General features: G+C 51.9%; 1 protein-coding gene across 1 annotated transcript; it reads right to left on the bottom strand.

The window, feature by feature from the left end:
* Positions 1-29267: 29267 nt before the first annotated feature.
* Ngfr (nerve growth factor receptor) lies at positions 29268-49117 on the bottom strand. Its single transcript, XM_020171388.2, has 6 exons — positions 48957-49117; positions 42003-42144; positions 38246-38605; positions 34027-34279; positions 32181-32341; positions 29268-31594 (listed from the first exon to the last, which is right to left on the bottom strand). Exons 1-6 carry the CDS (start codon positions 49020-49022, stop codon positions 31293-31295), a joined length of 1284 nt encoding a protein of 427 aa, XP_020026977.1. The 5' UTR covers positions 49023-49117; the 3' UTR covers positions 29268-31292.
* Between the last annotated feature and the right edge of the window lie 21374 nt (positions 49118-70491).

The raw sequence follows: 70491 nt of genomic DNA, 5'->3' as shown, positions 1-70491 counted from the left end.
TCCTCTGGAGAAGTTATCATTTATAATATTCCCCTCCCCCACTAGACTGTCAGCCCTGAAGCACGGTGGGCACCTTGGCTGCTGACTTGCTTGCTCCTTTATGTCATGGCCCGGAGAGCAGCACAAGGCAGCACCGCCTTCAGCCTGGTCCCTGATCCAAGGGTTGGGGCTGGAGAGGGAGATAGGAGACTGACTTCAGATACCTGTGGTTTGTTTAAGCGGTTACAAAGAACATGTAGTACTGTGGTTTGTAATTAAAAAGAAAATCCAATAAAGTTAATAAAAAAAAAGAAAAGAAAGAAATTAAAGTTTTCATTTCCTGGGGACAAAACAAGAAAGAAACAGGCTTTAGGAGGGAGGTAGTTTGGTGTGTGGGGAGCACAGGTGTCCCCCGAGACTGGGGCATTGGAGGGGAGAAGGTTTGGAGGGCATGCCGGAAGGAGGGTGGAGGAGGCAGGGAGGTGTGGGGCTCACAGTATGGTAGAAGGGGTGGGGGCTGGGGCCCTAGACTCTGTGTTTCTGCAGTTCACTCCATGTGCGTTTATCTGGAGTTGGTTGGTGGGGGTGGTGAGGGCTGGCCATCCTGTGTCACCATCACTGAAACTTGGACAACCCATGGTCCTGTCTCTGGCCCAGTGTTTTTGAGAGCAGGTCTGTCTGTCTGTCTTTCTTTCTATCTTTCTTTCCTTTCCTTCTTTCCCTCCCTCCCTCCCTCCTTCCCTCCCTCCCTCTCTCTCTTTTTTGACGATGCTGAGGTTTGAACTCAGGGCCTCAAGCCCTTGCTAGGCAGGCACTTTACCACTTAAGTCACTCCGCCAGCCCTCCCCCTCTCTATTTATTTATTTATTTTTATTATTATCATATTATTGTTGTGCTGGGGGGTACATTGTGACATTTACAAAAGTTCTTACAATATATCGTAGTTGAATTCACCCCCTCTGTCATTCTTCTTTATCCCCCTTCCCCCGCCTCCCCCTCTCCTGATTTCAGTTTTGTCAGCAATAAAATAGGGGCTGGCACAGGAATCCACGGTTCTCTCGTCTCGGACGACCGCCTCAATGGGCAGTGGCTCCTGAGACCCTTGGAAAGTGGCGTCGGGCCAGGGTCCTCAGCTCATTACAGAGGCTCGGAAGCGCGTCTCCGGCTCTCGTCAACAGAGGGCGCTGCGGCACCGTGGCGCGGAGCTCCGCGCGGGGCGGGGTGGGCTGCGCCCCAGACGTGCACGGGCTGCGGATGCAGGGTTCCTCGCTGCATTGCCCTGGTCGCGCCATCGTCCGTAGCACTCAGGGTCCAGTTCTTTGGGCCTGGGCGGGAGCCTGCTCAGGAGTCATGGCTTCCACTCCCCTGCCTCCGAGGGGAGTTTTACAGCGGGTCCCTATCTGCTTTTCTGCCAAATCTTGGTGGCCACCCTAATCTCTCCCGCCGCATCTAACAGCCTCGTGAGCTGTTTTCAGAGAGGGGGAGCTGATGTTGAAGACACTCCCCACCGCGGGGGTCACCCACTATCTTAGAGGTTCTCCTGCCTAAGCCTGACCGTGTGGCATCATGAGGGGCACAGCCGCACCCCCTCCTCTCTTAGTGGGAACAGCTGGAGTGGGAGCCCCGGGGCCTGGGGAGCCGGTAGGAAGAGCTGGATGGGAGGCTTCTAACAGATGTGCCCCAGAAATGGGGCTGAGAGGAGAGACCAGCTTCCTGGTGCATCCCCAGAACTCACCTCCCTCTGTGCTTGGCCAGTGGCCCCAAGGCTAGACCATCCCTGGACAGGCCTACCTGCGAGACTGCAGCCCGCCACCAAGGTGTCTCCCAAGGTGTCCTCTCCCCTTCCCCTACTCCCCACTGCTCTCTTCATGCTGAGGGGTGGCTTGGCCCCTGGACCAGAGCAAAAACCCCACTCCAGGACCTCACCCTGTCTCCCCTTATCCACGTGCAATCCCCTTCTCAGGGTGGGGCCAGTGTGCAGCTCCTTCTCAGGACGTCCCAGGCTGTCTTCAGTTGCTGAACTCAGATGGAGCACAGACCCGCGAGCTACAGAGACACGGTGGGAGGCATTGCATGGTCAGATAGTCATAGGAAGACATTGATCATGCCCAGCACTGGCCATCCTGACCCAGCTCTGGACGACAGGAGAGCATAGTAGTTAAGACCCTGCCAAGTTCAAAGCTGGGTTCTAATACTCACTGCACCACTGTGGTAAGCAAGCCTCTTCTGAGTCCCCTCGCCCCCAACCACCTGCAAAGTGGGATAAAGGTATCTGCAAAAGCCACGGCTGCTAGGAGAATTGCTCCACAGAGTCTGTAGTAATAAAGGTAACAGCCAACAGTGAGTAATGCCAGGGAACGTGTTGCGTGAATTAATCCCACCCATAGGCATGCAGCAGAAAGGAATGGAAGCAGCACTACCTGACTCTGGTGCCCGTGCTCTGACCCCTAAAATAAACTCCTCCTCCTTACAAATGGAGGATTGCAGCCTGTGAGCCCCTATCAAGATATCGAGACCAGCCAGCCCTGTCTTTCCACCACACTGTTCTGCCTCTGGGTACACAGAATAAGGAGCATTTACTTCTGTCTGATGAGGCTGGAGAAGTGACATTGGAGGTGGGAGGAAGAATGCGCAGGAGTTCTCCAGGTGGATATGGAGGGAAATCCATCCAGGAAGAGGGAGGAGCATGAAGTAAACAGGTGTGGAGTTTATGGTGGCTAAAGGCAGGGAGGAGTTCTTGATGGAGAACAGGTGAACAAAAGCAGAAAGAAGGCAAGGGGATGCCTTTTAAAAGATGAGGTCGGGTGGGAGGTCCTTAGGTCACCTGAGGGCACTGAGGGTAGCTCTCCAGAGAGGGTTGTTGTAAAAATCTGAGCCTGGCCCTGCCCAGCTCTCTCTTTCGTTCTGTCTAGCAATGTGATCACTTGCTTACACTCAGGCTTCCACCACTGCCATCCACCATGAGGTGATGAAGCCAAGGGGACCCTTACCAGAACTGAGCCAATGCAGGTGCCATGCTCCAAACTTCCAAAACTGCGAGTTAAATGGACTTCTTTTCTTTATAAGTTAACCTGTCTCGGGTATTTTGTTAAAGCAACAAAACTGTGTGTGGGGATTAATGACAGTAAAGGACTTGAAGTGTGGTCTGTGAGTGTAGGTGTATATAGGGATAGAACTCTGAGTGTATGTGTGTGAGAGAGGGCGGTACAGAAGGGGGGAGAGAGGAGAGGAGAAGGGGAGAGGTGAGAGAGTCTTTTAGGAGGCATTTGGTCAAGGCAGGACAGAGAGAAGCAAGCCCTGAGAAAAGGTGTGAGAAACTGGAATTCCAGGGTTGCTTAGAAATGGCCAATAAGGAAGCACATGCAAATCAGATGTAAGTGAAATGCAAATTCCTGGACTGGGGCCCCAGGAATCTTCTGTGAGTCCTGGGGACAGGGGCATTGAGAAGTGAGGCTCTGGCAGTGCTGGGAGCAAAGCTCCTTGTCACGTGGTCCCTTCCAGCTTATGGGTTAAAGCTTAAACTCCACAAGACCCCATGGCTTCCATGAGACCCCATGGGAGGCTTACAGCTGACACTGAGCCTAGTTCCCAGCTGTGGGCTGGAAGTGGGAGAGGAGGGGACAGGAGCTCCCAGAGCCCACCGAGGAGAATGGATGTCACAGTGACAGCTGGCCCAGCCTGCATTCACTGGTCAGGCGCAGTTGTTGGGGCGCCAGGGCGAGGGATCAGGGCAGACAGAGGCCTGGGATGGGTTTTCCCTGGAGCTCAGAACACAGACCCACAGAGCTGGAGAAGCCTCACAGTGCCGCCCCCCCCAACCCTCTTCCTGTCTCCTGGGGACTGAGATGGCCTAGCATGGAGCTGTCAGCCTCCACTCTAGGCTAATGCTGTCCCTCTGCCAGGGAAGATGCATCCTGACTCACATGCACAGTGCTGCACACGTCATGCACACGCCAACCTCACACTCTGCACACGCCATGCATGCGCCAACCTCACACTCTTATAGACAGCTCCTCTACTGAGTCCATTCACCAGCCTGGACAACAGGGCCACCCTGGGCACAGCTACAAAAGCTGGTCCATGTATGCACTCTACCCCAAACAGGACTCTGCTGGTGTTCCCAGGTACCAGTCTGCAGGGCCTAGCCTGGGGCATGTGGTTTCCTGGCCCCACGTGCTTCCCCTGCATGCACCATGCTGCTGGGCTGCCTGTCACCATTTCCAACAGCTCCTGATCCGGTTTCAGGTTCATACGCAGCTGGGGGTCCAGTGGCCTCCGGAGGGGGGGTGGTCTGGTGTTTTGCCTTGTGCCTGGGCCATTTCTTCATGTGGCAGATCATGTGAAGAGGCTGTGATTCCTCCATTCAGGTGCGGCCCCTGAAGGCAGGAGCTGTGCACCCATCAGACTAGCACTTATGGAGGGTGGGGACTGTCCTTGCAGTCAGGTAGGAGCCCCTAGTCCTGCAGGCCATGTCTATTCCCCATCCCTAGCTCCACATACTCCTGCTAGTCTGGGATGAGTGGATAGGTAACCTACTTTGCCTCCTGCCTCCAAAGGACAAAGGCCAAACCTCATGAGTGCTAGGAAGGGAAATCCAGCTTGAGCCTCTGAGCCTGGCTGGAGGGCCAGGTAGCCCAAGACAAAACCTTGCCCTCAGCCTAAAAGGGCAGGAAATGCCCCCATACTGCTGTTGCCTCAGGCTCCTCCTGCTGTCCAGCCGGCTGGAGCCCTGGAAAGCAGCAACACAGAGCCAGTCCATGGGCTCATACCCCTTACCCCCCCGCCAGGAGTTCTTCTGAGTATCATCCTCAAATCTCTCATGCCATGGTATTTGCTCTTATTTGGCTTCATGGAGCTCTCACCTTGGGGAACCCCTGACCTTTCAGTTTTCCAAGGTGTATTGCTCCTGTTGGAATTAAAGAAAAATATGAGGACCAGACAGAACCGCAATGACTGCTCCAGTCCAATCACTTCATGGGTAAACTGAGGTCGGGAGAATTGAGGACAGAGGCTGAGGCCCCTATCTCCTAGTCCTTGTCTGTTTCTGGACTCCCTGCAGTCACCCTCCTGTCCCTGCCCTCAGGCCCCCTCCTGAAAATGAACTTGGATCTCTGGCCTCAATCCAGTGCCTGACTGGCCCCATTCAGCAGGGGTCACCTGGGCATCAGCAGCCGGTAAGCTTGGGGCAGAGTCAATGAACCATTACAGCTGGAGCTGGGGGAGGGGAGGAGGAGCAGCAGGGGCTGGGCACACCCAGAGAAGTGCTTCTGAGACAAAGCTGGTGGTTGGACTACCTGCCTGAAGCGGCTCAGGAAATGGCAAGCAGCTGGTGAGTGTCTCAGGACAACAAGGGACAGCTCCCCTCTGTCCTCTGGCCAGACCATAGTCCCCATGGAGCCTTAGGAGCATATGGCTCTGACCTCAGGCAGTGCCAACTAGAAGGGGACGACATGGCCCATGCCCTTGGGGCACTTAAGGTGGCCAGCAGACAGCTCTACCCTCTTTTTTTAATGTTTCAGAAGCCATCACTTCTTGTGATGTTTGTCCTCCCCTGGCTGGCATCTGTGGGACTTCTCATCTGCCTTGGTCCTGGCTGGCTCTTGCATTGAGTTCAATGGCAGGGGGAGGCAGAATCTACCGTCCAGGAAGAATTCAGTCTTTTCCCCTCTGCAATTCCCATCAGTCCCCAGGAGCTACTGCTTTTCCTCTTACAAGCAGACTCAGCTCCTGCCTGGCTCCCTGCCTCCCTGAGAGAGGACTGAGACATGACTCTTCTGTCCCTTCTCCTCCCAGAACCCCAAACCACATCTGAGCTGTTACTTCCAGCCTCACACCTCCCATGGCTCCCCACTGCCCCAGGAGAAGGCCCCAACTCCATGTCTGTTACTCCAAGCCTTTCCCACCTGGCTCCCCTCTCCCCAACTCCAGTCTCCACCCTCTCCCCAATGGCCCCACCACCTATTTTGGCCCTTGCAGGTAGGGGGTGCAGAGTCCCTGCTGGGTGCTCCTGCACCCCTGTGCACATCTGAGCATGTGTCACAACTGCAAGAGCCTGGAGCAGGGCCTGGCACCCGCTCATCTTTGAATCCCAGTGCACAGTGGGATGGGACAGGGAAGCCAAGCACTGTCTCTTTCACCTGGGCCCCTTTTGATGTCCTTCTCTCACTTGCCATATGGGAATGGGCTCGTTTGCTGTGTTCCATGTCTTCTTCCCTTATGTGGTGTGAGTTCAAGATGACTCAGACTTTGAGAGTGCCTGGGGTACCTACTGTTGTCCCATTAACAGCCACAGTGCTCGTGGGGCAGTCACTGTACCAGCAGGAATCTCCTCCCTTTGTGTTCCTGGAACCTGTGCAGGTAGCTCCATGTTCCCTGTCATCTTGCAAGAAAACAGGGATCCCCTAAGTTGTCCAAGGACACAAGGTTAGTGGGTAGGAACTGTGATGGGAAGTCGGTCTTCTCCTGTTGCCCTCGGTAGCTCCAAGCTTCCTCCAGTCCTACCATAGCCATTTCTCCCATTCTGGCTACTGTTAGCCGCATTTCCTATTTCTCTGCTCAGAGACTGAAGGGAACTAGACATCAGAGGGGAGGAGCCACTGGCCAGAGTTGGGGCAGTCAGTAGCTGACATAACAGATGGACCACAGTAACCAAATGAGAAAGTGGGAGCAAGATCAGATAACAGAAAGAACTTCCAGACCCTGGCAAAGGTCTTGAGGGCAAAGACTGTGTCTTGCTGATTCTGTGAAAATGAATGAATGAAAGAACGGGAAACAAGGTCTGTCTAGACAGAGTCTGAGGGGATGGTTGAAGGTTGGAGGCAGGGGGATAGCAACAGTGTTCACTGGAATCTTTGGGACCATGTAGAAGAGAAGGGATTAAACCATCCCCTGCCAGCCCACTTGCTTGGGCCTCTGTTTGTGTGCTTTGGCTTGTGGTGCTGAATCTGTTTATCTGAGATGTCCCCTCCTTGCCCTTCTTCCTGAGCTATTGGCAGGGCCACTCTTCCACAGGCCAGCCGGCCAGCTGTGTGACTGTCTGGAGCTGTGTCTGGTGCGGTGGGGTGTGAGAACATCTGGGACTGGGGGCTTAGAGCAATGAGGCAGAGGGGCAGGAGCCCCAAGGCCTGCTGAGGTTGTCATAGAGGGGCGAAGCACCCCGGGAGCTCCTGTAGCCTGGCACATGCAGCTGAGCCCCTCTGGCTTAGGGTCTCTGCCAGCCAGGAGGGCTGGCTTTTCCCTCACATTGAGTCCAAGAGAGGGCACTGACTTGAGGCTGGGTGGCCAGGAATATGTGCTGGTGACCCTTGTTTGGAGAGAGGGTAAGAATTAGGGACCAGGAGGCCGCTTTCAGAGTGAGCACATATGTGGCAAAGTCAGAGAGGCACTGCCAGCTCTCTGTTTTCTCTCCCAGTCTGTGACCCACAGGGCATCACCAGGGCCAGGCTGACATCTTCTGCTACCTGCTCTCACTGCAGCCCGTGGCCAGTTGCCGGTGGAGGTCAGGTCCTTGGCTCTTTGCTCTTACAAGACCCCCATTCTTTCCTCCAGTTCATGTTCCAGATGGCCAATGTCTGTGTCCCCAACTTGTCTCTAATGTTCCTAAGGTGCCATCTCTGCTGATCCAGTCTTGCATTCCCAATGCCAATTGCAGTGTCTGGCTCATGGTGGAAGGAGAACAGAGATGAAATGAGGATGCACCAAAGGTGGTCAGGACCAGCTATCGCCCTGCCCTTCCCACACTCCCAAGCATTCACAGAGCTGGGATCCCCCCCACACCTGTTCTCACCTCTGATCTCTCCATCCAAAGCCCAGAGATCAACAGCCACCTTGTTCCCCAGACCCATGGTGCTCAAGTTGCCCCTTCACCAGAACTCTCCCCAGCCTTGCCTCCAAAACTCTACCAGGCGCAGCTGGGTAGCTGGGTACTTCGATGTTCTGGTGTCCCCAGTGATGGAAGTGCCTTTTTATGTGGGGTTGGGAACAGGGGTCCCAAAGCCCAGGGTCAAGGCCTTACCAACCTGCACAGGCCCCAGCATGCCGGGAACATATCCTGCAGCCCTTGGTTGAATCAAAGCTGAAGAAAGGGAGGGTCCACACTGGCCCCCTCCCCTGCAATGGCAGGCTTGCCAGTCTCACAGAGAGGGAGAAGGCAGAAGGAGATGGAATCATGTGATAAAGTCCCAAGGTGGGAGGGTGTGGCAAAGGCAAGGTGACCCCCCACACACAATGAGTCACACCTCCAGTCTCCTCCCCTTGAGTGCAGGTAGGGCCTGTGACTTGCTTCCATCCAATAGAACATGTCAAAGGAGAAGGGTTTCGTAGATGTAATAAGCGTCTCAAGTCAGTTGATTTTGAATTGTCAGAGGAGACCACTGTGAGTGGGCCTGACTTGATCAGGTAAAACTTTTTTCTGTTTAGTGGAGGGGGGGTGCGGGGGTGCAGTACTAGGGATCGAAATCAGGGCCTTGTGTTTTCTATGCAAGCACTCTGTCACTTGAGCAATGCCTCGTCCTTTTTGCTTTGCCTTTTTTTTTTTTTTTCAGCTAGGTCTCAAGCTTTTGCCTGGGCTAGTCTTGGACTTTGATCCTTCTACCTGGGATTACAGGCATGTACTACTATGCCCAACCTGGAAAAAGTCTTTTTGTTTTGCTTTTTATTTTGTTTGGTTTCGTTTTTTGGTGGTGCTGGGTGTTGAACTTAGGACCTCATGCTTGCTAGACAGGCGCTGTACTACTTGAGCCACTTCAACAATCCCCCTGATAACTCTTAAATGAGAGAGTGAGGCCCACCCTGAGGTCAGAGGGTCTCCTGCCTGTGTAAAGAGAGAAGCTGCCCTGGAGTGAGAGGGCCTGGAGAGGCCTCGTGGGAAGGGACTGAGGGTGGCCTTGAGGAGCTGAGAGCAGCCCTCAGTCAGGGAGAAAACTGGAACCTCAGCCCCATCCTGCAGGAACTCCATGTGACAACAACCACATGACCTTGGAAGGGAGCCCTGAACTTGACCCCTGGGCAACACCTGGACTGCAGGCAGCCTGTGAGACCCTGAGCAGAGGACCTGGACTCCAGACCCACGGGAACCGTGAGACAATAACACCTGTGTGTTGTTTTAAGCTTCTGAGTTTGTGGGACTTGGTTACAGCAAAGGACACAGGGAGCTTGAGAGCAGCAGCCTCAGAGAGTGGGGAGTGGTAGTGGGGTCACAGGGTGACAGACCCCTGGAGAGCTGGAGGCTGCACTCAGGTCTACCACAGCCACTGGCCCCCCATGTTTACTACCCCACCCCCACCATCTCCTGGTATCCTAGGTGCTTGGTTCAATGAACCCAAGTGTAATCCAACTGATCACAGTGAGTGGTGGAGGGAGGGGGACGCATGGTCTGGGGGCCCCAGGCTCTGTGTCGCTTTGAATTCAGACCAATATTGAGATAATGCTAAACCTATTCCAAACACCGCCCCCAACACACACAACCCTAATACCAACTGTAAGGCCCCAAATTTCCACAGACACAAGTGAAACCTGCACCCCCCAACCCTGCCACCCCCCTACAGAGCCCTGGCGCCCCTGGCCCAGACAGCCCCCACAGACAGCTGCTGCTCCTGGCTCCTTTCTGGTTGTTGCCACCAGGAAGGCTGTGGGGAAATAGTTCAGAAGCCACCATGGCGGGTCAGCAGCTGGGGCCCCAGATGTGGGGGAGTCCTGAGCCTGGGTAGTGTTACACCCAAGTGACTGGCTGGCTTTTCCAGGAGGGACAGCCTGTCAGGGGTGTCTAGGAATGGAGAATTGTGGGGTGGCTATGTCTCACTCCATCTGCATCCCCGGCTCTGCTCCTGGCCCCTCCTGCATGGGAGGGGGATAACTTAGCATCAGCTAAGGGGGTGCAAATTGCTACCCCCTTTGGGTCCTTCCTGCCCTAAAGAGAACCAGACCCAGATGTCCTAAGACCTTCAGCCACAGCAGCTGGCGAGAGGAGCCTGCCCCCTGCTCCAGCCCCTTCCTTTTGTCCACAGTGAATACACCAGATTTGGTTTCTTCACTGACCCCCCCCTCCCCTCCCAACCCCTGGCCAGGGCTCCCATCCATCCTGTCTCCATGGGGCCTCTCTAGGATCCAGACAAAGAGAGCATCTCAAGTTCCCTGTGGGGCACCTGCCCTTTGATCTGCCCCCTCCTCCTGCCCTGGCTGGGGTGCTGTGGGGAAGCCCCATCAGGGGACAGTCACTCAGAGATAAGATCTGGGAGGGGAAGGAGCCTAGAATAAGAGGGACTTTAAAGAGGTGCCGGCGCCCCCTCCCCTTCACCAAGCTCACCTCCACCTCCTGCCTAGGCCCTCCCTCCTCCATCTGCCTGGCTCCTGGCCTTCTCTCCCCAGGCCCTGGACTCCCACCAGGATCCTGACTGGAATTCTCTAGCCTGGAGACTGGGGTCCTCTACCTTCCCAACGACCCTTTGGGGAAAGAAACTCAGTGCATGGAGCAGTGCCTTGCAAAGTGGAGGCCCAGGTGGCCTGCTGCACATTCAGCAAGTCCAGGTGACACCACAGGTCTGCCCTTCCCAGCCTCCAGAGTCTTCAGACTCACAGTAATGCACTCATCATGAGCTGTCCCCCCTCCCAGGCCTTGGTACCCTGTGAGGACTGGATGGGGGCTCTGGACTCCTGCCAGACCCCCAGGGCTGAGACCCTTACATTGTAGGGGCTCCCCATAGCCCTCTACAGGGAAATGGCCAGGAGAACCTAGTTCTGTCTGAAGAGCGGGCAGGGTTGCCAGTTCTGAGATTGAGCCTCAGCCCAGCCTGGAGTGACTCCCTGACCTGCCTTGGTCTCCACTCCTCAGCAACTCTCTCAGCCCATTGTGTGTGCTAGCTCCTCTGCTCCCCTCTGGCCGTGGAACTTTCTCTCCCCTGAGCTCACTTTTGTCTCCTCTTTTCTCCACTCACATGGCTCCCAACTCCTTCCCAACCGCCTTGTGGTCCCCACCTCCTTCCCTTGCACTGGCCAGACGGATCCCTTCTCTCCTGTGCCCTGCAGTCTGAATGTCAAGGGTAGAGGCCTGGGTGGGTCAGGGAGACAAGCCAGAGGTCTTTATAAACAGCAAGATTCAAAGTTGGAGAAGACTTTGGAGTCCTCCACTCTCAGCCTGTGCCCAGGGTGGAGTAACAGAGATCGTTTTTGTTCTTGCATGTGAAACACAGAGATGGCCAGAGAGCATACCTGAGGCGTCCTTTGGAGAGGCTGGACATCAGGGGCAAAGGACAGTCATCCCCAGGAGAGGGAGGAAGTAGCTCAGTGTTGAGAGCTCCCCCAGCTGTGGCCCCAGAAAAACTGAGGCAGAGGTGGGGGACAACAACTGGAGAGGAGGAGATGGAAGTGGGGTGGTGGAGGTTGGGCCACTAGAGTTGGCAGGACAGAGTACTGGGGAGGAGAGACCTGCAGAGGCAGCCCCCGAACTGTGGAAGGGGCCTTGGGAAGTGGGCAGAGCTCTGTGAGGTGCGTGTGAGCAAAACACTTGCTGGGAACCGCTGATCAGAGATGGTTTCAAAACAGAGTTCAGCGCCCGCCCAGGGAGGAGGGCAGGAATGCCTGCTCCACCAGCCAGGTGGAAGGACTCACGGTTCAGGTGGCATTGCGCAAAAGACTCTTAAAACTTTAATCCTGAGGACTAAAGAGGCGCAGACAGAACCCTGCTCTGACCTGCTTTTGAAAAGAACAAATTTGGGCCTGTAACGGTGGCTCACACCTGTGAGATCAGGAGGATCAAAGTTTGAAGCCAGCCCAGGAAAATAGTTTGTGAGATCCTATCTTGAAAAAAACCTATCACACAAAAAAGGGCTGGTGGAGTGGCTCAAGGTGTAGCCCTGAGTTCAAACCCCAGTATCGCCAAAATAAACAAACAAACAAACAAACAAAAAACCCCTTGGATCATTAACTCAACCTGATTTCAAGACACTGTGGTACTGGTGTGAAGACAGACAAATAGATCAATGGAACTGAATAGAGAATCTAGAAACAGACACACACAACGCATGGGTGACTGACTTTGGATAAAAGTGTGAACCTAGATTAGAGGAGAAACAAGAGGCTTTTAACAAATGGTGCTGGAACAAGTGGATGTCAGTATGTAAAAAACTTTAACACATATACCTTGACTGTACACAAAAATTAACTCAAAAATTGTCATAGACCAGGCCAGGAACAGTGGCTCACAACTGTAATCCCAGCTACTTGGGAGGCAGAGATCAGGAGGTTTCATGGTTCAAGACCAGCCCTGGGGAAAAAGTTAGTGAGACTCTCATCTCAATCAACAAGTCAGGCATAGTGGTTCATGTCTGCAATCTCAGCTACATGGGAGCTGTAGATAGGAGGATCTTAGTCACCCTACCTGAAAAATAACCAAAGCAAAAACAGCTGAAGGCATGGCTCAAGTGATGAAGTGCTTGCCTAGCAAGTCTGAAGCCCTGGGTTCAAATTCTAGTACCACAAGAAAATATAGAAGTTGTTGTAGACCTAAATGTAAAACTTAAGATTATAAAAGTTCTAAAAGAAATCATAAGAGAAAATATTTGGGAGCGTGGGCTAGGCAGATAGTTTTAGATATGAAAGATACCACCAGGAGGATTCATAAAACAGCAAGTAAATAAATCCAATTTCATGAAAATGAAAATCTTTTTGAAAGACACAGTTAAGAAAATGAAAAGACAAGCCTCCAACTAAGAAAACAGAATTTGCAAAACACAGTTCTGAAAAAGGATTTGTATTAAAAATATCCAAAGAACTCTCAAAACTCAACCATGAGAAACATGCCAGTTAAAAACTAAGCAAAAGATCTGAACACACCCCTCACCAAAGAAGAGACACGGATGGCAAATTAGCATGAGCAGATAGACGTTAGTGTCATTGTCACTGGGATGTGCAAAGTAAAACAAAAACAAGTTACCGCCACGTGGCATCTCAGAACAGCTCAAACTTAGCAAACTGGCAACATTAAGTGCAAAAAGGACACAGAGCAAAAGGAGCCCTGGCAGCTCACTGGTGGGAACACAGAATGGAGACGGCTTGGGAGAGGACCTGTAGTCATACTAAATGTCCACTCAACTGACTGGAAAACTTAAGCCCTGCCTCAACTCTCCAAGCAAATATTTTCAGTGACTTTTAAAAATATATATAATTGCCCAAAACTAAGCAACCAAGATGGGTTCAATAGGTGAACAGATAAACAAACTGTGTACATCCACTCAGAATATTATGCAGCCATAAAGGAAAAGACATGCATGAATTGGAAATGTGTATTTCTCTCCCTTCTTCCTCCCTCCCTCCTCTTTCTCTTTCCCTCCCTCCCTCCCTTTCTTTCTTTCTTTCTTTCTTTCTTTCTTACTTTTCTTTCTTTCTTTCTTTCTTTCTCTCTCTTTCTTTTTTTCTTCTTCCTTCCTTCCTTTTTTCTTTCTTTCTGTCACTATGTAGCACAGGCTGGCCTCAAACTCTCCATTCTCCTGCCTTAGTTTTCCAAGTGCTGGAATTACAGGTGTGTACTACCATACCTGGCTCCAAAATGAATATTTCTAAGTGAAAGAAGGTTGGGGGTCACAAGAGAGATAGAATGTGACAATACAATTTAACAATCATAAATGTCTGAAACAACCTCACTGAAAGGGAGAGTGAAAATGCTGAGCTGTAAGAATGAAGTCAAGAGAAATTGTACATAAGTGCTCTGCTCTAGTTGATAAAGATATCTCTCCCACAGGGTACAGGTTAATATTCTGCTGCCACACACTTGCATACTGGAGTTAGACAAGTAAGTGGATTGTGGAGCCGGGTTTCTCACTGGGCAGTGAGAGGTCACAGGTAAGGAGAGAAGGCGAGAATGGTGGAATGACCTATGGGTGAGGCATGAAGCCATCAATGTAAACTCATGTTTGCCTTAGCATAAAGATAAGTATCTCTATACTACCTGCAGCTAATATAGGTACTTATCTTTATATATATATATATATATATATATATATATATATATACCCCTACTTCCCTGCTCTGTCAGCTGAGAAGGCCTAGAAGCAACCACATGAATACACCTAGTGCCCAGGTCTTGGTTTCTAATAATTCCAACAAAAGGAACCAGAATCTTTGGCAGGAAATGCACAAGAGGCACCTGGAGGTATCCTTTGGTGCCAGAGGTCAGCAGGTGTTCAGCACAAACAACCAGAGAAGACCCCAGTGATAGGGACATGCCAAAGACCTTCTCAAGAGGGTGCCCAAGAATAACAATGGAATACCTTAAGCAGCAAAATAAAGTAGCATTGGATTACAACCCAAAGTCTAAAATAAATACCCACAAGTCTGTACAAATGACTAATAAATAAATGAATGCAGAGAAGAGACAAATCTCTGGTGCAGAATTCCAAATAATATCTGCACATACCATCTGCCCTCCGAATCTATGGGTCACACATCTGCAGATCAACCAACCACAGATAAAAAATATTTGAAAAGAATCGTTTCTTGTCACTACTCCTTAAACAATGCCACATAGAAAATGCTTGCATTGCATTTATATTTAGGTATTGTAAGTGACCTAGAGAAAATCTGAAGTGGATAGGAGGATATACTAGGCTCTGTACAATAGAGAATTTAGGCTATTTCCATGAGGGGGTCTAAGCATCCATGGACTTTGGATTGGTGGATTGTCCTACAACTGATCCCCAGTGGGCACCAAGGGACAAGGTAGAGCACAGCTTTCCACTCCTAAGCGTGGGCTCCTTCTAAAGGGTACACTTTGGAGTTGGGCTCTTTGGCTTATATCTGTAATCCCAGCTTCTTAGGAGATGGAGAAGGAGGATCATAGTCTGAAGTCAGCCTGGGCAAAAAGTTAGCAGTACCCTATGTCTTTTAAAAGCAAAAAACATTTAAATTAGCACATGTTGGTTGTGCAGAGGAGTTTCATTGTGACATTTACATATGTGCTTATAATGTCTGTTAATTAGACTCACCTCCTCCATTATTTTCTCTCACCCCCCCTTCTTAGAACAATTTCAACAGGTTTCATTGTTCTATTTTCATGCAAATACAGAGTACACATCTAGCATATTCACCCTCACTCACCCTTAAGAGAAAACTTAAGAACTGGGAGTGGTGATACACACCTGTAATCCCAGAACTCAGGAGGCTGAGGCAGGTGGATCAAGAGTACAAGGTCAGCTTAGGCTTTATAAACAGACCCTGTCTCAAACACAAAATCCAAAAAAATTCCTTCCACTTGAAAAACTTCCAATTAAAGCAAATTATTTAGGGCCAGGTTTTCCATACTTTCCTCGCCACGTGCAGGGCCCTAGGTTCTATCCCTAGCAAGCCAAAAGAACACAAAACCAATTTATTTATTTTTGGCGGTACTGGGGTTTGAATTCAGGGACTCATGCTTGCTAGGCAGGAACTCTACCACTTGAGCCTCTCTGCCAGCCCTTATTTAAACATTTTTGTTTTAACTAAAAATAAAGGCATTTGATTGGAAAATGAAGTAGCTCAGGAAAGAATAATGTGAAAAACACTGCTCTCTGTTCTAGCTGGGGTCCAGCTCCCCAGGGAAAACTTTCAACCATTTTTATTTTGGAATGTCTGGTGATTGCCTTCTTAGCTCTAATTTTTATACTGTTACTTAAAGATATGTTATTTACCTCTCTTCCTTGACTTGTCAACTTTAGACATTATTGATGGATCTCCTGTGAGGGTTGATGAGGTGCTAGCTCTTAGCTCCTCTTCTCCCAATATGGTTACCCTCCACTGTTCTTAGACCCTCCACTTCTCACTCCTGTTTGTCCAAAACAAAAGAAAACATACTTGTCCTTATAAAGACCTACTGTGAATGTTCATGGCAACTTTACTTGTGATAACACATATCCTATTTCCTGTCCAGCCCAACATCAGTGGTATCTCTTGATTCTTCACTTTGGAGGTGAGAGCAGTGGTCCCCATCTCCTTTCTCTCCTTTCTACTTCCCAACCACTGTAAGCTATACTTTTGACACCAAGTCACTGTTAAAAAATAAGTAAATAAAAAACCAAGAGATATGCTCTGGTCACATGACTGTGACAACCAATCCCCTTCATTTTACTGATGGGGAAACTGAGATCAGAGAGATCAGACTCTTGAAGAACCCATAGCTTGGAGTGGTGGGGATGTAAAAACTTTTTTGAGTCTCCCTAAACCCAGTTTCCAAATCCCCAGGTACCATGGAGAGAGGGAAACTTGGACCGAGTTAGTTGCCATTTGGTTTGTAGTTACAGGAAGAAGAGAGAGTCAGTGATAACCAAGATTTTGAGCCTGTATGAGCGACAGTATCATCGATTAAGAACTGAATGTTGATAGACAATATAAATGGGCTTGTATGTATTAAAGTAATTGAATCATAATAACTTTTCAAAACAGAAAATGCCAGACCCAGATGAGTTCACTGGTGAGTTCTACCAAACATTTAAGGAAGAATTTATACTAGTTCTCTACAGTGTACTCCAGAAGCTAGAAACAGAGGGAGTTATTCCTAACTCATTCTATGAGGCTATCATTACCCTAATACTAAAACATTACCAAAGATAGTATAAGAAAAGAAAACTATAGACTGGGCTGGGCATGGTGACTTATGTCTATAATCCCAGCTACTCAGGAAGTGGAGATTGGGAGAACTGAGATTTTAGGTAAACCCAGGCAAAAAGTTAGCAAGACCCCATCTTAATCAATAAGCTGAGTGTGATGGTTTGTGCCTGTCATCCCAGCTATGCTGGAAGCATAAGAGGCATTGGTTTGATACCCAGCAACACACACACATACACACACACAAATGCCATCACTCATTCATGATAAAACCATAAAAAAAAAAAACTTAAAGAACTTCTACCCAAATTTACACTTAACATCATACTTAACAGTGAGAAATTCAAAGTTTTCCTGCTAAAATCAGGTGGGCAAGGATGTCCTCTCTCACCTCTGCTTTTCTACATTGTACTGGAAATCTTAGATAATGCAATAAGACAAGAAAAAGAAAAGATATACAGAATGGAAAGGAAAGAAGAAATAAAAGTCTTTGTTTGCAGATGGAATAATCATCTTAGTTGAAAGTGTGAAATAATCAACAATGACAACTCCTAGAACTAAGTGATTATAGCAAGGTTTCAGGATGCCAAGTTAATATAAAAAAGTTAATCACTTTCCAGCAATGGACATGTAGAATTTGAAATTAAAAAGACATTACCACCATAAAATTATTAGCACCACAAAATGAAGTATTTAGGTATAAATCCAATAAATATGTACAAGAGGAAATTAAATAAACAGAGAGAGATTCCATGTTCATGGATAGGAAGACTCAATATTGTCACAATGTCTGTTCTTTCCAACTTGATCTATCAATTCAATGCAATTCCAATTAAAATCTCGCAAAATTATTTTATGGATATTGACTCTAAAACTTGAATGGAGAGGCAAAAGACCCAAAATAGTCAAATCAGTGTTGAATGAGAAGAGCAAAGTCAGTCAGAGGACTGACCTCACCTAACTTCCAGATGTTCTAACTTCCAGATGTACTGGGGAAGGGGCAGTATTGGAAATATTTCTTGAATAGTCTTTCTGAATTTAGATTACTGTGAATAAATTACCTGTGAAAAAGTATATAAATGCAAAAACAAAAATGAAGAACACAAGAAGAAGAAGGAAGAGGAGAGAAGGAGATATAGCAATCAAGCCTTATGGTATTGGTGAAAGAACAGATGAACAGAACAGATTGGGCACTGGTATCTCACGCCTGTAATCCTAGCTACTTGGGAAACTGAGACTGGGAGCATTGCGGTTCAAGGCCAGCCTGGGCAAATAGTCCACAAGACCCCATCTCCAAAATAACCAGAGCAAAATGGACTGGAGGTGTGGGTCAAGCTGTAGGTCACCTGCTTTGCGAGTGCAAAGCCCTTTGTTTAAACCCCAGTCCTGAAAGAAAGAAAGAAGGAAGGAAGGAAGAAGGAAGGAAGGAAGGAAGGAGAAAGAAGAAAGAAAGAAAGAAAAACACAATTTAAAAAATGAGAAACAGACCTGAACAGAAACCTCACCAGAGAAGATATACAAATGGCAAGTAACCATATGAGATGTTCTGCACTGTGCACCATTAGGGAAATGCAAATTGAAACAAAATGCCACTACACACCTCTTAAAATGCCTAAAATTCAAAACAACACCAAATGGTGACAAGAAGGTGGAGCAGTGGAAGTTCACTTTCACTATTGGTGGGAATGGAAAAATGGTCACTTTGAAGACAGTTCAGCAGGTTCTTACAAAACTAAGTATACCCTTATCATATGGGTAATCCAGCAATTACACTCCTTGGTGTTTACCCCAATGAATGGAAAACATGTCCACACAAAAATCTGCACACGAGTGCTCATAACCTTTTTACTCATCATTGTCAAAACTTGGCAAGCTTAAAATGTTTTTTTGTTTTCCTTTTTATTTTTGGCAGTGCTGGAGTTTGAACTAACAGCCTCACCCTCACTAACCCTCACTAAACAGACACTCTTACATAAGCCACACCTCTAGCCCAATAATTGTCAAAACTTGGAAGCAACCATGATGTCTTTCAGTAGGTGAATAGGTAAAGCACGGCACATCCAAACAGTGGAATATGATTCACTGATCAAAAGAAGTGAGCTATGAAGCCATGAGAAGACTTACACGCATATGACTACGGGGAACCTTTAAATGTGTTCTACTGAGAGACAGAGACCAATCTGCGAAGGCCACAATACTGTATGCAACTATGTGACCTTCTGGAAAAGGCAAAACCATGGAGCTAATGAACGCATCAGTGGTGGTGGGGCAGAGGAGAGATGAGTAAGCAGAAGAAGGAGGATTTTTAGGACAGTGGAACTGTTCTGAATGGTGCTACAATGGTGGATACAACTTATTATCCATTTGTGTAATTGTCCGCTGCACACTATATGAACTGTAGGCTGTGTGATAATGGTGTATCGCTGTAAGCCCATGGGCTGTAACAAACACACCCTGCAGTGCGGGACGTGAATAGGCAGGTGTGTGTTACAGGGGACAGACAGTATACGAGAACTCTGTACTTCTGCTCAAATTTGCAGTGACTGGAAGCCTGCAGTATCTTAACAGACCACTCAATGGGGCCAATGAAGTAGGCTTGGGGGTCATTTGGGGTGGGCACAGGGGTTGTTGGCAGTGGGGTAGTAACCCAGGAAGGCAGTAACTAGAGGACTAAAAGGCCAAGAGAGGTGCCTAGAAGCTCTGACCTTCCGGACGTGGCACAGGAGCAGGTGAGAAGTAATTGTCTTGTCTGGTCGATCAAGACAAGGCTCTGGTACCCAAGCCACCCAGCCTCAGGGAGGTTGGGAAGGAGGCTTGGCACCACCATTGGATCTCACAAGGAAGGAAGCCAGCTTGGGCAGGAAGACAGCTGGGGCCTGTGGGGGGAGCGCTGTTGGTTATGGATAAGAGGGATGTGGGGTGAACCTCTTTTTTGTCCCAGAATCTGGAGTTTGGCAAAAAAGGAAAGAAGAAGGACAGAAGTTTGTGAGGCTCAGGCTCAGGGAAGGCGTTTATAGGCTGGGGAAGTGGGAGGGTGTTTATAGACTGAGGGGGGGGGGGAGTCCTCCAAGGATGCCACAGCGCAGGTGGAGGGAGTAAGGGGCTTTTCCACAGGTTACTTCTATTCATTGCAGAAAATGTATTGCACTATTAAAAAGGAAAGAAAGGGAGAAAGAAATTGAAAACACCCATAACTCCGTTACTCGATCTGCTCCGTTCAATTTTCTTCCCATGTCAAGTTTTTCCTGGCAGTGAGAGGAACGGAAGCCAAGGAGGTCGGGTCCCAAGACCTCCGCGTGCCTGGGACCAGCAGCCAGGGGCGGCGGGCGCGCAGGGCTGGCGGGCGCGCAGGGCTGGCGGTGTGGACGCAACAGCCTCGAGGGGTTTTAACCACGGAATCCATCAAAAATGAATAAGAAGATTGTCCTGTAGCTCTCTACTCCTCCTCTCTTCCCTCAGGCCATCTTCTTGGGGTCCCACCCTTGACCCCCGCGCGTGGAGGGGGCGGGGATGGCTACACAACCGCGCTAGTGGGGGAAACTGGGCAGTAATTGAATCCAGGGACCTCGAGACAGGCAGAGGCCGATGGCTTTTCCCGGCCTAATTAGAGGGATTTTTTTTAAACCCAGGAAGCAAATCCATATGGTCTGCGATGCTTTTCTCAGGCTCTTTTACCCTCCTGAAGTCGTAAATGTCGTGGGCTTTTTAGCACCGGGGGATTGGGAAGGGGGAGAGCCCACAGGCTAAGGTTTCTCCACTGGAGCCAGGTCCAGGATCTGGGGCCCCCCAGCGCCAGGGTTCTCACCCCCCCCACCCCAGTCCTTGGCTCCCTCTGCTAGGCCTGGCAGGCAGCCTCCTTCCCCCACCCACGCAAGCCTCCTTCTGCCCCAGGCCTCTCCTCCTGCCAAAACCTACCCCCAGTCCAGCCCTTCTCCCCCAACCCGCCTGTGGGCCATACATGTGGCCTTTCCTGGTCCGACCCCCAACCCCTTGCCTGCACTGCTGCTTGCCCCTCCTTGTATCTCCCTTTTGCCCCCATGCGCAACCTGTGTCTACCGCCAGACTGGGTACCGGGAGACAAAAATCGTGCCTGGGGACTTCTGAAAGGTTGCTCCCAGAAATCTTTATTTGCTGTAAATAGCAAAAGGCACGCAGGAGGTCAGACCTAAGGCAGGCAGGTAGAAGTGACCATGAAGAATAAATACGTAGGCCTGTGGCTCAAGTGGTAGAGTGCCTGCGCGTCCACACCGCGGGAGCGCAGGGCTGGTGGTGTGGACGCAACAGCCTCGAGGGGCTTTAACCACAAATCCATCAGAAACGAATACGAAGATTCACCCCAGTACTGCAAAAGAAAAAACCAAAAAAGAATGAAAGAAAGACTTCAGGTCTGGATTCTAATGTGCGATCAGTGCTCTGCAACCCCTCCAAGGTGCAGAACTGTCAGGCAACACCTCCAGGGCCTGGGCTCCTTCTCTGCAAGACCAGGGCAGCCAAAGCAGATGGTAGAGGTAGGGCTCTGCAGTATAGGCAGGAAAGGATCTTCTGTGGTCAGTGGCTGACTGCTCAGGGCTTTCTAAGCTAGGAGGTCACCGGTTGCACGTGAGGAAGAAGGAGCACCTCTCTGTAGAGCCAGCTGAACATTGGACGTGTGCTTGCAGTATTTCACTCTGTGACCCCTCAAGGGAAGTGTAAGAAAAGTCCCTCAGATCCACAGGACTGGTCCCACTACCCCCGCGAATACCAGAATCTGCAGGTGCTTGTCCGGTATATAAAAGGTCTAGTATTTGCATGAAACCTACACACATCCTCCTGTATACTTTCAGTCATCTCTAGATTACTTACACCACGTATTACAACGTAGATGCTGGGTAAATGGTTATTATGCTGTATTGTTTAGGGAATAATGACAAGAAAAAGAGTCTGTTCCTGTTTACTGCAATGCTATTTTAAAAATTATTTTCAAGGGGGAGAGGGAGGGGGCTGAGTGGGTGGAAAAAAAACAATAAAAAAATAAATAAAATAAAAATTATTTTCAATCCACAGTTGGTTGAATCTGCGTATGCAGAACCAAGCAACTCAAAGAGCTGACTATATTTGGAAGCCTAAGGTCTCAAATGGGTCCCCACCTCACCTCTGTTATGCATTCCTGGTGTGACCTTGGGAGAGTCCCCATGCCTCAATCCCAGTCTGTACAATGGGGTGACTGTTCTAATACTTGCTCGTCAAGCACAGCACTAGGGGTGAGGGTTAGCTTGTCATAGCCACTCCCTATTCTCAAGGATCCTGCAATCCCGGTGATGTGCGAAGGAGAATTAAGTAAAACTTTGAAGGGGGCTGGAGTGGGCATTTTGGGAAGAGCCACCCAGAAGGCAGACAGGTGTCTGTGCATTAGTCTCTGGCCTGTGTCAGCTACAGCCAGGCTGAGCTCTCTTTCCCCTCTACTTCTCCCACCCTGCAGTCTTCCTCCAGCTCCTGCCTGGAGGCCCAGGCTGTGTCTGTCTCAGAAATTGGTGCCTGTGGGTGGCTTCTTCTCCACATCAGCCAAGAATGGGGGAAGGAGCAAGCTGTTGGCCTGGCTGGAGCCTGAGGGCTGATCATGAATTGCTCTTGCCAAAGGTGTCAGGCTGGATTAAGTCACAGGACTGGCCCCTGTTACTATGCTTCTCTCTTCTGTTCTCCCACTTTCTTCCTTTGTCTGTCTATCTATCTGTGCACAGTTGGTGTCTGAGTTCTCCTTGAAAGGCAGGCAACGCTGGGTCCTGCCGGCTGCAAAGGCTGGCTGGGAAGTGGGACCAAGCAGCAAGGACACTGGACTGAGTGCTCTCTGTGGAAAAGGACCACAGTCAGCACTCTCAGTCTTTTGTCCCCTGTGGGACATGGGGACAGGGGAGAAGGCAGTGGGAATAGGGAGGGTCACAGAGATGAGTTCGTTTATAATTTAATAAAAGGTATGTATAAAGCAAGGACAGGACCCAAAGTCAACTAGAGTCCTCTCTATGCAAAGTGCTGAGGAGGTTCCAGAGGCAACGAGAGGGCAACCCAGATGGCTTCCAGGAGGCACCCCTCCAGGTAGTGCTGGGGAGGGCAGCCTACAGGTGGCAGGCTCCATGGGGAAGGTCCCATGTGGAAGTGTGGGACATACTTGGGGAGCACAAGTCACCCAGTCTGGCTGTAGGGACAGGTATAGGAGGACAGGGTGGGGTTCCTATGGGGGCGTCTAATGCCAGCATGGGAGTGACAATGACTCAAGTATAATTTGATATAATTATATCAATAAATATAACTTAACAGGGATGTGCCAGATTTAGCTTCATGTATACAGTTCTTAGCTTTAAGATGCACAGCAAATTGGCAAGATAGCTACTTTTTTTTTTTTTGTGGTACTAGAGATTGAACTCAGTTTATACTTGAGCTATATTCCCAGCCTTTTTTCACTTGAAGTTTGTTTTTCAGAAAGGGTCCAAGCTTTTGCCCAGACAGCCTCAGACTGTAATCTTCCTATCTCTGCCTCCCAAGTAACTGGGAAGATAGCTACTATTTATCCTCATTTTACAGCTTATGGGATAAGGGCTCAGATAGAATTTGTGACCAGCTTGCCCAATAACTCAGAGCTAGTAAGTGGCAGTGCCTTGCTTTGTATCCAGGACTATGTGACTCTAAATCCCACATTCTTGTCCCTGTGACCCTGGGAGATGGAGCATAATAACCAGCAGCAAAGGTGGGAAGAGTATTCTGGAAGGTGGGCCTGGAGACTTCTTTTCAGAGGTTCCCTGTAGGACTACTGGGAGGGATCTAGCAGAGACCCAGGGAGGGAGTAGAAAAGGATGAAGGGAGTCTTGAAAGAACACCAAAGGAGAGTCTCAGGCCCAAGGGAGCCACTATGGACCAGGAGAGAGGTGGACCGTTGAGGATGGTCAGTCGAGGGGTCCAGGCAAGGGCACCCCAGGGTAGCAATGGGCCTGCAGTGTGGCTGTGCTGTCTTTTGGCCCTGCCTACTAGGCTTTGCCTGTGTGACTCTGTGCCAGGCTCCCAGTGATACCAGTCTCCTACAGCCTGGGTGGGGGGCTGGGAGCAGAGGGAGGGGGTGCTGTTGGCAGCATCAAGGTTGAGATGCCAGGCTTTGAACTGTGATCCCTTTTCTTCTTCTCTTGGTGGGCTCCAGCTGTCCCTGCCACCCTTCAAGGGAGGTGACAGGGGACACTAGAAGGGGAATAAGACTTTGGCAAAATTGAAAAGGGGTCAGTTTATCTTCAACCTCCATCCCTCTCTCCGAATTCCATTCCCCAGTCAGAACCCTCACTTCCTGTGACCAGCCCCTGGGCCCCAGCCTTCATCTCCCTCCCCACCCAGAACCTCCACCTCCATCCTCAGCCTGTTGGCAGCAAAGCCAGCCTGGTATGGGGAAGAGAACAGAAGTTGAGGTTCTGGGGGGCAGACATGGCTCCTAGGTTGGCTCTACCACTTACTCCCAGGCAGACCTTGGGCAAATCTCTAAGTTTCAGTTGCTTTGTCTATAAAATGGGTCCGATAATGCCTCTCTTGCTGGACTAATGAGATGATTACCCGGAAACTACAGCTGTTTCAGTGTTTTGTAAACTTTAAAGTGCTGGACAAATGGCATCTGATATCATTAAGCAGTGTCTCTAGGGGCCCCAGTTAATAAGCAGCTGTGTTAGCTCTCAGTCCCCTAGAGTCCCCTGGCGTCTCCAGGTCTCTCCCCTAATTTGAGTTAGACTCTGGGTCCAAACTGTGGGGAGGCAGTCTATGAACCCCACTGACACCCTCAACTGACTATTTGCTGCAGACCTACAGAACAGGGCTCCCCAGGCCTGGGCTGAATGCCCCTTTGTTCTTGAGGGAGGGTCTTTGTTGATGGAGGGCTGCCTGGCATCAGGGCATCACCTCTACTTAGGGTGTGGCTTGGACAGCCTCTGCGCCAGTCTGCTGAGCAGACTTTCCTCCTGCTGAGCTTCCAGATAGAAGAGCCACACCCTGCTCCGCCCCACTGGTGTGCTCCCTTCCCTGGCCTTGGCTAACCAGGCACCAGGCACCTGGCAGCAATCAGGCCTGGATCACAGACTCCCTCCCAGCCTCACCTGAGTCACTGTTCCGGGTTTGCCCAGCTCCAGGGCTTCTGGCAGCCTCCTTGGAGAAGCGTGCAGCAGGTCCTGGCCTGACAGGCATGTGGCACGCTCTGGGCACATGCTCATTCCATGTGTTGCCCCAAACAGGGGGAGCCTGGGGCCTAGAACTGCTGAGGTGTCTTCTGCATGAATCTAATGTGATACTGGCAGCTTCCTCAATCCTGTGCTGGCTTTGGGCCAATCGTTGGCCCGGAAAGGATGTAGTGAGCAGGTCACGCTGGCTCGAGGGCCTGATGGCTGTTTATTCAAGTCTCAAAGAGGTGGCTTTTTAACAGGAGATTTAGGCTGTGGTTCTTGGGGCAGAATTCAATCTCGCTGAGACTTGATAATTTTTCTCTCTGTGTTGTCTGGAGAGGAAGGCGCTGGTTATTATCGCTCAGACTTGACAGTAGTGTCGGTGAGATGGATAGGAAGAAGCACGAGCCAGAGGGTAGGGAGATCCAAGCAAGAAGAGTGGGATCCTGAGGACCCAAACTGGCTCGCTTCTGCTGGCTAAGACCCCCACAGGAGCTGCCTTATAGGGGTCAGCTGCAGAGTCTGAGGGCAGAAGGAACAGCCCATGGTAGCCCAGGATTACAACCTAAAAGCTCCCAGACCACGGGGATCCCACCCTCTCTGGCTCCTCTACACAGGCCCCTCCTCATCCCAGAGAAAGTCACCCCTCCTTCCTTTCTTGGTAAAGCTTCTAAAAGGAGACTTATTCAGAAGTGCCTCCACTGTCTCACCTGCCACTCTCCCAGCTGACTACTGCCAGCTGTTTCCTGTACCCTCATCACAGGCCAATCCATTGACTGAGCCTACCCCTCCCTCTCCTGGGCCCCCTGCAGTCCCTGCATTGGAATCTCCTGTTACCTCCTTCTAGAACTTGTTCCTTTGAGCCTGAGGCCCTTCAGCCCTCTTGCCAGCACAAGGGAAGAACCTATCTGCTGAAACTGTGGCAAGAGATGAACAGACAGAAACAGAGTCCTGAGGGTGTTTTCTGACCAGCCACACCCTGGGCTTTCCACTTCTGACTGGCAGCAAATTCCCTCACACAGCCCTGGGCTGGGTTTCCTCTCTGTGGCAACACAACTAACCGGTGCACAGGGTGCGAAGAGGGGAGCTCCCCAGTGGCCAGCTTCTGGACTCTGTGCAACATCTGCCAGGAGGTCATGGCGTAGCCTCCCTTGGCTCCACCGCTGATGAACGGAAGCTGGACTTCTCTGTGCCCCTGGCCTGTACATCCTGTGTGGTGTGCTGACATCCTAGATTGGTAGGAGTAGAATGAGAACCATCTGGTCTGATGGAAGCCTTGGGGTAGGGCTGAGGCCCCAGCTTATGGACATTGAGGCCCAGGTCAAGGGCTTCTCAGGGAGGCTTCAGGCTCCTGCCAGGTGACACAGAGACCCTTAAATTCTGAGTCATGGGACTACTGAGGGGGATGGGAGCATTCCTAGACTTTTCCAAAGAGAGCACTCACTCCCAGACCAAGGAGGAGACCCAAACCTACCTCACCCAAGAGTCCTTGGGGAATGTTGCTGGAAATAGAGCAAGAATTGCTGGGAAGAGAGCACCGGGATTGGGATGAGCCCAAGATGCTGTGGGAAGGTGGCAACACCAAGTGTCCTGGGAGGGATGAAGGATGAGAATTGGAATGCTCCAGAATGTTCTTCCATGATGGAGCCTCTGGGAAATGTTCCTGGCCTTACCTCCAGGATGGCTGTGGGGCTGGGAAATGGGGATTATCGTGGAATTCCTAACTTCCAGTTGGGCCTGGGAGGACTCACCCTGTGTGTGTGGCTCATGATGGCCACCCAGGGTCTGAATAGAGGCCTTGCCCTGGAGACACCTAAGGATGAGTGCTAAGAGTACCCTGCTTTAAGGGAGCGGGACAGCAAGCTGGATGCAGGACAGTGGAGGACATCTGGTGTGGCTAGGAAGGGTCAGCAGGAGGGCAGGGTGTTGGGAGGAGTTGAGGGGGGACTTAGGGGACAGGAGGCTCAAGAAGGAGGCCTCCTTGCCTTGGCTCTTCTGCATCCAGATGCCTGGGGGCCCAGCCTTGTCCCCTGGCCTTCTGCCCATCAGCTGCCACAAAGCTGGGGAGGATCTGCTTTGCATTATCAGAGGAGCTGCCTCCCCCAGGCATATGGTCAGCAGACCCCCCAGCCCAGAGCATCACAGGAAATGTCTCCTCTTGACCCCAGCACTGGTCCAGCCCCTTCTTCCCCTGGAACACTGGACTATCAGCTCAGGGCCCCTGCCATGGCCCTCTGCTCTGGATGCAAAAGTTTTACACATTGTTAAGGCTGGGCTCAGTTTCTTTGTTGCACTGACTGACAGAGGGGAGGGAGGCATAAAGGGAAGGGATGGGGCTGATGGACCGGCAAAGATGAGGGGCCTCGGCCTCCAGCCCAGTGAATGAAAGAGACTGAGAGGCTCCAGGACCTGAGCTCAGAGGCCAGATGAATTGGGGGGTGAAAGGGAGGGGGAGGGGGAGGGAACGAGTACAAGGCCTCAGGCCCAAGAACACTAATGACAAAGGAGGAAGCAAGCTCTGCCCTCTGAGCCCTTGAGGGCTTGGAATGAGGTACACTTCCCTAGAGCTGAGCTGCCCGGTGTGGTAGCCACCAATCACATGTGGTTATTGGCACTTCAAATGTGGCTTGTCCAAATTGGTAAGTGCTGTAAAAATAAAATACACATAGGATTTTGACAATGTAAAACTATCAATTATCTGTTGAAATAATACTTTAGATCTATTAGGCTAAGTGTATTTGCAAGTTTACCTGTTTTCTCTTTACTTGTATAATACGGCTACTAAAAAACTTACAAGTACATATATGTCACTTGTGGTACATTTCTGTCGGACAGAGCTGCTTCAGAGCCCACTAATCATTTATTAGCATAATTGTGTTGGGTGCGAGTTTTATGCCAGGCAAGGTGCTAAGGATTAGATGAGCAACACCAAAGCTTTTCTCTGGTTTCCTGTAGGTGATAGTAATCAAACAATCACACAGATGGGTGCCTAATTACAAAGAGAGATCAACTAATCTAAAGAAAAGTAGTGGACCGTGGCATTCTCCGAAGCTGGAATCATGAAACCTTATTGGGCCCAGGGTATAGCTAGGGCTTCCCCAAAGAAACACTAGACTGAGGTAACTTGGGACAGAGTGCTCTAGACAGAAGGACAACATATGCAAAGGTCCTGTGGCTAGAGGTAATAGCAAAGTTTGAGGAATTGGTGTGTGTGTGAGTGAGGAAGGCAGGAGCCAGGCAGTGAGTCTGGGGCATTTGGCAGAGGCCTCACACAGCCCTCTATGACCACAGTAGGGCTGGGAAGCTATGAGAGCATTTTAGCTCTTGAGGGGGAATTGGGGAAGGGTGCAGGATAGAGGTCGCATTGAAGAGGGCAAAGGGGGAATTCTCCCTCAGTGTGGGGAGGGGTGCAGTGGGACTCTCTGGAACCTTGGCTCCAGCTGAGTCCTAGACCAGCTTCCTCAGCCAGACTCTGTGTAAGCCCTGGCTGGCTGCCCTCCCTCCCTTCCCTGTTTGGGCTCCAGGCTCCCCATCAGCCTCTGTTGCCTCCCCCTTCAGGGCGGAAGGACTCTAGCTGAGTCCTAGGCCCAGAGGCCTCTCTTCCCCAGGCCTCTCACTCACTCACCCTCAGCAGCTCAGCTTTCCTGTCCCTTCCCTGACCCCTGGGCGCTTGGGTCTGGGCTGGGGCCCCACTCATCCTGCCATGGCTGTGCAGGGCTTGCCTGCTCTATCTTTCTCAAGAGTGCATAATCGCTGAAAGCAGGATTTGTGTCTCCCTTATTTTCCATGGGACAGCATGTGATTTTTCCCCCCAGACAAGAGGCTCCTTTAGGGCAAAGACTGTATTCCTTCCATCAGAATGGGAGCTCTCTTAGGACAGGAGGTGGGAACCCCTCATCAGGAGAAATGCCCCCAATTTGGGATTGTTTTCTCCATCAGACCAGAGGTACCCCCAAAACAGACACTGTCTCTGCCATTACACTAGGGGTTTTCCAGAACAAGGATGATTTCTTACCTCCTCTAAGCCCCTCCTCCCCACATCCACATCTTCCTCACCAGCCTCCCACCCCTTGTCTGACTCTTGGCTGGGCCCCTCTGGCCCTTCTCCCTGGGTCTGGAAGTCTTCTTTGTTGGTTTGGGAAGATCAAGCCTCCTTCTGCCTTCCCAGGTGACTGAAAGCCAGTTCCACCTGAGGACATTGTCAAGCAACCAGCAGGGGCTAAGCATCTCTGACCACCTGACCAGCCAGCCTCAAGGGAGCACAGGTCTGGAGGCAGGAGCCCTGCAGCCCGGGAAGCACCTAAGCCTGGGCCAGGCAGGATCCTGGGTTAGGACCTGCTTACCAGAGCCTCGAGGGAGGGGCTTGTCTGTCAGACTCCAGGCCAGGCCATCTGGAACCAGATCCTGTTCGTGTGTGTGCATGTGCGTGGTGTGTCTCACAGGCCATGTGGGTGGCTGAGAGCTGTGGGGTTGTGACCTGGCCCTCCTAGCCAGCCTCTGGTTCCCCTGTGGTCAGTTTCACTTATGACAACTGGTCAGGTTCACAGCTGGCTAACTTCCTGTATGGCCGTTTTTACTTTCCCTCAAGAAGTGAAAGCAAAGGGTCCCCCCTCCCACTCACATGAACGTCATGACTACATGCATGGGTTTGCTGGATTTCAGTTAAAATTTAGGAAAAATAAAACAGTAACTCAACAAGTTGGAAATTATACTGGAGACCCCTGAAATACACACTGCCCCAACTCAAACCATGGTATTTTCAGAAAATCTCTTTGCACCATTTTTCTTTCTTTGCTATTTAATGCTCATTGCTTATGTTTTATGTGTAGGTTTTGGGAAGTCCCAAGAAATGATTACACAGGATGCAAGGGGGAGGTGACAGGGTGGGGTGATGAGGAGTCTGGAGGTTGCAGCCCCCAGCTAAAGGGCCAAAAGGGTTCCATCTTGGCCCAAAGGTAGGCAGGAGGGGCCCCAGAACCAAACACATGCTAACCATACTTGCAGTTCCCCTCGTCCCTCCCCAATTGCTAGGGAGAAAAATAAATACAGACTGTCCCACTCCCCATGTCTTCAAGAGAGGGGCTGGCAGGTAACACTCCTCCTCCCTGGGTTGGGAGGGGTGGCAGTCCGTGCACACCCTGCTTGGGGCTCCTTCATGCTAAATAGAAGGGGAGCCACACTCATTCTAACAGCAAGCAAAACAGAACAGGCCAGGGAGGGGGTGAAAATGCCATGGGGACCTCATGCCCCTTTCTGACCATGCTAAGGAAATCAATCCTATTCCATTCCTTCTTGCTGCATTCCCACACTGGCCCACTTTTCTCCATTGCAGCCTCCTGGGCGCAGCCAAACCTGTGCCTGGGGAAAGGGAGGAAGAGAGCATTCCTCCACGTGCAGGCCTTGGAAGACAGACGCCAGCTTAAGCCTCGACAGTCCTTGGCCTGCCAAACCCGGGGCGAAGGAAGACCGCCCCGCAGAGCTCAGCAGTCTCCATTGCTTTCTCTGGCAGTGGCCCCGGCAGGATCCAGTCTTAGCCCCACAGAAGGAACTCATGGAGAAAAGCAAGATGTGTCATCCTGTGTGTGTCTCTGTGTGTGGCAGGGGTCCTCAGTCTCTGACCCCTAGGGCTGAGTCTAGGGGCCAGTATTGGCTCCAGGTCTATGCCAGCAAGGAGGGCACCAAGAAATGGACCACTCCACAAATGCCACCTGGACAAGCCTGAGGGAGGCAGGTGGGAGGAGGCAGCACTCCATTCCACAAACCCCTATCCAGCTCCATCAGGAGTCTGTGGAACAGGTTTTGGGCAAGCAGCCCATCTCCACAGAGACTGGACAGGGAGTTGAAGGTGGTGGGGAGTGGAGTAGACTTGGCTTCAAGACATTTCCCTGAAGGTCACTTGGTACCCCCTTCCCAGCCTTCAAGAAAACCTGAGGCCCCCTCATTCAGAGAGGGGAGTGTCAACCTACATTTGCCCTCCTCATCGCTGGGTGGCTTCAGCAAGTCACTTCCTCTCTCTGGGCCTCACTGTCCTGTGTGTAAAAGGAAGTGGGTGGACTGGGTCTCTTAGTTGCTTCTAGCTCAGGCCTCTGATCCTCTTCATCTCTGGCCAGAGGGGAGGGGCGAGGGGGCTGAGGGAGGGTTTAGGCCACTGTGATGCTCCCTGCTCCCCAAGTTCACAGTGTAGAGTCCATGGCTCTGGTTCCTCTGAGTCTCTGGGGCCTCATCACCGCCCCCAATACCATCCCTGGTGTCAGCCCTGGAATCTGTCACCTGCTAAGGTAGGAGGGACTGGCCCACCCAGCAGTGGGAAAAGGGAGGAAAGACATGAGACAGGGATGGGGCAGGGCACTGTGGGTGGAGGTGGGGTCCATCTCTCCCTGGAGAGGGTGTGTGATCAGAAGCAAGGGGACCACCCTGGGGGCAGTGACAGAGCTGTGGTTTGGGGTCCTGGGCCTGGAGGCCCTACACAGAGGAGCTCAGCTCTGACTGCTGGCCCATCCCTGGGTGTACAGGCTCCACGGGGACTGGCTGGAGCATCAGTCGTTGGAATGTGGGGGCAGGGCAGGGGCTCCCCAGTAGGTAGGCTCACACCGGGGATGTGGCTGTGGACTCGCTGCACAGGCTGTCCACAATGTCAGGTCGCTTGATGCGCTGCAGGGCAGCCACGAGGGTATCGAGGGTTGCGCTGTCCTGGGCAGCCCAGTTGGCAAGCAGGGCACGGACAGGGAAGGGCTCATGGGTGAAGGAGTCTATGTGCTCGGGCTGGTAGCCCAGCTCGCCCGCGAGGTGCCGCCAGGTCTCCCCGGCAGAGCCATTCAGCAGCTTCTCCACCTCCTCACGCTTGGCCGGGGGCAGGCTGCTGTACAGGCCTCCTTCACCCTTGAGGGCTGCCAAGAACCAGAGGCAGTCAGGTCCTCCCCCTGGATCCCCTTTCCCACAGTGGGCTTGGGGTAAGACTCCAGAAGGGGCAATGTATTCTCCTCCCAATCTGGGGCTAGAGGTCCTGAATGGGGCCTGGGATGGGAGAGGCCTGGAGGATGCTAACTCACTCCCTTCCTCACCCACAGTCCAGCATCACGCTCTTGCCTAGCCTCCTCCATTCCCTCCCCCCCAGCAAATAATCAAGGTAGAGGAGGAGCCTGGACCCCTCAGCTCCAGACAAATACAGCAAGTGTCCTGGAACCAGGCTGTGGGCCGCTAATTGGGGTACACACTTAACCACTGTTCCCCAGAAGTCCAGGGCAGGAGGCTAATTGCAGCTACTTTGGGCAGTAATTAGCCCCCAGGGGGGAAAATGAGCTTTTGATGAGTCTGGGCTTATAAACGCCTCCATTTTCCAAACCATCCTTGGAAAGCACCTCTCTTTCCCATTCTCCCCACTCTATCTCTCCCACCCTTCTGCAAAGGCAGTTACCCATCCCTCTGGCAGTCCTTCTTAAAATCTAATCTTAATTGCATCCCATCTCTGCTCACCCTGGCCTGAGGCCGTCTGCGAGTGGGGCTGCTGGTCATGCAGGCTCTGGCTGTCCACAGAGATACCGCTGTCGCTGTGGAGCTTCTCTCCCTCCGGTGGGGGTGTCTGATTCACTGGCCGACTGTTGGCTCCTTGCTTATTCTGTTTGCAACTGTTCCACCTGGAGCCAGGGACAGGCCAGGTCTCAGGGTGAGGGCTGCAGTGCACAGTGAGGCTGAGGAATCTGTGCCCTGACGTGTGGGTGAGGGGCATGTGAGGTACCTGCCATGTCTAAGGCATTTATTTCTTTACACATATGCCTCCTACATACAATGAAAGCTTGGTAAGGGTGGGGGCTCTATGTAAGCATTCAATAATTGTTCGTGAAATGAATGGTGTATAAATAAATGACTTCCCAGGAATTCTACTTTTCCCAATCTACCCTTCTAAAGTACTCCCACATGTGGGCAATTGTATATATATATATATATATATATATATATATATATATACACATATATATATATACACACACACACACACACATAAGGATTTCTCCTCAGCAATTATAAGCAATAACAAAATCGGAAAACAAATCAAATGTCCATCAAGAGGGGATTGGCTAAATAAATTATGACCCATCCTATTGAATGAGTGTTGCAAATGATCAGATAATCTATGTTCCAAGGACAGTTCTCCTGAGGGAGGGTTAAATGAAAAAGCATATTGTAGAATATACATAGTGTGATCCCATTGAGGCTTTAAAAAAAAACCTGCATGTTTATATATAATTTATAAAAAGTTTTATATGTGTGTATTTATACAAAAAAAAATGTACAGAAAATAGTTAAGAAGAATACATTCCAAACAGGTCCCAAGTAGGAGATGGGCAGGATTTGGAGAGAAAAAAGGAAGTTATTACAATTTGCCTTAGAAGACCTCGGTCTTGGGGCTGGGGCTGTAAGTTCAGTGATACAGCACTTGCCTAGTGCGCACAGGGCCTGGATTTGATCCCCAAACCACCAAGAAAAAAACTGGTCTCATTTTTTTCTGTTCTTGTTCTAATTTTCCTAAACAAGCATGTATTACTTTGATGATTTTTTTATAAAAAGAATGGAACATGCATTTAAAACTTTAAAATGCCTTCCAGGGGCTGGCAGAGTGGCTTAAGTGGTTAAAGGGCCTGCCTAGCAAGCCTGGGGTTCTGAGTTCAAACCACAGTAGTGCCAAAAAATAAAAACAAAAAATACCTAGCATAAGCTGGGCACCTGTGCCTCACGCCTATAATCCTAGCTACTCAGGAGTAAGAAATAAGAAGGATCAGAGTTTGAAGCCAGTCCTGGGCAAACAGTTTGAAAGACCCTATTTTGAAAAGCCCATCAGGAAAAAGGGGCAATGGAGTGGCTGAAGTGAAAAGAGTTCTTGCCCAGCAAATGTGAAATGTGATGCCCTGAGTTCAAACCCAGTGCCACCAAAAAAACCCACAAAAGCTAAAATGCCTTCTAGGACTTCTTGTATAACCTGGGTTTCTTGATGTGGATGCCAAAGGAGCCCATGAGTCACATGGGAGGAGAAGAGATGAATGGGACTGGGGGCTAAGGTCAAAAGCAATTGAAGGGTGGGGGCAGTCAGGGAGGGGAGGTTGCAATTTGGGAGTAGGAAGTGGCTTAAGCCAGGATAAGACAAGATGGAATGTGAAATCCTCTTCCCTCACCTCCCACTGAACTGCCACACCCTGGAGCGGATCAGCTGGTATGACTGAGGGTGAGCTTGGCTTCAGGTTGAGTTAAAAGGCTGTATGTGGGCGGAGCAAAGCCCTCCTTGAGGGCAAATGTCCCCACTTGTTCCCCACCATGCCTGTCTCACCTCTTGAAGGCGATGTAGGCCACGAGGCCCACAACCACAGCAGCCAGGATGGAGCAATAGACAGGGATGAGGTTGTCAGTGGTGCCTCGAGTCACTACTGGCTGGGAGCTGCCCATCACCGTGGTCACCATGTCTGCCACCGTGCTGGCTACGAGGTCTTGCTCTGGAGGTACCTCAGGCTCCTGGGTGCTGGGGGCTGTGCTGTCTGAGCCCCCTGTTGGTGTAGACCGGGTAATCCAACGGCCAGGGATCTCTGAAGGACAAGGCCACAGGAATGAGGGTTCATAGTCCACTCCAGGTCCTTCCCCTTATGCTCTGAACAGCTCCAGTGCCTCTTCCTGAGCCCTGTCCCTGGTTCTAGGTGTCCAGGGGTAGGAGCTGGAATTGCATATATGACATCAGGCTGGTGGAGAGAACAAGGGGTGCAAATTGGGAGATCTGGGCCTACTTCAGCGCTATCAGTGCTGGGATCTTGATTTTCCCATCCAGAGAATGGACCTATTAAGAGAGATGGTCTCTAAGCCTCCTTCCGTTTGGGCTGTGGACCTAGAATTCTAGTCTAGTTTCCCTGAGTATGCATGCTGCAAACACATACAGACGTCTGAGTTATGCGAATGCCTCCAGCTGGGGCAGTGTCCAAATTACTCAGGGAAATGGCATAACTTTTCTGGCCCCAGAGTGCCCAGATGACTGCAGCCCTAAGAAAGGTTGAGGACACTCAGGTCTGGTCAGAGGTGCTGCCCCGAGGGTGGCACTCAGCCTCCCTTCCTATCTCTGATGTCCCATGCGCTAAGCCTGGGTTGGGGGTGGAGGGTGCAGCTGACTTGCTTCCCTTCAGTCAGTCTCTGGACAGTGGCCAGCCTCTGTTTCCTGCCCTACCTGGCCCCACACAGTCTGGCCTTGGCACCCATGTCCTGTAACCCAAGCAGACCATCAGAGGGAAACAGACTGCTCTTGGAGAGAAGGCCTATGAGGCAGGTACTGCCCACTGCCTCAAGGGGAGGGAGACTGTGCCTGGCCACCCACCTAGGCCCTCTCATGCCAGCTGGGCATTGCCAGCCTCTCTGGCAGAGGCCCCGGTACTTCCTGGCACCAAAGGATAGGATTTTCCATTTTGCCATCCAGCCAGGGGCAATGCTAAGGGTTGTGGGCTCTGGACGGCCTGGGGGTACTTGTCTGAGCAAAGCTGCCTCCGCCATCTGTCCTCATTTCCCACACCTAGGGCAAGGAAGGAAAGCAGAAAGGGCATGCCCATGGGGTAAATGGGAGGGCACCTTGTTCTCCAGCTCTGTCCTGCACAGTGCCCACCCAAGCTGGAGTCAAAGTTGCCCATTGGTCTTCTAAACCTCCCCGGTTCAAGACAAATATGCTTCAAGGGCCCCCATTTTCAGCACCTTCTGAGGGGTAAGGCCCCCAGATGTGAGTCTGGAATCCATCTGGCTGGCAGTGGGGAGAGGGTTGTCATTGCTGCCCCATCCCACCCCTCCCCCACATCTTAGTTCTGGGAGGGGCTGAAGGGAGTGGGGCGGGAAGCAGAGGAGACACAACTCAGTCTTCTGGAAGCCCCAGACAGGACACTGGAGCTGGGAGTGTCTTTTTGTAACCAGCTAGGGGACTGGGCAGGCTGTGGGGTAGCCCAATCCCAGACACAGCTCAGCTCAGACCAGCACCCCCAATTCAGAGGCTGAGGGGTGTGTGTTAGGGGGCAGGGGGATGAATCAGGTCATGACCAATATGAGAGAGCAGCAAGGAAGGGCTGAGAGGGGCAGGCCACACTGAAGACAGTGCTGCCTATCCAAGTGATTTCCCACACCTCTCCAGCCCCTCTAATGGGGCAGGGATGAGATCCAGATGTGGCCATGTCCACTAGCATTCCAGCCCCCTAAGCCCTGGCAGGTCCCGACAGCCATTTCCGGAATGGGAGCTATCAGACTTGGGGGTGGAAGGAGGGACCAGATGACTCCTCCTAAACATCACGGGGACAAGAGGTGCTTTCTGCCCCAAGGGTGGGTGAGTCACCATGTTACCTGAAATGTATATGCAGGGAAGTATGGACAGGAGGGGGCAACCAAACTGAGAATCAAATTCCATTTCCTGCAATGGACCCTCTGTCCTGGAGCTCACATTTAACCTTTTGGAGGCTGGAGCTGAAAGGGGAACGAACAGGACAGGATAAACACACCTCCTCAGGAGCCCCCTCCTCCTTGAAGATGGCTGTGAAAGTACAGTGGCATCTGGGAGGAATGTGTGAATGCCCCACACAGCAGTGCCTGTCTCTTGCCCAATCACCTCCTTTCTTTGCTCTAACCGTGCCCCTGACTGGTTGCCCCCACTGGGTTGGTCCTGACTTGCCCAAGGAACCTTGCTGCCCACTTCCTTGCTGCCTGGCTGCTGAAGCTTCGTCTGTGCTCTGCCTAACACCTGATGCTACTTGTTTGCCTCCTGGCCCAGGGCAATCTCTACCATAGCCGCCCTGGGGTCAATGCTTCATTCCTTCCCCACTCCTTGCCCAGTGCTTCAAACACATTCTGGGCTATATCCCAGCTAATCAGCGCTCTCCAGCCTGCACTCAATGAGCACGCTCACAGCATTGGGAGGGCAGGAGAGGAGTGGTGGGAGCCCTGATTGGATGTCAGGAGGCCCTCAAGAGCAAGGCATCTATCTCTCCCATCTAACCAGAAGCTGACTAAAGGCAGAAGCTATGATGCTTCCATGAAAGCAGGGGCTCAGCCGGGAGCCAGTAGCTCACACCCGTAATCCTTGCTACTCAGGAGGCAGAGATCAGGAGGATCGAGGTTCGAAGCCAGCCCCAGGCAAATAGTTCTCAAAACCCTATCTCAAAAAAACCCATCACAGAAAAGGGCTGGTGGAGTGACTCAAGTGGTAAGATCACCTGCCTAGCAAACTTGAGGCCCTGAGTTCAAACCCCAGTGCCACCAAAAAAAACCCAACAAAAAACCAAACGAACAAACACACCAGGGGCTCTCCAAAGCTAGGGCTGTCTTCCCTCTCAGTTGAGAACAAGGTGATAGAATGGTGCCTCCTTCATCAGACCAGGGCCAAGGCTGTCTCTGTCAAGCCAAACAGGGGGCTCTCCTGAAAAGACACTGTGTCGCCTTGCTCAGAGCAACACAGGCTCGCACAGAGCAAGGGCTAACCTAAGGTTAGCTCTTGAAGGAGAACAACAGCCCAATGTGCACTTGAGCAGGGGGTGATGATCAGAATAGAAAGTTATTGCCAGCCTCTCCCAGCAGTGGAAATGACCCATTCCCCAATATGGACAGCACCAACCAGAGATCGAATAGGTTCTGTCCTGGCTTCCAGGTGTGTCCTCCTTCCATCCCAGGTCTACACATCTCCTTGGGGCCCCAGGCATGGCTGAAGCTCCCACCCAACTGGAAGAGGTGAATCCTACCTTGTCCTCCATGTGTACATTACCTTGACCTTGGGCTTCCAGGCCCCAGGCATGCCACTCCCTGCCCCTCCTTTTTTGTGGTACTGAGGTTTGAACTCAGGGCCTTGAGCTTGCTAGGCAGGTGCTCTACCACTAGAGCCATGCCCCTAACCCTCCACTTCCCTTCATTCTGCCACCCCCCCCCCCACACACACACGACTTTGGTGTTCTCTGCATCCAATCTTACCCTTCACTAAACTGCCACAATGATTGGGCTCTGCACCCAGATACCACAAGGCAAGTGAGCCAGTCCCACCTGTGGTCCCTAGCCCTCAATAACACTGGTAACCATATGGCCAGTGAGAGACCTGAAGCAAGACCAGAGACAGGAGCAATCTTCCTGATGTCACTGTGGTCCTAGACCATAAACCAACATCACATCTCAGGGCAAAGGGGTCCCCAGTCCTTCAGGTCCTCCAGTCCCTTTCCAGCTGGGAAAGCCTGCCTCAGGATGGCATATGGCCTGCTCTGGCCGAGGTGGCCCCCTTCCAGCCACTAAAGATGATAATGGTGGGTTTTCCCAACTCTTAGCCAACAGATGGAAATATGAAAGGGGTCCTGTGGTGAGAAAAGATCGGGACTACCTCCTCCCTCAGGTTACCAAGAAGGGACTGAGGCTCAGAGAAGGGGCCTACTGGCTGAAAGTCACAGAGCAGTCTTGGAAGGCCAGTCTTCACGACCCCCAGAGGGCGCCCTTTCTCACCGCTCCAGCATCCCGGTGTGCCTGGTGTCCCCCAGGCCGCCCGGCGCGCCAACCGCGCTTACCCTCGCACTCAGCGTCAGCCCAGCGCGTGCACTCGCGCAGCTGGCGCTCGGTGTCCTCACACACCGTGCAGGGCAGGCACGGGTCCACGTGGTTGGCCTCGTCGGAGTACGTGCCGTCGGGGCACTCCTCGCACACGGTGTTCTGCTTGTCCTGACATGAGTACACCAGGCCTGAGCCCGCCTCGCACACGCTGCACGCCTCGCAGCGACCGGTCACCTCGTCCTGGTAGTAGCCGTAGGCGCAGCGGCACACGGCGTCGTCAGCCTCCACGCATGGTGCTGACATGCTCTGCAGACCCACGCACTCGGTGCACGGCTTGCAGGGCTCCGTGGCGCTCACCACGTCGGAGAAAGTCACGCCTGAAGGCAGAGGGACAAGCAGGGAAGCAGCACGGGAACTTAGTCACCTGCTCTTTGGGCACTTGGAATGCAGGAGCAGGAGTCTCTCCCTGCCCATTGCCATTAGGGGAGTGTTTTGCCCGCCACCCCCCACCCCTCGCCCCCGGGTCAGCTTCCCCTGCTCATTGATTCCCACCTTCATTCCTCAGTGCCTGATCCCCAGCCTGTGAAAGCTGGCGGTAGCTGACTGGGAAGGGGGCCAGGAGCCCCATCCTCTAGGTCCCAGAAGACCTGGTCCTGAGGCTTCCCTGGGAGTAACCCAGCTGGTGCTGGTAAATTCCTTGGCAAATCATCTTAGAGCTTCCCAGCCCTGAACCCTTGTTCCCAGCATGATTAAGGAATAATCTGAGCGGGGTTCCCACCCAACCTTTCCCTCTGGCTGCACACTGGGCCCAGGCACTGGTAAGCCTTCCCTCAGGAGCTTCTGTCTCAGCTGCCCTTCCTGTCCCTCTGTCCACGTGTGGGGGCTCAGGTGGGGACCAACTGGGGGTGACTGGGGTTAAACCAGAACTCCCCACCCATGTCGCTACCCCACGCTGCCTGCCCAAGGGCTTGGCTCTTGAGGGTGGGGACAGGGCTCCTGGCAAGAGAGTTCAGGTACAGGAAGGATCAAAGCCTGTGTATACAGTTCTGTACCCTCCCTTGACTCACATCTTAACTAATGGATGTGAGCTCCGGAACAAGGCAGGAGGTGGAGTGTCCTCAGCTTCTGTGCAAGGAGCCAGGAAGGGATAGAGCCAGATCTTGGTCCCTTCCAACCTGGGTGGAGAATTCTATGCCAATCCAGGAGGAGCTACCCAAGAATTTAGAACCTGGAAAACCAGGGAGTGCTCGGAATGTGGAAGCAGAAGTAGAAAGACTTTGGGAGGGAAATGGGACCTCCTGTGGGGTCCTGTCTCAACCCCATCTGAAGTATCAAGAGACAAGATAGAGCATGGGGTCATATCCTGGGAGGTGGGGGTGAGGTAGTGAGGCAAAGAAGGACAACCCCCGAAGAGAAGTGAAAGAGCAGAAATGGGGGCAGAGAACAGACAGAGAGAGAAAGGGCTGGGGACACTTCAACTTCCAGTTGAACCCGTAGTTTTTTTTTCTTAGAGAACAGGCAGATCTGGATTCAAAAGTCTATTCCATAACATATTGGCTATGTGACTCTGGGTGTTTTACTTAACCTCTCTGAGCATTTTTCTTTCTCTGTAAAATAGGAAATAATACCTGGGTGCATGTCTAGAGAGATCAGTTCAAAGCCAGACCTGGGCAAAATAGTTCGTGAGACCCTATCTTGAAAAATAGCCAATACAAAATGGGGCTGGTGGAGTGGCTCAAGTGGTAGAGTACCTGCCTTGCAAGCACTGAGTTCAAACCCCAGTACTGACTGAAAAAAAAAAAAAAAGGCTCAAGGCCAGCTTGGGGACTGTTTCAAAAAATTTTTTTAAAAAGGTTGTGAGACATATGAATAATAAAAGAAAAATGAAAAAAAAAAGGTGGTGAGAGGGTGGGAAGTGGATAGTATTTCCACTCACAGGATTGTGATGAAGAATAAATGAAGTTCAGTGGTAACATATGCACTTGACACACAGCACAGATCCTATAAAGGTTGGCCCCACAGGTGGGCAATGATAAGTTCAGTGAACTTCAGTGGGAGAGATACAGTCAGACAGCAGACTGCTAAACAGCCAGGAAGGATGTCCGATCTGTTCAAACAAGAGGATCCTATCCAGCCACCATGGCAAGGGGGTGGGTCTAGTGACATTGGAGGGAAGAGAAAAGCCCTGCTCCTGGGAAAATACAGAAATTAGTAGACAACTCCTGGGAGAGGGTTTTAGGTGGTGTGAAAAATGTGGTCTTTTTTGGCAAAGCATGAAGGCAGGAGCTTAATAGGTTTCCTTGTGGAAACATTTTGAGGATAGAGGGAAAGTCCACTGGGGTCTCCATCCCATAAAGTGGGCTTGTAAAAGCAGCCTGTTAACAGCTGGAGGGGGCTGGAGGAAAGGGGGGTAAGGGAAGGTTCTTCAGTCTCGAGCTGTCTTCTGCTTCTGCCTCCCTTGCTATTCTCCTTCCCAAGATTCCGGACCATCCCTCTGCTGGATTGCAATCCTACTTCCTGCTGAAAGGGGAGTGGGGGACCAGTCCTAGGAGGTTCAGGTCCAAGCAGCAGAGCTGGACTAGAGTCTAAGCAACAAGAAGCAGACCTTGGTGTGCCAGTACAGCCAATAGTTGGCTCATCCTATCCTGGGATGGACACCCTGTAAGACTAGGGACTGGGAAAGGTGCCAGCTGACTAGGTAATCTACCCACCAAGGTGGGCCTCCCACCCGGGCCAGGTGTCCCACTGCTGGCAGCAGGGTTACAGAATTCACCCGCACAGAGGATGAAAAGTGTGTGTTTGCGGAACACCAATGAAGTGGGGTCACCTGAAGTGTAGGGAGGCTGGGGGACAGGGGTGCATAGGAGGTAAGACTAGGCTTCCAGGTGGGCTCAGAGTTCCCAGACCTGTACCCTGTTTCCAGTGGTACTAAAGAATGAGCAGAGTGTGGTTCCCCAGCCCTCCAGCCGAGCACGGAATGCCAGGTAAAGGGCAGGATCTGAAGGACAGCAGTCAGGGCATGGGCCTCCAGCCAGGCAGCAACTGAGCCTTGGGATGACCAGTGAACAGAGACTCCTACCTCCAAAGAGCACAGAATTCAGATCCTAGGCAAAACTGGGACGAAGGGGACCCAGATCTGTCATCCCTCTGCCTCCCCTGTCCACCATGCCTGGATGACAGGGTTCTCACTCTCGGGAAGGAAATTCCAGGCAGGAATGGACACAGCTCCTTCTCTCCTCCCCCACTCCGTGTCACCTTCTAGTAAGGACATCTGCACCCCATAGCTGCTGCCTGAGAAAGCTGGCTTCCTGGGTCAAAGCTAGAGAACCATGGGCATGGGGGAGGGAGGAGGAAGCCACACCTTCCCAGGATCCCCAAGGTCAGTCTTCAGGGCAGCCAGGATTTGATCCTCCTCCCCCTCCCCCCAAACCCACGGAGGGTAAGTTGCAACCATTGATTTTGCAGTGCAGAAGATATTTTTAGCCAATCTTAGCATGAGCTTCTTGCTGCCTGGCCACACTCTTCTATAGGGCCTCTCTGCTTGGGGGCTGGGAGGAGCAACCCACGGGGATCCCTACCAGGTCCCCTTCCTCCCTTTGCGTACTTCCCTCATTCACTCTCAGCCTCTGCTTTAAGCCTCCTATATTGGCTCAGAGCAGTTTGTGGTAACAATACAGTGGTGGGCAGGAGACCCTGCCAGAAGGCAGGGCACTTAGAGGGTCTCTACTGAGCATGCTCTGTCCCACCTCTTCCCACCTGCTACCCTGTACTCACTGTCCAGGCAGGGCTCACACACGGTCTGGTTGACTCCGCAGGGCTGGGCCACACCCTCGCCCAGGTTGCAGGCTTTGCAGCACTCTCCACTTTGAGTGTATATGCCCGTGGAGCATAGCTCACCAGCATCTCCAAGGGACACCTAGAGTGTGTATGGGGAGATCAGAGGGTCAGACTGGCAGGAGAAAGGGGGGTGTCTTCCAAGGGATCAAACGCCCCCTCCTAGTGCCTTCTATTGGAACCACCTGGGCTGCAATGAGCTCACTAGGGAGGCATTAGGCACATCAAAGCTGACAGGAAGAAAGGCAGTAGGGGACAGTGCGCCCCTGCAGGCTGCTGTAGCTAGCGTGAGGTCAGAGCCTGGGATGCTAACTTTCTGCAAAGTTCACCTTGGGGTTTCAGCCTCTCTTGGAATCCTGAGACTATCCCACATGGGGAAGGCGACCTGAGACCCAGCAGAAGGGAGGGCCTTCCGACACGGAAACATCAAAGAATGGTTGTACAGGTTGCAGCTTGCACAGGACTCCCAGCCAAGGGGGTGAGCAGAGCTAAAATCTGGCCCAAACTCCACTTGCTAAGCTTCGCACCTGCAGGGCTGCATTTACCCAGAGGAGAAGCCTTTTTCTAACAAAGGCTAGCAGGGCCCTTCTCTAGGTCCTTAATTCCACATATTAAATATCAAATGGGAGGCGTCTGTGCCTAAGAGCAGAAGACAGAGGGCTAGGATCTTGGGTTCAAATCCAGACTCCACATTGGTGTTTCTGGCCTGCCCTGATTTTCCTCTTGGAATCTTCATCTCTCCACAGATAGAGATGGCGACAGCTTGGTGCCAGGGTAAAGGACCAGGTGATGGGCAAGAGTCTGGTGCCAAGACAGGGAGAAAAGGATGCTTGTTATCAATGAGACAGCCTCTACTCTCACCACCTAGTAGCCCTGTCCCACTATGGTTTGATTTCCGGCCGCCAACCCTCCCCCATTCCCACCTCTCCCATGTGGCCACTGGGAACAAAGCTGGAACCAGGGGAAAGAGGAGTCAGATTCCTGCCACTGAAACATCTTTGCTCATGGATGGAACAATTTAGCACCAGATTCCCTAGAGGGAGGGGCTGCTGGAGACTTGCTTTATATTTCTGTGCCTTAAGAAACAATCTTAATGTCTAATAAAACTCTAAAGCCTGCTTGGCTGGCTCCAGACAGTGGAGCCCACATTTGATGCTGACAATGGTAAGCTCTTGGGTGGTGGAAGGAGAGGGAGCTTTGCAAGATTGTTTTGGGCATTCCTTTGCTTCCATGCTGGTCAGATTATGACCAAGACATTCCCCAACCTCCAATCTTTTAAAACATGCTTCAATCTCCCCAGGTGTTGGGGGGGTGGGAGGCATACACAGGTTGGATGAACCTAGCAGGCAGCATGGCCCCCTGAGCCCAGCTGGGAGAGTTCAGGCAGCAGAGGAGGGAACCAAGGGTGCTGCCACCGTCTCCTCCCAAGTGCCAGCAGCAACATCTGTAGAGCAGAAGCCTCAGGGGCCCCATATGCAGGCTTTCCCCAGGAGGTGAGATGCCAGAAGGGACTGTTCAGAATTCCTTTCATTGTTTAGGGCTTTGCTTGAATGTCACTTCCTCAAGGAAGTGGTGCTATCTTCCCCAGTTTAGGCTAAGCTGCCTTGTTAAACATTCTTGGTCAACCTGAATCTTCACAGATTCCTTCATTAGACTGTCAGCTCCCCGAAGGCAGGGACTGTGGTTGTTCTGGTGCTTGGCAGAGTACCTGGCACATAGCAGGGACGTTAAGAACACAAAAAGCTGGGCACCAGTGGCTCACACCTGTAATCCTAGCTACGCAGGAGGCACAGATCAAGAGGATCACGGTTCGAAGCCAACCTGGGCAAATAGTTCATGAGACCGGATTTCGAAAAAAAAAACACCACAAAGAAAGGGGGGGGGCTGGTGGCATGGCTCAAGGTGTAGACCCTGAGTTGAAACTCCCCACCCCCAAAAAACCCCCCAAAACCATCTGCACTCAGTTTTCTAGAACTCTGGAAGAAGAGCTCCTCTGGATGGTGAGTGTCCCGAAGGTCAAGGGTGTGCTGCTGTCACCACTGAATGTGTTTCCTCTTCACCAGGAGGGCTACACCCTTCTCTATCTGGAGAATATACCTTCATGGTTTCCCCATGACTCAGGGACTCACTGTCTACACTAGCGATTATTCCAGGCTGCAATGCAGTGCTGCTCTAGTGTTCTTTATTCTAAATCACCACACTTTTGTCTGTAGACCTCCTGTCTACAGCTTTTTGATAGTTTTTCTTTCTCCTCCCTTCCTGTCAAGGTGTCAGTTGTCACTTCTTAGCTGTTACTAAGCAGCCCCTCCTCCAGCACCACTGATCAGGGTGGAAAGATAGTAAGCAGGAGCTGACCCAGGAGGGGTGGAGAGGCGATTCTCTGAGCCGAAAGTGTGAACTACAGTGACTCCTCCTCAGCTGCTTCCTTTGCTCTGAATCCTGGCTCGTTACTTTGAAACTGGGTGACTAGGGGCAGCTTTTAAATTTCTCTGTGCCTCTGTTTCCTCACTACTAGGTAACTGTGACAGTACCTGCTTTATAGATTGCTGTTAGTGTTAAATGAATAAGATGTTAATTCATTTTGGACCTTTCCTCTCTCCCTTTCTGTGTGTGTGTGTGTGTCGTCTGTCTCTGTGTCTGTGTATGTGTCTGTCTCTCTCTCTCTCTCTCTCTTTGGTGGGACTGAGATTTGAATTCAGGGCTTCACGCTTGTAAAGCAGGTGCTTACTGTTGTGCCTTTAGTCCATTTTGCTCTGGTTATTTTGGAGATGAGGTCTCAAAAACTACCCCCTCCACCCCTCAGCCCACTGGCTTCCAACTGAGATCCTCCCAATCTCAGCTTCCTATGTGGCGAGAACCTCACCCAATCTCAGCTTCCTACGTGGCGAGAATTACAGGCATGAGGCTCTGGAATCTGGCTCTCTTTTTTCTCTTCCAGTACATCAGTACATTTCTTGCTGCCTCTGTGGCCCTGGACTTTATTCCCGTTAGCTGAGGTCAACAGAGACCCCTGGGCTCTGATAACTGAGGGTCTGTCTATGGTAGTTGTGAGGGGTATGGTGGCTTTGGGCAAGCACCTCTTCTAAGAAACCTATTCTCCCTATCCTTTGTCCTCTCTTTCCTCTCAAGACCTGCATTTGGAGTCGAGGCCATGTTACCTGTGCTTGTTTTATGTTCCTTATATCATAAAATCCCAGATCTGCTACTTAATAGTATGTGACTTAATCTCCCTAAACTTCAGTTTTCCCAATCTAAAACACTGGGCTGGTAATAACTACTTCACAAGGTTGTAGTGAGATCTGAGTGCAATAATTTATGTAAACACATCTGGTGTATTAAATAAAAGTTCAGTTAATGTTAGTTACCAAAGAAGTAGCTTGTCTTAGAGAGTATGAGCAGCTGACCTCAGGCAGGACATAAGTAGGAGGGAAGAGGTGTGCCAAGAAGGAAGGCTAAGTGTACTGAAATCAGATCCAAAATGATCAATTAATCAAAACAATAATTTGCCTGCAAGTTATATCACACTGACTCATTTCAAAGCTAGAATGATGGAATGATTTCCCATTTTCCAGAATGTTTACAATAGATTTTTGCCATTTCAGGGCGGACAAAACAGAAAACATACCAAAATACTTGAAAGTGTTTGAAACTATATAAATAATTCTGGTTGATCAGTCTGGATCATTCTCATTTTTGGCAAAGGTTCCTTAGTGAATGAAACCACAGTGGCATCCATAGGGTGGGAGAGGTTTTCAAATATCTGGGTAGTCTTAGGTGGAGGCAAACCCAGGGGAGGCACTGGCACCCCCCACACATATACCCCTCTTTGAATAGCTGTTGAATGGTGGGTAGGAGATGAGCTAATTGCCTATGATGAAGCCATATAGACTTCAGGAGGGAGCTGGGGAGGAGGTGGGGGTGGGGGCAGAGACAAAAGTCATGATCTAACATCCCAGGCTAGGAGAAGTTCCAGGCCACCCTTCCTTTCTAGAAGTTGGGGAGGGAGCTGAGGGAGTGATTCAAGAGGTAGCATGCCTGCCCAGCAAGCTCAAGGCCCTGACTTCAAACCCCAGTACCACCAAAAAAAAAAAAAAAAAAAAAAGAAAAGAAAAATACATAGAAGTTGGGGAGGGAGATCTGGAAGGGAGGGAGCCTGGTATAGGGAGGACAGAGTAAACTGGGAGCTAAGCCCCCTAGATCCCACTAGCAGTGCCTCTACTTACTAGGGGGGAGCCTGGCCTCCTGCCTGAACGTCTGAGAGGTTCAGCTTCCTCAACTGTAAAATCAGAATGACTAAATTTACCTTACTGGGACCTGTTAAGGATTAAATAACACAAGAGAAAGTATCCAGGGCAGTATGGCGCATACAGTGGGCATTCAACAAATTTTATTGCTCCCGCCTGTCCACCTTGTCCTATAGGGAGGAAGCTAGGTGTTCGGGCCAGACTAGGCTAGAACAGTGGGATGGGTGGCCCCCTTCTCTGCCGGAGTGCCCAGCCGCTCACGCCCGCCCATTTGCTGCCCTCGCTGTTGCATCCCTATTAGGCGCATTAGCCAGCCCAGCGGCTCCTGTTACAGACGTCTGAATGACAAAGTGCCTCCATTACCGGCGCGGCCCGCCAGCCGACCCGCCGGGACGCGCTCTGGTTTCAGCACTTTCGCCATGGCCCAGGAAGAAACTCGGACAGCCTCGGTGCTCAGAGCCGGCTCAAACAGAGAGACCAGGCGTAGAGGCCAAGGCTAGAGCCGCTAGGGCTACAGTCGGCAGGTTCTGTGCCGGGAGCTTACCAGGACCGCCCCCGCCCCCGTGCCCAGCTCCCCTCTTCTCGACTCCTGGACACCCTGTCCTGCCCAGGTACAGAGTCCACACCCTTGAACCTCCCCGATCTGAACTACAGGCTGCCCCAGTCCCTCCTCCTCGCCCCTCTTATCCACCACAGCCAAGAAGTATTCCCAACCATCGGCGTTAGGAATCAAACACTCCTGCAGTCACCCCAAAATCGCCGGAGGAAGCCTCAGGTACCGACAACTCTAGGGAGCCAGGGCTGAGCTTGGGAATGGGACCAGAGCCCAAAGAGGGTCTTTAGCCACTCACTCCAGTATTCCACCGCTTGCCAGACTATAGGATGGTGTTAACCCCATCCCCGCAGTAAAAGCGCAGCTCTTAGGCAGAGCTGGGGCACCCAGCTGCCCCAATGAGAGGTGGGGTGGGGGATACAGAGCTGGTATCAGGTGGGGGGGTTCCAGCCACATGACTCTGGCCCAAGGTGCTTGTGAGATCTTGGCCAAGTCGTTTAAATTCTTAAGAGCCACAGCCTCCTTATCGGTAAAATGGGAACCTGGGGTGCAATGCTCACTTGAAACATGAAGGTGGCAAGGAGGGCAAGAATCCCACTTTCACCGCCAGTCTTTCAGGGGGCGATGTTCACAGTTCATGGCCGCACACCGGGTCACATCTGAAGATCTGGTCAGAAATACCCAGAGGACTCAGATACTTACAAGGAGGAACTGCCGACCTTGGCCGAGTCAGTACCTTTGGACAACTCCGGACAGAATCCCAGGCGTCCAAGGAAGGGTCTCTGTCTCAATAAGGACTCAGTGGCTTCCACCGCAAGCCGGGCGGGATCCCGACCTTGTTAGGGTTGCGAGCCGCAGGAGCGCAGTGGGCGCTGCGCTGGGGTCGCGTAACTTAAAGGGGGGGGGGTGGCAGTGCGCAGTCCCAGGCGCGCCCGCAGCTGCGAATGGCAATCCCCCGCCCCGCAGTGCCCCCTGCGGGTCTCCTCCTGTCTACGCAGCCGGTAGCTGTGCGCGGCCGGGACCGACACCGCCTTGTGCATCCCAACGCTCCGCACCCCAAGACTTGGCAGTGGCTAGACGGGGTCAAGGGACGCCGGTTCCATCCCTCCTAGTCCGCTCCAGTGAATCAAACCGTGTGAACGCGCTCATCGGAAAAGCCCGCCAGCCTTGGGGGAACCCGGGGAGCGAGTTCACCCTGGCGAAGTGGGCACTCCCTTCCCAGCCCGGGATACCCAGCCGCAATTCCTGGACTGGGCGAGGCCGGGAGGAAAAGCGCTGGAACAGGCGCGGGAAACATCGGTGCCGCTGTTCTCTCTTTTCATCCCACTGTCCCTCAGTGGGCAGCAGGGGCCCCGAGCACTTCAGGGTACACACCCGCTTCTCCCTCTGCTTTCCTTTTGCTTCCATCTCTAGATTTCCCTTGCCGTTGTCTCTTTTCTGCCCTCCTTAAAATCCGCTTCTATTCCCTCTTCAACCCCTTTCCCGCTCCCCGAATCTCTCCTCCAAACGCCCCTCCCCCCCCCATTGTCTGGCCAGTCCCCATTGTCCATGCCTGGTCCCCACTGCCTCCAGTCCCTCCAACCTCCTCCCCCATTGTTCCATCCATTCGTCTCCGGTCCCCGCCCCAGCCCCGTTCGCCCCTCACATCTCTAGTCCGGGTCTCATTACCCCTCCTCTCATATCGGTTCTGTCTCACGACTCTCCAGAGACCAAGATGCTGAGGGGAAAGTCCTCCTGGGATCCTGGCATTCAAGTGCACTCTTCCAAAGGACCCAGGCATCTGAGATCCCCATGACTCCCTCCTGACAGATTCTCCCTCCCAGTTCCTCTACCCTACCCCCTTCCCCTGCACTAACCGAGGACTAGCACCTTGACCCAGTCTTGTCCGCATCTCTAACCTGGGACTTGAGATCATCTCTGCGCTTTGAGAATCCTACACACTCCTCTGTGGGTCCGACATCGGAGCTCCTCTCCGCTGCCCACTCCCAGCATCTGGGACCCTAACACTCTGTTCTGTTTTCTGGATGGTGGCACCCGGCTCCCCTCGGGGTTCCGCTCCCGGGGAAGGGAACAGTCTTCCCTCTGGCTAGCACTCACCCCGAGGAGCAGCAGCAGCAGCAGGCGCGGCCGGTCCATGGCGCGGCCGGCAGCACCTGCCCCCATCGCCCGCCTCCCGGTTGCGCTAGGCTCCCAGCTCAGTCCACTCTGCGGACAGACAAGGATGCGCCCAGCACCAGCCTCTCGCGGAAGCTGGCCGAGGTTCCGCTCGCTCTGGCTGAGGGCGGGAGCTGCTGGATGAAGCCAGTGCAGCGGCCCCGCCTCCTCCCCGCCCAGCCCGCCCACCCCCGGAACCGCGCCCTCCCGCCCTGCTGCCTTAGGGTGGGGAGCCGAAAGGAGGCGAGGGGAGGCGTGAGAAGAGACGCTTCTGGGCGCCCTGACCCACCCCACCCGGGTACCCAATGCACCGCCGGTACTGCTGCTCGTCGCTCCTGGATGCTGCGCGCTCAAGAACCAGGGCGCAACTACTGCAGCTCCTGTTCCTCTGCCTCTGATTGCCGACGGCTGTAGGGTTCACTTTCTTACCCATCTTCCTCCACCTCTGGCTTCAGCTGCTTCCCGGTGCCTGGCTCCCTACGCAGCCCTTTTTCTCAAGAATGCCAGCTGCCCTCCTTGCCCTTCATGACCACTCCCTATCCCTATCCCATTCTGATCCCTCCCCTTCCCAGTGCTGGGGACGGGGGAGGGAGGGATGCGGACAGCCTGACCTGATGATGATGTGCAGTAAGGCCATTCAAGGTAGAGTCCATCCCAACATCATTAAAGTAATGGGCTTGGAGGGGTCACAGGTGTACACATAAAACCTAGAAATACACACACACTCAATCTCACCTGTACAGGTGAACTCACATGTGCCCACACCTCTTCATGCACTGTGTAAATTTGCTCGTCCTGCACCAACACCTCCAATAGGCATTCACACATACATTCACATTTGCATGTGTACATGTACAGTGACATTCACACAAACTCTCACATGTATGTAGTTACACAAATGCACACACATTCATGAACACACACCTACATGTGAATGCATAGACGCATCCTCAACAATGTAGATGTCTCCAGACTGTGTTTCTATGAGCTGATGAGCCTCCTACAGTCAGGGCCTATGGTTTCTCAACTGAATGCCTGGTACACAGTAGTTGCTCAATAACGCTCTCTAGAAGAGAATCAATGGGAAAGTGGTTGAATGGACCACCCTTGGCAGGTAAAAATCACTGATCCAGTCATCTGAAAGATTGGGTGCCACCAATCTTTTATGGGAAGCACCACCTCACCTCCATTCTTCCCTGTCCCCACCCTTTTCTGGTTCCCAGACATCAAAACTCTGGAGCACAGAGCTGTGAGGGGTAAGTCTGCAAAGCCCATCCCAGCACTCACTTCTTGGCCATGTCTGAATCTCAGTTTCCTCTTGGAAAAAATGCTACCACTCCCCCAAAGAATAGGAACAGCGGGGAGACCAACAGCACTTACAAAGAGGGCCTGCTAACCATTTGTATGTGATTTCCTAGATCAGCTGACACTGGTTCATCCATTCCTGAAGGGAAAAAATCCTGTCCTGTGAATTCTTCCTCAATAATCAGCAAAGTCTAGGGGAGGGTCCCAGAAAGGACAGGTATACACCATTGTGGCTTCGAGCATTAATGTTTGTCAGCCACCAAGGCTGGGCATAAAAGTCCAGGCAGCAAGCATGTCCTCAGAAGTCCCTGAGGACTCCCTCCTTGCACACAGAGATCACTTCTAAGGCATCTCCTCCTCCCACTGCTTTTACAGACCTGCCTTCCTCTCAGCTGAATTCATGGAAGGCAAGAAGGGACAACATTAGCATAACAGCAGTTGAGCTGCTTACTACCAAGGGTATCGACAGTGTGGCATTAATTTAAATACTCCTGTTATTAATTTATGATCCCATAAATATTGCTAAGGTTATCCATCTCAACACAATTTAATATGACCCACACCACCATGGCTGGGCCTGGGTTATTAATAATTTCCATGGTCTTGATCATTTAAGCCTTACTTGAACAATTACAAACAGCAATTGTTACTATTATTAGCGGTATTTCTATGATTAAGGCAGGGCACAAGACCGAAATGTACTGCTGAGTGCTGACAGGAAGAGTGGCCACGAAGTACGCAGAGGACGGAGAGCTGCTGTGGGAGTCAGACAGGCCCGGTAAGAATGCCTGCCTTCCTCTCCCATGCTTGCTCCTGAATGCTCTGAGGCAGGTTACATCAGTTCTCATGGTCTTGGTTTTCTCATCCATATGGTGGGAATTTTGAAGGGGCATGGCAAGGGTCAAGTGAGGTGACAAAGCTGATTGGGAGGGAGGGACAATCTCACTCTTAGTCATTCAGTAGGTATTTGTTGAGCACACACTCTTCCAGGCAATGAGGATTCAGCAATGAACAAAAGCAGCTGCCCTTGTGAGCTGATGTTCTAGTATGTTAGTCATTTGATGTAAGGGTTATTTGATAATGTGACACCTTGCTTGACCGTACCACAGGCAGCATAGCTGTGGTCAAGATATGCTTTGCTGGGACACTACACCATCATAACAGTCACCTACACCAAAACCACCACTTCTGTGACCACCGTTATCATACCTCCATCTCTACCATTCCATCGCTGTCACCATCACAGCTACCTACACTAACCCAGCACCATCATGACCCAACGTGAACCTTCTTGTGCCCAGTGTCCTTGGCAGCCACTGGGGAACCAACCTGCAGCAACAACCAGCTTCCAAGCCCAAATGGGAGAGCAGACAGTAACACCATGCACTTCTAGTGCCTTCCTAAGGGCCAGGAAATGCACATGACTGTCTCCCTTGTCCCCACAGCCACTCCAGGAAGGCAGTGCTGGGCTCACCACTTTATAGATGAATAGATTAAGGCTTGAAGAGGTCAATCCATTTGCCCATGGGCCGCAGAAGGAAGTAGTGGTGCCTCTACTCTTCCACTGCATGTGGCCTTTCACAGTCACACTTCCTGTCATTCACCCCAGGCAGCTCCTCCCTTCATCCCAGCTCTTTCAGCCTTCACCTCATTGAGATCTCCACAAGTCCCAAGGATTGGAGAGACAGAACCTGCATCTCAGCGGGGCTCAGCCCTGCTTCCAGTTACCACTCAGACACTTCCTCCTGGCATGCATTTCACAATATGGGATGCAAGGTAGGATAGATGGAATGAGCCAGAGGGTGATGTCTGCCAGCTCTCACCTTTTCTGCCTTAAGGGAGTCACTAAGGGTCCCCCAATGCCCATGTCCAGCCAGAGAAGGTGAAGGGAGGTGGACAGGGAGGCAGGAATTCTGAGGGAGAGGGCAGGAAGAAGTGCCAGGTCTCCCAGCTGCATCCCAGCTGCCCTGGGCAGGCTGCCAGGCAAGGTAAGTGAAACCCGCTGCCCCCATCCGGAGCCGGCTCAGTGGCTTTGAAGCGTGACACAGTGATTGCCTCGAAGCTGACTCCTCTGGGTCACAAGGGGGGGCTGTCCAATGATGAGGGGACAGGGTGGGGCCCAGGGATTGGTTTGGGGGTTGTGAGCTTTAATTCTGAAGCTGAATTAGTAGTGAGAGGGGTAGGAAGGAGGAATTAGCAATATTGGAGTCCAGTTAGGTTAACTCAAGCATCAAAGTGGGCCACTTGCTCTATCTCCTCCCTCCACCACAGTCTGTTCCAGCCACAAGCCTGGGGCTGCCTTCCTACCTCCATCCTGCCCTGCAAGGAACCCCGACTGACCACGTTCACCTCCGAGACTTGCATGAGATATGCCCTGAGAACTGTCTTCTCCCTTCCCTTGACAAGAGCAAAGGTGGGCAAAGTCTCCTGCCTTCCTGTCTGTAGTCTTCTCTCCTTCAACTCCTGCCTGAGTTGCACCCACGTGTCCTGTCAAGGAGCCACAAGATCCAGACCAACTCATTCAAATATAGATGGTTGGGCCTTAGTTTTCCCCAGGCTTTGTCTGGGGAAGGGTGCCAGAGTGGAATAGAATAGTATTCTATTCCAAGGGGTGAATGGAGAGTTCCAGGCCACGTATAAGGGTGCAGGGGAAAGAAGAAAGAGTCCTGGGATTCAGGGCATCATCTCCCTCGGTGATCTAGAGGCCACTCCATCTCAGTCCATCCTCTCCCCTCCTCTCTGAGCATGAGTTCCTCTTCTAGTAGCTTTCTGCTAGGAAATTCCTCCTAATTCTCCACTCTGGTCCTTCTAGCCCGAAGGAACTGCAGAGCTGCTGGGCAATTCAGAAGGATTTGGTCCTCTTTCTCATTTTTTATCCTGCATGCAAGGACAGGCCAAACTAAGTTGGGCAAATCCATGGCTGGAGTACTGTAAAGTCAGCTAGTGGGAAGATAAGAGGATGAACTATCAGAAGACCAACCTTCTATTTATTTGCTGTGTAGCCTTGGACCAGAATCTTCCTTGCTCTGAGTCTCAGTTTCCTCTTCTATAAAATGGGCACAAGGTATGAGTGTCTCTAAATGAGGAGTTAATGAATTTGTTTTGAAAGCTATGAAAGCTGGAAAGATGTCAATCAGTCTCACTGTGTTTGACGCTGCTGCTGCTAGTGGCTTTTGGCTGGAGACCGGATGTGGGGTTAGATGACATTTTAGCACTGGAGACTGGGCCTGGGGGTCCGTCCTGCTGCAGATAAGAGCCAGAGCTGTGACAGGCCTTAGACTTCAGAGAAATTCCCACGGGAATTGCTGGGGGAGGAGACATCCCAGGCCGAAGCTTATCTTCTCTACGGCTGGCATGTCTGGGAAGTGGGGTCAAGTGCAATTGTCTGGATTGGTTTCCAGCAGGGGAGGACAAAGAGCATAGATGCAGTCTGGACAAAGTCATGTTCCCCGCCAGTTGAGGGAAGAGGTTGCTGGAGGAGGAGGATCACTTCCCAGTCTACCATAATAAGTCAGGCTGTGTTTTTCTGGCAGACCTCAGAGCCAAAGACAGGGCTGGAAATTTTGGAACAGAAGGCCAGAGGCACCAGATCTTTCTTTGTGAGCTTTTTCAGTATCACCAACTACACATGTTGACTGACCACCTTCCTAGGAGGAGGAAGAAGATACAGCCTGACCTGGGGGGAAACTCCAGTTGGAGGGGGACAGAACCCTGGCCCTAGATGTTTGCCTATTCTGATTGGGAGACAGTCCCTGGCCCACGGGAGCTCAGTGGTCTGTAAATGGAGAGGAGCTTCATGCAGCCATCCTCTCCACTACTGGGGATCTCCTAGCCTGAGAGAGTCCCTAATCAAGCAGGAGTGTTTCACACCTTGCCCAGGGACAGAAGGCTCAGTTATACATTCTAGGCAGGGAGTTGGGTTTCAGAGGTGGAAGGCAACCCAGGGTAAACTGAGGCCCAGCAGCGAACATTGCATGTTCTCAGTTTTCAGTGACTTGGTTGTGGAGAAGAGGGTGGTAGAGCAGTTTTAGCACCCAGCTGGGAGGCAAGCAGTAGGGTTCTCCCTCAGCCTAGTCCAAAGCCCCAGCGATGAGGCTGTTTTTCCACCTGTGACAGGAGAGATGTGGCTCTTTCTAGCTCCTGCTTGTTGGGGAGGCCAGGTTCTTGTCCAGCACCATTGCATGCCCAGGAGACAGGAGTGGGGTGGGATGGGTGAGGGATGGCAGTGGGGTGGGGATTGTGTGGGGAAGGGGTGTTAGGAGCTGGCAGATGAGGAAGTGCTGAGTGTGCATTCAGAACCCAGACACTTTGCTCCTGCTCCATTATTCATCCCTAACCCTCCCCCTTCCTGACCCAGGCCCTGCTCAGCAATGCCTTTGCCTTGCCTCCTCAATGCTCCCCCCCTCAGCTGGAAACTCTTAAGCAAAAAGGTCGTCAAGATGATTAAATGCAAACAGATTTTCAGCTCTTTTTCCACTTTAATTAAAAGTGTGCTCTCTATTCAAAGGAAGCTGGAAACTGGATAGTGGCTCCCCGAAGGCCACTGGGCTGAAAAGTGAGGAAAAGACCCTTTGAGGTGTCTGAGGTCACCTGGGGTTAGGGGACTGGCCTGAAGCTGCCACAAGCCCACAGGTTTGGAGGCCACTAGGCAAGGAACACAGAGTAGGAACACAGGTTGGCACACCAGCACCCTAGACCTGGGGCAGGCTGGAGTGGGGAATAGGAGGAAGTCCATTCATTGACTCCACTACTGTGGAGTCCCCAGTCTGGGCAGGGGAGACCAAGTCACTGTCCTCAAGGAGGACTGGAGTCTGCCAAAGAATTCAAGATAGAAAATGGGTAACTACCCACACCAGCACAGGGGAGGCCCAGGGTACCAGTGTTCAGACAGCAACTGAAAAAACACAGGAGTGCCTGGAAAGCAGTGGAGCTGCCTCAGTGGGCCTCCCTCAGGAGGACCTCAGATGCCAGTGGGGAAGATACAGGTGGCTGTGAAGGTGGTCCTGCCAGGGCAGTAGGGGAGGCCTGGGGCATTTTGTTACAAAGCTGGGAAGGTGGGAACAAGCAGAAGCCAGCAGCAGAATGAGCTGGGCTCCACCTTTCTCCTTCCTTCCCTTCTTCTCCTCTGTGAGAGGAGACAGAGGACAGGCAGGGAAGGGCTTTGGTGGTGACACCTGAGAACATCCGTAGGAGGAGGCGGGAGCTGGCAAGGGCTGTAGGAACAACAGAAGCCTGTGGCCCTTGGTCACAGATCTTGTTTCCGGTCTGGCTCCAGCCCTTGGCAGGCCCTGGATTGGAGCTTCCCTCTGCAAGTGTAAGACAGGACGGTGGCATTTGAAGTTTCTCTCAGTGTTCCGGCCGCCTCTGCGCTCCAGTAGGAGAGGAGGCTGCCGGGGAGAAAGGCCTCCCACGACTTCCTGTACCTGCACTGGGTGGTCCCACCTGCCCTTCACTTGAGGTGGGGATGTTGGTCCTTGTCCCTGCCTTGGCAAACCACCCTGGTATCCAGGGGCTGCCCTGAGAGCAGCCCACAGCCCAGCTCCCAGACACCTTCAAGGCAGAGGCCACACTCCACAAAGGGACATTCAGGACCCTGCAGAATCCAGCCTCATATCTTTCCAAGCCTGTCTTTATCACTAGCTATCCCTGATACTATGGAGATTCCACCAGCCAAAGTTAGGGGCACCAGGGGAGGGAGGCCATCAACTCAGCAAGACCCAGAAGAGGCAGCATGGGAGTTGGACCTTGGAGGAGGTGGGGAGACCATCACCCAGGAGAGGGTGGAGGCCTTCTCAGCAGAAGGGATGCTTTGAGCAGGTAACATGGGAGAGAGGTGCTGGGACATGAACCAGGTGCCAGGTGCCATGTCTGGAAATGCTGACTATTCAGTTTGCCTGAGGATGAGAGGAGCAAATGGTTGGAGATGAAGCTGGCCAGACACATTGGGAACAAACCTGGCCCTTATTGGTGATGAAGCATACCCTCCCCCTTGAAATTCCTTCCTGCCTGGGCAGGCAGCAGGCCCCAAGTCAAAACCCCCTATCTCCCCAGGGATCGCTCCCAGTCCATCTTCTCTTTCCTTCCAAACCTGGTGGCTGCCTAGCCCGCTGGTTCCCATCACCTTGGTCTCTTCCTGGCTGTTTTGGAGGAAGGTGCCTCTATGCCTAGATCTTCGGTGCAGCCTCTCCACTGTCCCTGTCCCCATTCCGTGGACTACACTGCAGGATGTCAACCAGACCAGCAGCCTAGCACCCCGCTTCCCTAAAAGGACATTTAGCCAGCAGAGGAGAGGGGAGCTGGCCTGATACTAGATGGATGCGAGACCTGAGACACGGATCCCCAACAGCCCGAGGTCCCTACAGTCCCAGGCCATTGACCTTCCTGTCTTCGTTCTACTTTTGGAAAACCCAGAGACTCCCGGTAGGGAGTAGCCTATTTTGACAGAGTCCAAATGGAGCAGCGTGGGGTGGGGTAGCCGACGGGGCGGGAAGCGTGTCTCTGTTGGCCGGCACTGTGTTGCCCGGAACTCGCTATTCCTCCCCAGTGTTAATTATCAAAATTAACCGAACACTATAAATAACCCAACTCGGAGACTTGAAGAGCCTCACTTCTAATTAATTCATTTCCAATCAAGACACTCTACACCCCCCTACCCTAGAACCAGAGGAATGGGAACGTCATTGTGCAGGTTTTCAAATATCGACTGCCACCTACGACGTCCCCCTCACTGCTCCTGGGCAGTGTGAGCTCAGAGCAGAGAGAAGGGAGGAAAAACCGGTCTGCTTTCTTGGAAGGGGGTAGCCTATAAATAACCACATATTGGTGCATTTGATGGACGACATTCACATCTAGATTGGCTTTTGTTGGGATGAGGAGACATGGAGGGTGGGGGCGGGGTGGCGGAGACTTCCATCTGCCGCCTCGTTTACTGGGCAATAAATTTTAAAGCAAGACTGTGAGTACCGTCCAAGGCCTCCGTGTTGGCTAGAGCTGGGGAGATTGATCAATAGAGAGGAGGAGGAGGAGGGATGGGGAAGAGAGAGAGAAAGAAAATGCAAGCTCTCATAAATACTGGGGGTGGGGGAGAGAGAATGGGGAGGGGAGCAGAGAATGAAAGAAGGAGAAAGGAGGAAGAAAGAGAAAAGGGCAGAAAGAGAACAGTGACTGGGGGTGGGGAGAAGCATTTTCAGCCCCACCTTGCCGGGAGGTGACCCATGCCAGGAGACCAAGGGGGCTGCTTAGGGCTGTCCAGCCTTGTGTCCAGCAGCCTTGCCTCTACATCCTCTCTGGGACGTGGGTGTCCTTTGAAGGCTCCTGTGGCCTATGTGCCCAACCCAAGTACTTTGGATCCTGCTCCCAGCCCTGGGGGAAGGGACCCAGAATAAGACCATGCACGTCTCCTTCCTGGACCAAGCACCTTGCTAGAAACGGGCTGGGGGAGGTGGAGAAGAGAATTGGGAAAGACAGGAAAAGGGAAAGAAGGAGAGGTGGTGATGGAGAAAGAGGGTCTGCAGCCAAGAAGATGAAAGGAAGGAGAGAAAGACTGAGACTGAGAGCAGATACCAAGAAAAACAAAAGAGAGGTAGGGAGAGCCTCCAGCTCACTGGGCCTCGACCCCTGCACTGGGCCTCAATCCCTGGGTGTCCAGCTCCTATACTGGGAGGCCAATGCTTGGTGGGTTTTCCTGAGGACTATGATCTTGGCCAGTGATTTTCCCTGTCCCAGCTTTGCCTTCCCTTCTGCAGAACAGTGGAAAGGTGGAAAGTCAGCCCTTTCTTCCTCCTCAGGTGTTCGTGTCTAGTTCCAGAGCTTAAACAGGAGCAAGACTCCTACGGGCCTGGCATGAGATGAGTGTTCAGTTCAAGATGGCTGTGGTTAGACGTGGTAGTGCAAGTGCTAACCCTCAGAGCAGTGAGTACTAGTTTGTCTTCCGTATCTCACGCCTTGCTGTGAGTGCTTCCAGTTGGACAGCATCCTCATCTCTTAAGGCAGGTGACTTTAGCATGGCCACTTGGATCATCAGATTTGGGGCTCCCTGATGACAGGGCTGTGATCCCCGTCCCAGACTGGGGCTTCCATCAAAGTGCAGAATTCCCCAGGAGTGCACCCAATGTTTTCTTTCTCTGTGAGGGCACACCACAAGCCTTCCTGACCAGAGGGTCCCAGGCATGGGGCAGGTTGGATTGACTGAGATGCCATCTGTGGCCCTCAAGGCCATGGGGACTGGCTATCAGGCTTCAACACTCTCTCCCCACCGCCAGCCTCCCCGCTCTGGAAACTGTCCACCTGGCCCTCCCCTCCAGCTGAGATTAAGGGAGGGGCCAGGTGGGGAGAATGGCCTTGTCCCACCTATATCCTGTCCCCAGGCCTCTCCTTTCAGCATGGGGTGGAGGCTGCTGGGAGCCAGGCCCTGGGCAATCTGATCTCCATTAGCCCCTTCTCTGGTTCTCATTACTGCAGCACAGCAGCTTCGGAAACATAATTTCCCCGGCGGCTTTTCTCTCCTTCCTCTGAGTTTTGAGCTTCTTGTCCCATCCTTGAGGCCCAGCAATGGCAGGATGGAGTCACTCAAGCCCTATTGGAGGGAGGGAGAGTGAGCGATCTTCGATCTCAACCCAGCTCAGTCTCAGAGGCCAGAATACTGCCTTTCCTTCTAAATCAAAAATAACTCCTCTCTCACTCCTTCCTTCCCTCGGGCTCCCCCTCTTCACTCTCCACTACCCCTAGCAGCATACACCCTAAATCTGAGAGGCAGGGCTGCTGACCACTCCACTGAAGTGCCCTATGGGACTCTGTAGCTTTAGGGAGGCAGGCAGGAGGAAAGAATGAGCTGTACAAATCAAGCAAAAGAATGTGTAAAGACATGGCAGCAGGAAGACAGAACTTAATATATGGATGCTCACCATTCCTGTCACTTCTCCAGTCTCATCACTCTCCATTTCCCCCTTCAGGATTGTCTCCTCCTTCCTACCATCAACCATGCTGCACAGCTGTCACCTCCATGAAGCTACAAACTGGGGTCCAATGTGGACCTCAGGCACCCTATACTTGTGCCTATCACCAGCACACTGGAGTAATCACTGCTTTCTTTTCCTCTCTTTGGGTGCTGCTGAGTCTCCCAGGACAAGCGTTTGGTCTCTAGGTGTTCTCCTTGCCTAAGGCAGGCCTGTGCATGCAGTAGGTGCTCAGTAACTGCAGGGACTGAATGCATGGGTAAAGGAAGGCAAGGAGGAAGGAACAGAAGAACCAAGAGCAGCTTAAGCAGCCATGGGTAGAGGGTCAGGTACATAGGAGAAGGTGGACCCCCTCTATGCAGCCATTATAAGTGTTCTTAGGAAGCCAGGCAAAGCAAGAAGTAGAAAAAAGTGGAATTGCAACTTTCTCTAAATTCATTATGCCATGTGCTCAAGGACCAGGAGGGAGCAATTGTATGCTGTTACTTCTTTTATAAAAAAAAAAAATCCCTTTAATGTCAGATTATTATATTTACAATTCACAAGTGACTTTTTAAGGACTTTTTGATGTCAGTGAGGGTAGGGAGGAGTCCCAGACGAACGGGAGAGTTTGTGGAAGGGCCCTCACTCCTCATGCCTCTGGTTCCTTACTGCTTCCACTCTCTCCCCCAGAACTGGACAGTAGCCTGGCCCAGTCTTGGATCTGCCAGGGAAGGGACACGCACCCTACTTGCAGCAGAGGGCAGCTGCAGAGCCCAAACAGCTTTGATTAAATGTCTAAATGGACAGGCTTGGGCAGTGCCCAGATGGAGTGTAGCAGACATTGTCCTTGCCCTCTGGGGCTTCCAGGATGATCCAGACACACACACGGAAGGGCAGCCAGGGATGAGGATAAAACAGATGCGAAATCATATTCTGTGTGTGTGCACATGCATGTAAGATGAACCTCTTTTTCTCGCTACTGGTGAACTCCTATTCACCCTTCAAGTCCCAACTCATTTATCCAATTATTCACATATTCATTAGTCATAGCTATCTGGATTGCTTCATTTTTCACTTATGGGAAAACTTTCCTTTCTAAATCTTTGATGGAGACAAGCTCTCTTCAGCCCTCTGCTTACTCTGGTTATGGCTACGTAACAAAAGCATGTAGAATACCCCTGGCCAGCTGATGGCTGAAGAATGGGCACATCATTAAATCCACCCAATCCATCAGCCTCGGCTTTCTTCATGCTGAGGGTGCAGAGCTGAATACTATAAGCTCCTTACCATCTCTGGGGAATGAAGCCAACAAAGCCAATAAAAGCAGAGCCAAGAGCTCAATTGCAGCATTTATCATCTGCACTTAGCCTTACCTGGACCTTGACCTTCACTCTACTCTGGGAAATTTAAGTTATGTTGAACCATAAATTCTCTCTCTCTGTCTCTCGCCGTTCTCTCTCTCTCTCTCCTGTTCTAGATGGCTTTTGTCACTGATGACCCAAAGCTCCTGACTACCACACTAATCACTTATTAAACACTCATCTTGCTCCAGCTCTGTGCTGGTTACAGTGCCAGGTGGTGGAATCAAAGGTTGACTAAGCCACTGCCATGCCTTCAAGGAGCTCAGGCTCCTGAAACTTATCCAAATACTGTTCCCATGTGACCACGTGGTCAGCCTCACAAATTGGCTCCCCAGCACTCACTATCTTCAACTATTCATTCAATAAGCATTCATTGCTAACCTACTACCTCTGCCTCTCACTCAGACTATGAGCTCTTTGATGATGGGTGCCATGTTGGTGAATACCCTAGACTAGGGCAGTGCCTGACAGGTGCTAATTGCTTGTGATTATTGAATGAATGAAAGAGTGCATGTCTGTGTATTTATGTATGTTTTTTATTATAAATTTTTTATTAGAATATATTCATTATATGGGGAGGATTCACAGTGACAATTCCAGTTAGACTTATATTGTACATTATTTACATTGCTCCAATGTGTTTATATATGTTTGAGTGAGGGAGAGGACATCCAAGGAGAATGACAAAATGATGTAGGCTCATAGCAGAAGAGAGGGTCCTGGAAGGTTCTAGATCCAGCTAGAGCTCCATCAGAAAAACCAGCCCATTGCTCTGGTCAATTCAATGAACCTTTTTATTTTTTGGTTGCACTGGGGTTTGAACTCAGGGGCTCCCACTTGCTAGGCAGTGCTCTACCACTTGAATCACTCCAGCAGCCCCAAGGAGCCTTCTTACAGAAGCTTAGTGTTGCAGGCATCACCGCCTCTGGACTCATCCTGGGAGGCCAGCCTCTGGAATCCTGCCTTCTCCATGCTCTTTGTGTCAGTGGTCCACCTTCCATTGCCTGGACTGATGGGGGCACTGTAACCTCTCCCTCTCAGTCTAATGGGCTGATCTTCTCACAGCGCTCTCTCAGCAACACAAGGCCTTCTGAAGGCAATGGAGACAGGAGTCCAGGAACTGAGAGCCAGGCCTTTAAGGACAGAAATTCCCAACGGTTTCCTGGCTCTTCTGCCATCTTGGAAATAAGCACCACTATCATGATGGTGCAGTGCTGCAGAATGAGCTCTTGCCTGCCTGAGACTAAAGGTGATGCTAATTCAGATCCCATCCCTGCCACCAGCCCAGGGTGAACTTGGAAGTACCATTTTGCCCTACCTAAGCCTGGGGTTCCTGAGGGGCAGCACAGATTGGCCTGATGCTCCAGCTCCCACACCGTTCCTGGGTGAGGTGAGAGCAGAGCAGAGCTATCCTCTCCATCTCTGGGCTGGGAGAGATGACAGCTTGCTCTAACCCTGGAGGTTCCAAGACTGTCCAGAGCCTCAGGACAAGCCACTCCCTTCCTGACCTAGGGCTGCACCAAGGGGTAGGGTGACCATGGCTAAACATCCATCCCTTTGGCCGAGGAACCCCCTTCTCTGGCTAATCCTCCCAACAGTTCCGCTACCCAGCCCTCCCACTGCTGGCTCCACGGGTCTTCTTCCCTTCTTCCCTGCCTTCTCTGACTCTGCCTGCCCCTCCTCTCCCTTCTTTCCCTCAGAAGCCCTCTTCCTTTGCATTTCTTCTTGAGTCTGCCCTCACTCAGTCTGTTTTCTCAGTCCATCCACTCCTCCACACACACCCTTTCTCCTTCCTTCTCTGTGTGGTGTCCCTCCCTTCTTCCCCTCCCCCTTCTCTTCCCATCCCTCCTTCCTCCATTCCTGTCCCTTCCCATCTATGTCTCTAGCTCCCCCATCTTCCCACCGTCCTCCCGGTCCACGTCTGCAGCTGGGTAACTTTCTATAAACAATTAAGTTTGTAATACACTCAATTGTATTACATCCTTATTAGGAGTTTATAGCATTTGGGAAGAGGGGCTTGGGCGGCTGAGAGGCTGATAGCCTCTCTGCCTGCCGAGTGCCTGGAAGTGGAGAGCTCTTCTTTTCAAATTAACTTGAGCTCCACATATTTCATTATCTCTCCACATTTCCCCAGTCAAATGACCCTGAGTATCTTGCTTTCCTTCCTTTCTGCCTGAGATTCTCCTCCTCCACCTTCCTCCAGTCCCAGGAGATATGCCATTACAGCAGGAAGGATGCAGGGCATGCAGCAAGAAGAACTTCCCATCCAGTGGTGCCTTGGACAGAACGGAGAACAGAGAGCCTCCATCAGTGGAGAACTGTGGTCTCAGTGGGAGAAGAGGAGGCCAGTCTCATTTGCCCCAAACCTGGAGATCTGAGACCCCTGCAGTGGCTGACAGGGTCTTCAAGCCCCAAACTCTGGATGAGGAGTGGGAGAAACAGCTGCGTACATCTGGAAGAAGCCTACCCAGGTTCCATCAGCCCAGGCACTAGGCCGTGCTTTTGATGTTTGATCTTGCCCTGGGCACAAGGAGGGAGCCAATGAGATGTTAGGGTCTACTCATGGAGCCACTCCCTGCCACCGGCCAGCCTCCCTTCCCCAGATCCCTCCACAGCCCAAGCCAAGTTCCAAGGCATAAATGAAATGCCAGAAAACCCAACGCTGACCCACTCCCCACAACAGCAGAGTCAAAGCTAATTCCCTGGAGGAAGGGTGGGGGTGGGGTGCTGGAGCCTCCTATCCCTCCCCAATGCCTTTCTTGTGTATCCCAGGCCCTAGGAGAGAGGCTGAGTGCCAGACCACAGTCATGCCTCATTTTGGTTCTTTTTGCAGAGGGCAGGTAATTGAGAATTTTTTTAGGGGGAGGGGAGTGAATCTTGAAGATGTATCTGAAAAGGATGTGTTCGGGGAGAATCAGAAGCAGCAAACAACTATCAAGTAGGACTGGATGTAGAACAGGGAAAGCAAATGATTGCGCATTTATGGAGTGCATGCTACATGCATACATACAGAGGTGAATACAGTGATCCACTCCAAGAGGTAGGTGTTATAGGCAGGGTGACAAGGACAGTGAAGGCACCATGCAAGAGAGACATAGCTCTGCTTGGAGAAGATGCAGAGGGCTTCATGGAGGTGGTGATACTTGAGCTGGGCTGAGAAGGATGAATCAGAGCAAGTCAAGCAGAGAGGAAAGGGAAGAGCCCTCAGGCAGGAAGGCAGCATGAACAAAGACTTGGGGTGTTTGGGGAGAGTTTTGGGCAGGGAATAGTATGTGGTAGAGGATGGAGAGGCAGTGTCAGAAAAAGCTCGCATCTGCTGACTTTCCACATTTATAAAGCATGGTTTGTAAGCACAGTTTGTAGAGTGGTTTTTTTCTTCGGTTAGTACTGGGGTTTGAACTCAGGGCCATGAGGGGAGGATGGGGGCGGGTGCAGGTTTTATACCCACTGTAGGAAAAAGGAGACAGAGGCTCAAAGAAATCAGTGTGACTGGAGGATGCCCTGCTCAGTCTCTGGTCTCTGTGGGGCCTTTAGACTGAGGGTGGAGGGGTGGGGTGGCCCATTCAGACAGGTATACCTGGGACTCAGCCTGGCCCATGGACAGGGAGGCAGGGATGAGGATGCAGGGGGGATGTCTGGGAGGCAGAGGAGGGGCTGAGGCAGGAGCTGCTGGTGTGAAAGTTAGCTAAAGGGTTGGTTGTGATACCAGGGTGCTGGTTGGCCAAAAGAAATCAAAGCGGGCCACGGCAGGGGAGAGCTGGGGTGATGGTAGGAGGAGATGCTGGAAGACAGTGAGGAATGGCGCTTCATGAAGAAGTGTAGGGTGGTTCAGTGTGGACTCTAGACTGCAAAGGAGCTGCTTTCCAATCTCGACTCCACAGCTTTCTAGAAGCAACTACTTCAGAGGATGTGCTTGGCACAGTCCTGGTGCGTGGTGTGGCTATGCTTTATGCTCACCCTCCCATGAGAAGGTGAAGGTGGAGACAGAGCTTTTGGAAAAAAATTCAGATTTATCATATAGCCACTAAGTGCTAGGAGTTGTGGAAGAAGCATCTAGAAAAGCTAGAGTTCGTCAGAGCTGCAGATGGATAGAACAACTGGGGGCTCAGACCTTCTAGGAGGACTAATGACAGGGTGAGCTCGGGGAAGTGTGGGAAGAACTCACAGGTGAGATGAGCCAAAGAAGGCTGGGTAGAGTGGGGAAGGGGTGGCAAAATGGGACAGAGGGGGTTGAGGCCCTTGGAGAGCAAAGGCTGGGGCATCCAAGCCACAGGGATTCCGAACTGTTGGGATCTATTAGCTACTTATTGCTACAAAAACAAATCACCCCCAAATTTAGAGGCCTAAAGAGTTTCAAACGTTCATCACCTCGCATCGTTTCTGTGGTTCAGGACCTGGGACCAACTTAGCTGGGCAGTTCTGGCTGGAGGTCTCTTAAGAGGTTCCAGTAAGATGTTACCTGGGCCACAGTCACCTGAAGGTGGGATGGGCGGTGGGGGAAGACCATTTCCAAGGTGGCACCCTCACCTGCTGGCTCGTTGATACTAGCTGCTGACTGGAGGCCTCAGCTCCTTGGCACAGGGGCCTCTTCACAGGGTTGCTTGAGTGTCCTTACAACCTGGCTGCTGGTTTCCCCCAAAGCAAGTGGCCTAGGATTGAGCAAGGAGGAAGCCACATGTCTTCATGAGCAGACCTCAGAAGTCACATACCGTCATTTCTGGAATATTTTATTAGTGGCACACATTAGCTTTCTACAATGCAGGAGGGAGCACAAGGCACAATACTGAGGTTTATTGGGGACCATGAGGGTGGCTGGCTACCACAGAAGGAAGTCTGACCACCTCCAGTTTACAGATTGGAAAACTGAGACTCACCTAGTTACCGCAGTTCACCCAAAGCCAAGGTTGAAATCCTGATCTCCCTCCAGTCTGAACCCAGAAACTTTCTACCCTCCACCTTCCCCAAATTTCTGGGAGAAGAAACCGCGGGTGGTGGAGCCCAGATCTGCGTGACCCAGCTGGGAGGAGGGGAGCAGTGACAACCAGGCCTCCCAGGCCTGTGAAATAAATGTAATCACATGTTTGCCTTTGCAGAAAGAAAGCTCCCAGGCTTGGGGGGTTGGGGGGGGAAGGGAGAACGACTCTTCATCTAAACAGGCTTCTGCCCTGATGGCTTGTGTTTTCCATTTAAAACCACACTTGGGATGGATGGGAAAATATGCTTGGTCCAGGCACATTTTTTGGAAATTCAACCTGTTGGGTTGCTTACCCCTTCCCCCAAGAATAGGCTCAGCCCCCCACCCACCACAACCTTTGTGGCTCACTCACAGGGTGGTCTCAGACCCGGGTCTCACCCTCTCTGAGCCCCCAGGAGCTGGGGTGGCTGCCAAGACCCCTGGTGCTGACAAACTCAGTCTTCTCGTCTTGATTTCAGCAATCTTTGGGAAGAGTGACCTTAAGTCAGGAAGACCTCTGCTTCCAACAGGGCAGGGACTGAGCCTCCCCCCATTACACTGGGCTCCCAAGGGCCACAGCCTGTGGCTCCCAGCCCGTGGAAGACCCTAGTGGGACCATGCCTCCTTCCTCAGGACAATGGATGGAGGAGAGATGGTTAGTGGCTGACAGCTCAAACTGGCTGGAGCGGGGACTAGGGGTCCTCCCATTTCTCTGCTCCTTTCCTATGTAGCCCCCTCCCCAACATTCCTTCTCCAAGTTAAAAGGGCCAGGCACAAGAAGGAAGAGGGTCAGTAAAGAAGGAAAATGAGGAAGATCAGAGAGGGGCCAAGGTGCTAGATCTCAGACTGGCATTCATCTCCACCCCCACCCCGTGGACACTCCCCATCTGCTGTGTATATATTGACCCCTCTACCACACGCCCTGCTACATGGACTTCACAGAACACAAAGCTCAGAGCTGGAAGGGACTCTTGGTGCAAATGGAGAAACTGAGGCTCAGAGAAGGACCAGTTTTCCTCAGAGTATCTGCTGAGTCTGCTCCAGAGGTGAGCACCCTCTCCCAGGTGTGGGCGTTAGGCAAGGCCAGCAGTGACCACCATCAGGGTCAAAGTCACCAACTTCCTTCAGGAACCCAACGTGTTGTCTGAGAGGTGAGAGGGGAAGGAAAGGGAGAGGCACAGGGAGCATGAGAAATCTCAGGGGGGTCTCCATTTTGCATGTTGGTTGGGGGCAGACTATATAGTAGAAGCTTGAGGAAGTTGGAGCCCTGGGGGAGGGCAGGAGAGCAGGAGGAACCAGGCCCTCAGGTGACTTCAATCAGGTGAACCTCCTCTAGGTCTCAGTTTTTCCTCCCAGAAAATGGGCATTTGTTCCTCCAGTCTGGCCCAATTGCCAGTTGTAGATAAGAGCCTTTTGCTATCAGCCCTGGTCTCCAAGCATTGAGGACATGAACTTGGTCTCCTCTCTCCTCACCCCTGACCCTCAGTTTCCTCTGTGGTGGGGTGGGAGGAAGGGAAATAAATCCTGGGAGAGGATTAAGGTCACTGAAGTCACTCAAGAGCTCAAATTGCAGCAGAGTGGATGAATGCTAGGTTGGAGGGACTTCCTGGCCCTGCAGGGACTGGCCACCCAGGGAATCCTCTCTCCTAAGGCAGCCCCTTCTGCTCCTCCTCCCTGCGGTGGTGAAGAGGGGAACAAGGCATTCCGCTCCTGCAGGAATGCCCCTGTCCACCAGTTTCAAAAGCCCACAGGCTACCCGACCATGGAGCCCCTGAGCAAGGAGAAAGAGCTCCTGTTTGGCCACCCTTTTGCAGCTTTGTCCCCAGGCTTTCTGCCTGAAAGAGGCAGTGGGGTGAGATGCAGGGCTGTGAAGAGAAGGTGACCAGAGAGGCTGGAGTGGCCAGGAGATAGGACCAGCTATCCAAATGTAGGGGATGGCATAAGAACATAAACATCCCCCCAAAAGGAAAATATCTTACTAGAAAAGGGAGACAAGGCCTGCCCTTTACTTTTTCCATTCAACCCTCAGATACTAGGAGACACCTAGACACCCTTAAAACAATGGCCAGTACAGCGGAGGCTTAGGAGACAGGGCTGTGCATGGGTGGGGGAAGATTTTTAAATAAATAAATGAGAATTTATTCTCATTAATAAATGTCTTAAGGGTTTGCAGACAGTAAAACAGGCTAGGGGCCAGGCATGGTAGGTCATGTCTGTAATCCCAGCTACTCAGGAGGCATAGATAGGAGGATCATGGAACCAGGCCAGCCCTGGCAAAAGTGAGAGACTCTGTCCAAAAGATAAACAAAAGCAAAAAGGGCTAGGGGGCGTTTCAAGTGGTAAAGTGGTGGCCTATCAAGCACAAGGCCCTGAGCTCAACCCCAGTAGCACAAAAAAAAAAAAAAGAAGGCTGATATGATAGATACGCTGGGAATGTGGTCAGGGAGCCCCCTCTCAGGAGGTGACAACTGAGGTGACACCTAAAGGCCAAATAGAAGCCAGCCAGGTGCAGAACTGGAGGGAAAGCATCCTGGGCAGAGAGAGCAGGAGGTACACAAACCCTGGAATGGAAATGACCTTGAGATGCCTGAATGGAGTGAGCTTGGTAGCTTTAGAGCCTGAGCGTGAGGGGTTAGCGGGAGACTGGCTGAAGGTGTGGCCAGAGGTGGCCAAGGGCTACATGGTATAAGGCCTTGTAAGGGAAGGCAAAAAGGCTGAATTTTCTGCTAAAAATGTGAATGTAAACCCATGAGAGCGTTTTGAGCAGGGGGAGTGACGAGACCTGATTTATATCTCTAACATACCCTGTGGTTGCCATGTGGAGAATGGGTTGTAGGTGTCAGGGCGGCAGTTGGAAGTTGAGAGCAGAGCTGGGCTATTGCAGGGTCCAGTTGAAAGTGCTGGTGGCAGTGGTCACAGGGAGAAGGGCTCCATTCTGAGTTTGGTTTCAAATTAGAGCTGACAACTGCGTGTGACTAGGGGTCAGAGGGAGGAGATGAAGCCTGCACTTTGGCAGAGGGTGGAGTGCCTTTCTCTGGACTCTGCTCTCCATTCATCTGCTGCAGCCCAGGCCCAGGCCTCTCTCCGCTAAGCTTGCAGGATTCCAGTGGGAGGTAATTCTTGAGCTTCAGCCAGGTCCCTTCCAAGCCTTTGCCCTGTCTTGTGTCTGCCCCATTTCTCACAGTGGGCTGGACAGCTCTGCCCCTCCAGCCTCCTGGGTGTGTCCTCACAGACTGCCTCCATTCAGAGACATCCGTGCCTTGGGGAGCTTGTAAATAAATCCATTTGCTGTCATATTCTGGAGGAGACTGTGGGGCGGGGGGATGGGGTGAGGGGGAGTTCCATTCTCCACCCATCTTTTGTACCCAGGAGGGTGGGTATATTAGTCACCTTTTGTCATTGTGGAGTGTAATGAATGACAGACAACACAGGGGCTCTTGGGTGCCTGCACCAAGACACTGCCCAAGGAAGTTTCCCAGGAGTGCCTGTGCCTAGGGGGTCCTCTTCCACTACAGTTCCTGCGACACAGGGGCTCAAAAATGGATATGTGACTTACCAAAGGCCACAGAGCAATTTCTCAAACAAAGCCTAGGTCTCTTTGCTATCAGCATTGTAAACTCACAGAGTCACCACTCTCATCTCTCACAGCCCACCCACTCTGTATTTGTCTTTGCCTGAGCTTATGTTCCTGCCCCCAAGCGCCTCCCATTTTCCACCTGTGCCCCTTTCCCTCCTCGGTAGAACCACTTTTACCACTTGCACCTGTCTGCTTGTCCCCTATGTCGCTCCTTAGGACCCAGCCCAGGCCCCAATTGCCCTCTGATGCCTCTCTGGCCATGAGGTGCCCAGGTGGGGTCCTATGCATCACATGGCAGCCCTGAGTCCTTGTCCCCACCCCCACCCAGAGCCCCGGTCTGTCAGCAGTGATGGATGCTGGGCAGCAGTCCCTTGGAACGGATCCTGGATCTAAAAGCCTCTCGCAGCCATCCTAGGTGGGAGGCGGGGGAGGGACACAGGGGTCCCCTAGAGCCCGGCTCCCTGCCATGAATCAGTCGGCCAGGAGAGCCAATTAGCACAGACAAGAGCCCTGCCATGAATCATGAGCCCATTAGTCCGGCCACTTGCCCCTCCCTGCCACATCAAAGTGGGGTCCTGGCCCTGGTGCTGCTTCTCTCCCACACTCCTTCCACCTCAGAACTGCTAAAAAGACCTTCCAGCACCAGCAGTGCAAAGGGCCGTATTTGCATATCATTTGCATGGCCCAAGGGCATTGGGCACTCACTGACACAGGGTCCACCCACCCAGTCAGACTGGTTCTACCAGGGAAACACCTGGCTGGTGACCCCTTAGCCCTGTGTATGGAGCAGAGCTGTCTGCTCTTCCCTCCTGTCCTCCAGGTTGGAGGGTTAAGCCTGCCCCCTCCCCTGTCACCCAGCCTGTCCCCTCAGCCCAGGGAAATGAGGGGCTTATCAGAAACATAACTCAGCCAGGGATGGACAACCTCATCCTGTCAGTCTCACCAGTGCCCAGTGTACCTCCTTGAGCTCTTGTGGGGCGGGGGTGTCAGTGCACTGATGTCATTCACAGCAGGCTGAATACCCAAAACTGGCCTCCAGCGATTGGTCAATGGTTAGCACCAATGGCAGGGGCAGGGAAGAAGGGGAGGAAGCCCACAACCGGAACTTGGAATGCTAGATGACAAGTGACTTTGTCTCACTTGTTCATAGATTACTGATGCTTGGAGAGGTTGAGGACTTGTTCAAGGTCCCAGAGCAAGAACTCTGGAACCCGGTTTGAGCCCGGGTTTGTGTGACATCAGTGCTTGAGCAGACAGCTTTCTGAGCCATACAACCCTCATTCTGTCCTGAACTCAGCTTCCTTTGATATCCCAACCAGCTGTCCCACAGGGACCCCTAACTCAG

The sequence above is a fragment of the Castor canadensis genome, chromosome 11 (assembly GCF_047511655.1).
Source record: "Castor canadensis chromosome 11, mCasCan1.hap1v2, whole genome shotgun sequence".
NCBI classification, from domain to species: domain Eukaryota; kingdom Metazoa; phylum Chordata; class Mammalia; order Rodentia; family Castoridae; genus Castor; species Castor canadensis.
Note: the sequence above shows the minus strand (reverse complement) of the source record. Positions and strands in the feature narration are given on the sequence as shown.

What these genes read in the sequence shown, in the direction of transcription:
- Ngfr (XM_020171388.2), bottom strand. Translation starts at nt 49,022, where the DNA reads ATGGGGGCAGGTGCTGCCGGCCGCGCCATGGACCGGCCGCGCCTGCTG. An exon ending in GGCTGACGCTGAGTGCGAGG is followed by an intron (nt 34,280 to 38,245) that starts GTAAGCGCGGTT and finishes CTTGTCCTTCAG; the next exon opens with AGATCCCTGGCCGTTGGATT. An exon ending in GCCTACATCGCCTTCAAGAG is followed by an intron (nt 32,342 to 34,026) that starts GTGAGACAGGCA and finishes CCCTGGCTCCAG; the next exon opens with GTGGAACAGTTGCAAACAGA.